The sequence below is a fragment of the Ammospiza nelsoni genome, chromosome 1, assembly GCF_027579445.1.
Source record: "Ammospiza nelsoni isolate bAmmNel1 chromosome 1, bAmmNel1.pri, whole genome shotgun sequence".
NCBI classification, from domain to species: Eukaryota; Metazoa; Chordata; class Aves; order Passeriformes; family Passerellidae; genus Ammospiza; species Ammospiza nelsoni.
In genome coordinates, this window is record NC_080633.1 from 85,915,525 (window position 1) to 85,987,613 (window position 72,089).

General features: G+C 36.5%; 1 protein-coding gene across 3 annotated transcripts; it reads left to right on the top strand.

Annotated features, from left to right (window-relative positions):
- The first annotated feature begins 22,514 nt into the window (after positions 1-22,514).
- VSTM2A (V-set and transmembrane domain containing 2A) lies at positions 22,515-52,210 on the top strand. 3 transcript variants are annotated; one of them, XM_059481795.1, is made up of 5 exons: positions 22,515-23,039; positions 25,678-25,844; positions 26,782-26,832; positions 30,161-30,497; positions 46,108-46,269. In XM_059481795.1, the coding sequence occupies exons 1-5, from the start codon at positions 22,961-22,963 to the stop codon at positions 46,152-46,154; spliced, it is 681 nt and encodes a 226-aa protein (XP_059337778.1). In that variant the 5' UTR covers positions 22,515-22,960; the 3' UTR covers positions 46,155-46,269. The 3 variants fall into 3 exon arrangements, with proteins under 3 accessions (XP_059337778.1, XP_059337773.1, XP_059337777.1); XM_059481790.1 differs by lacking the exon at positions 46,108-46,269 and adding an exon at positions 46,368-52,210 and having other exon boundaries at positions 22,536-23,039; XM_059481794.1 differs by having other exon boundaries at positions 22,537-23,039; positions 46,246-52,210.
- Positions 52,211-72,089: the final 19,879 nt, after the last annotated feature.

Genomic DNA, 72,089 nt, shown 5'->3' on the forward strand with positions numbered 1-72,089 from the left:
AATTTTGTGCTACTGAATGAGTGGCTCAGATCTTTGACTGAAAAACTTTTCACAGGCAAAAGAATTTTTGATTACTTTCACTAGCTTGTTTTAAGTAACCAATAAGTGTTCCTTGCTTTTCATTAACAAATGAAAGATGAATATAAAAATATTCCTGAGAAGTGTATTTTGAAACCACTTACAAGTTGGAAATACCTAGTCTTATATGTATTTTATTATTGATTTATTGCACCAAGTTACAGAGGGTTTTATTTTTATTGGTTAATTAGACTCAAAATCTTCTACGGGCAAAAGGAACATACTCAAGAATTATATTCTTAGTCTGATTAAATCTTAACACAATAACCACAGAATTATTATTACTGTCCTACCCACCTACCCTTCTCTGCCCCTCTTACCAAGTCATGCCCATACTTCCCTCCACAGCATTTTACCCAGGATCATAGATAGCTCCTTTGTGCACAATAAGTGCTTATTATTACAACCTCGATGTTATACATCCATAAATGTGCATTACAGATATGTATATTTTTGTACCTTAGTAACATATATACACCACAGAGTTGTACAAGAGTTTAAAATGTATGAGTCCTCCGGTCATTAGAGAATTGTTTTTAGATGCACAAACTAAAACATGGCTCCAGAAAGGCCCAGAGAGGTCCAAATATTGTCCAACAATCAATGAAGCATGTGCTGTGTGCTTAATGTGGTGTGTTATTTTCAATGGCAACAACATATTTACTGCACTTCAAGGTTATAATGTCTTCTAAAGTAAAGATTACTCATGGGGATATAATTTCAAAGAATTTTTTTTCAAAAAATTGAAAAATTTTCAATTTTTCTTGGCCTCATATTGATGCTATATTAGAAAGAAAGACCATTTATAGAATTATAAAACACAGGTTTCCAGTAACAAAAGAAGACTCATTCATTAAAAAGATCAATATTCTAAGCAAAGTCTTATTGATAAAAATTTCAGGCTTGTGAGACAGGGTGGAAAAGCATGAAGTTGTAGACACAGAACACTGGTACTTTCTGCTGATGAAGAGGATGGGGCAAACTTCTTCTTCATGCCACCAGGCACAGAACAAAACAGAGCAGACTTCATTCAAAGGAAGCAAGTTAAATGTATTATATCTATATTTATATCTATATTCATATCTATATTTATATCTGTGTTTATATTTATATTTGTATTTGTATTTATTTATATAAAATATATATGTAATCACATAAAATTTCACAGTAAAGAATGGGAAACAGAATAAATTGCTGGAGAATATTGTACAACACCATTTCTGAATAGAGAAGCAGTCCAGAATATGCTGGAAAAATAATTAGATACAACACATTACTATATTCCTTGGACATAATTGTTGGAGCTAGCAGTCTTTAGGAATCCTTCTAGTTTTTCTCTCAGATTCAGTAAAGAAAATAATTATATTGTTGGTGCCTACCAACATTCAATGTTTCACTGTAAGAAACTACTAAGACTTGGGTTAGTATTGTTTATTTCCTATGATATATTAACCTAAAGGGGTGATGGCTCTTGCTGTTTTTAGAGTTGTGATGAGTTTAAGTAGTAACAGCACAAAAATGTTTTACTCATTGTGGTTTTTCACTACAGCTCTGCATAATCACCATATGCCCAGTTCTTATTTCACCAGCAGTGCTTAAGTTCTAGTAATAGGACCGATTCCAAAGTATATATTCTTGGCACCCTGTAAGCAGATCCTGTGATTTTAAGCCTACATGGAGACCCAGTGAAATAAAATTCACTATTCACTACTATTTTGCCAGGAATGTTTAAATTTTGTTATTATGAAAACACATTTTTGCAAAGCTTATTAAGGTGAATCCCAGAGTCTCATATATATACAAGTATGAAACAGACATTTACTGGACAGAAATTTAAATGGCTTGTTTATTTAGATGAATTCTTGGAAATATGTTGAGTGGAACGACATTTTCCAGAGAACTATTACATTCAAAACATAATTAAGTCACAAATGCATGCAAGGCTCATTTTTTTCGAAGCGAATTGCAATGTATGTACCATAAATATGTACACACATGAACATCTGCTTATGCTAGGCAGGAGAAAATGTCGACTCTTCACCCTGAAGAATCAATCTAGAAAATCTAAAGCTAAAAATACTAAGCTAAAGCATGTCATGTTACATATTAGAGTTATGAGAAAATATGCTGAATGATCGTATGCATCTGAACTGTAAGAATAATTGGGGGGGTTATGTATGTGACATCATGAAAAAAACAAATTTGTACTCTAAATATAGTTTCAAGTGCACCATTAATAGATAAAACTCCCCTTCTTTCACAATCAATTGCTTTCTTAAGAAGAAGATAAGTGAAATTCATTGGCAAGAAATGCTTATCCCAGGCAGAGGGTGGGTCGGTGGTTAGCTGCTGACGATGCTTGTTGAAGCACTTACTATATTACTTCAGGGTTTGAGTGTGATCCTCTCCTTTATGGCAAAGCTAGGTGTGTTAATATACCCTGCAGCGGTGTTAAAAGGTTTAAAGTGGTGATGTTGTCAAACCAGCCGTGTCACCACTTTCGAAGCTTTAAAGCACAGTTACAGCTTGAAAAAGGTTTATAAAACCCCCATATTCATACCCAGTAGATCTATTCCCCATATGTAAATAATGTATATCTGCTTATTTTACTGAATAAAACAAAGGTTTTGTAATATAAGCACTGTGAAACCAGGACAGTTTTCAAAGACTGCATGGGATTTCACTCTGGTCCATATATCGTCACCAAACTTGACAGATGAATTCCAGTTGAAGAATATTTATTACTGATGATGATATAGAAGAGAAGAGCAGAATCCTAGTTTAATTAGAATTCTAAAGGCAGTTATAAAACTCAATCTTTTGACTCACTCTCTCTCTCACACACAAACCTTAAACAAATCAAAGTAAACAAACCCCCCCCCCAAAAAAAAAAAAAAAAAGCAATCAGGGAATCATTATGAGACAATGGAGAATATTTATCCCACTAATTTTGTTCTTGAATGTCAGAAGAATAAAAGTGGAGAGCTCAAGCCCTCTGTCAGTCGACGACAGATTCACAGAATCACACAGAATCACTAGGCTGGAAGAGACCTTCAAGATCATTGAGTCCAACCCATGCCCACACACCTCAACTAAACCATGGCAGTGAGTGCCACATCCAGTCTTCTTTTAAACACGTGCAGGGATGGTGACTCCACCACGTCCCTGGGCAGACCATTCCAGAACTTTATCACTCTTTCCGTACAAAACGTTTTCCTAATATCCAACCTATTTTTCCCTTGGCTCAGCTTAAGGCTGTGCCCTCTGGTTCTGTCAGTCGCTGCCTGGAGAAAGAGACCAACCCCACCTGACTACAGCCACCTTTCAGGAAGTAGAGAGTGATAAGGTCACCTCTGAGTCTCCTTTTCTCCAGGCTAAACACTCCCAGCTCCCTCAGTCATTCCTCACAGGGTTTGTGTTCCAAGCCCTTCACCAGCCTCGTTGCCCTCCTCTGGATGCACTCAAGCGCCTCAATGTCCTTCCCAAACTGAGGGACCAGAACTGGACAAAAGGTAGTTGTCTGTCTCTGAGAAACAGGGAATGTATGTGTATTGTAAATGTGAATTTCCAGTTAGATATTTATAAGAACCTAAAATGTGGGATGTGAATTCATACTAACATTACTCTCCATCACTTCAACAGTCTTTTTGTGAAGCACCAACACTGTTATGAATATTCACAGGGGAAATTTCTTAAGCATAACCTTCCTTACCAAGAAAACTGACAACTTTTCTGTGTACTTAATTACATTAGTTTCTGAAGCTTTTTTTTTCAGACAATGGCACATATTGTTTCAATAACTAACCATCTACTTACCTAGCTACCTAGCTACCTAGCTACCTGCCTACCTAACTGTAATTTGCAATTCCTTCTTAGAACTTGTATTAGGCAAAAGCCCTCTGCCATAATTGTTTTACCAGACTGTTTATTACTCTTGCCTGTTTGTTCCTGCATGTTTAACACCATGGCCAGCTAAAGAGAGATAAATTGTATGGATGCTGTGAATGTCCATATGCAGCTATTTCTGAAACTCTGGACAACACTGTACAAGTTTCAGTACGTGTTTGTGTGTGTTCCTCAAATTTGGGACCTTGATGCACTGTACACTGGCTTTTTTTCATTTTGAACTATACCTCTGTACCATAAAGAACCTTAACATATTTCATTGTCAAGAACTGGGGTAAATCAGTAGCTCACTGTAGCCAAAAAACCTTAAGTTATATTTATATAGTCTGGTTTTCAACCCTCATAAAGTGCAGCAAGTTTTTTCTTGGACTGATGCAATCCACAATCCACAGCTGAGACCCAAGGACTTTGTTCTTCCAGCTACTTCATTTCCTACCAGTACCACTAATTGTGATATGAATGGATTAGATAAGAAAGCTACATAACGCAATGATTCTTCCTTTTCTCTTTATAGTTAAAAAAGAGACGCCATTTCTCAGTATAACCTTCTCTCTTAAGAACTTACTTGTCAAATTTCAAGCTCAGAAGAACTAAAGCACACACACACAAAAAAAGGCTGTAGACAACAAACGTTAGAAAGAAACTAATGTGTATCTTTAATAAGCATCAGTTGCTTTATCTCATACTGCTTCCATGATGATGTAATTCCAGCATCTGGAATTCAGTCTGTTCCCGGTTTAAGGCAAATCTGCTGGTCTTTGGAGGGCTTTGTGAGATCAGATCTATTTCCCAGACATCAGTTCTCACAGTGACTGCAAGATCCCAACAATAATGTTTTCTCACTAGAACAAATACATTTGCTGTGCTGCAGGAAGAGGTTTGTGAATATGGATCACAGAATTTGCACAGGTGCTTGGCTGAGAAATGACCTTTTATTGCTTTCAGCACTAAATACAAAATTCATTTCTTTCAGCTGACACTAAATACAAAATTCATTTCTTTCAGCTGAGCTTTCTTCTATCAATTCTTCACACATGTAAATCTAATAACACCTCCCCCTTAGCTCCAAAAAGAATCAATCTTTCTCTCCCAAAGGATATAAAATAAAAAGGATTGTTCATTTCTGTTTTAAAATATTAGGAAGGTTTTACAATGATCAGGACTCAAAAAGTATGAAGATTAAAAGAAAAAAAGACACTGAAGCAAAGGCTAGAATCATCCACAAAATTTAGATGGAACTATATGTTTTCATAATGAAAACCAGAAAAAATACATGGTTGATGACTATTCAATGATTTTTATTCCTTCCTTTTCATTTTTTTTGGTAGGCATCTGATTTTTCTACTCCCATTTTATAGATAAACAATACAATGTGATACGTGAGGGAAATTCAGTGGTTTATCTCTCGAAATCTGTTAGCTAACACTTGACCAAAAGTCCAGTAAAATTAAAAGAAAAAAAAACAAATTCCAAAATGCAATGCCTATTTATCACTCTCCTAATTGGCTATTTCAGGACAATACAGAATCTTGTGGGTATGAATATGTGCTAGACACAGGAAAAAAATCAGAAATAGTGTTCCCACAATTTAATTTGGAAATTTGGAAAAAAGATTAAAAACATTTCCATCAAGATGTCATAACTGAGAAATTTATCCTAAATGCCATGTACAAGCTACATCACACCTTTCCCTCTGAGGTATTTTTCCGTTTTTGATTCACTTGCCCAAAGCATCCATTTTTGTATGGAACCATCCATTGGATGAAAAGGCATGATTGTTTTGCTATGGGTGTCCTAATTTCTTTTTCAAAGCACATTCTGAGGCTACAGAAGGGCTTCTCTAGAAAACATAAGGTAATCTGTGGAAAATATAAGGAGAAGATTCTCCTTTGTTTGTGGGTCTGAAACTAATGGAGTGCACCCATCAAAAAATTTTGGCAAATCGCTGGTGATACCAGGTGACTGGGATTTAACCAACTCCTTCAGCCACCATATAATTTTTCATTGCTAAAATCAACTGTTAGGAGCTTGACCCTTAATTTTAAAAAATTATCTTGTTTTTGGATAAAATTAACAAGGAAAAAAAGTAAGGTCACAATTTTTCTTAAATTTTTGAGGATTACAGTAATTGAAAGCACAGTTAACTTCATTTTCATATTAGCTTGTTTGCATATTCCCCACCTAATGCCATGTTAAAAACACCCCCAGAGCCAGAAAATAAAAACAAATTACAGACATGCAGAAAAAGTCACCTCTGCAGTGTTAATTCAGTGTTGTGTTTTTATTACTTGGCCAATCCTTACACATGACCCCAGTTTTCCACCATAAAAAGATGGATTACATTCAGGAAAGTAATGAGGTTCTCAAAATTTTTCTCTTCTCATTCTGTAAAGTATGGCCTTAGGTCTTGTTTGCACTGCATTATTCAAACTCTCCTTTGAAGACATTTGTTTAGACTTCTCTGTGGTGCCCATGACTATATTTCATGAATGTCAATGCCTTTAGTTTTACAACTCCCTATAAAGTATGACTGCAATATTATTCTCATTTTACACTAGGTAGCTAAAGCACCAAGATTGAGAACCACTGATTTGAAGAACTCACTGTCTGGGATGACTCTGACTTGATTGTTCTGCCTGCTTACCCTTCTTGGATATCACCTCCCAAACCCTGCAGCCTCCACATCAGTCCATCCACACCAGCTGCTTTGCCATTCGGGGAACTCCTACCACCAAGTATCAAAAGCAGGTCTTACAGAAATGGGAAAGGTCATTAGTAAGCACCGTAAAAAATGTATTTTAAGCAGCTTGCCTAGCATCAGGCAAAAATTCTGCAGCAGTATCAGGGACAGAAATAGAAATCAGCTTTTCAATGACCTCATCAGGAGGTAACCTTTGTAGCCTTGCCTCATGCATGGTACAAGTACCAGCTTCTGTAAGACAGAGGCAGGGGGCCCTGAGGAAGTAGCCTCCCTCATGCTCCAAGTCATTTCATTCCCAATTTCCAGTCTGCCCTCTCTGAGACTGAAGTTGGGTCCTGTGGTATCAAAGAGTGCAGAGATGTGTCATTAAGTGCACAATGGGACCTATGCTGGAACAGACCAGAGGTCACTCAGTATCGTGTCTAACAATGGCTAATAGAGGTTACTTAGAGGAAAAGTGTAAGACAACATTGAAATATGGACTGACATAACTTTCTATCTTGCAAAAATAAGAAGCTTAAGGTTTCTCTCATACACTCTTCTCTTTTTTTTTCTTTCTTTCAAGGCAGAAGTTGCATCCATGCTAGTGTATTTAACAGTCACCAATGAACATTCATTAAATAAAGCTGCCTAATTAATTTCTAAACAGATTTATTTCCTGCAAAATATCTTACAACAGAAACCTTCATAACTAAAATATATATATTTATCCAAAATAGCCTACAGACCTGTTTAGCACATTTTTCTTGTGGAGCAGAACTGAACATTTAAAACCCTTGGGTTCAGAAGAGAAATTATCCTGAATCCTGCACATTAAATGATGAGTGAATTAACCCAAATGTACAAATCAAGATAGTGATTGCCATGTGTAACCCAAGACAGTGAATGTGTCAGGTAAGCTGTTTGAATGTATAGACTGTTCTGGCCCTGCAACTGCCATAGCAGGGGGGAGTTTCTCTGATATACATTGTCTACAGGAACAACTCTTGATTAATGTCTTTTACAGCTCCCAGCTAATACAAATACAAGGTGTTCACAAATATTCAAGGGGCATTATAGACTTGAAAGAAAGCTTTGCTGATATTGTTTAATAGAGCTGAATGCCCAGTATAAATAGTCTTGCCTACTTTGTTCCCTTGTATAAAGATACACAGAAATTTCTTGGGCATTTTAATACTAAAGAATGAGTGATTTTGTGCCTGAAACAAAATTGGAAGATGTTAAAAATTCTTTAAAATCATATGTATTTTTTCAGTCTCCTCTGCAGATATACTAGATACCATTTCACCATATGATGAAATGTAGAGAGCTTCACCTTAAATTTCTTTTATGGAGTTCATGGAGGTTGCTAAAACACCAAACTCCAAATAAATTAGGAATATTGAACTCATATGATGAGAAAGGTTCTGCTACATAACCTTGAAACAATTGTATCTTGCCAGTAGATCACAGTAGTAGCCATAAACCAAAACCATACAGGTATCAATTAAATGAACCACAAATCAAGGAAATGATAACTGACTGACCTTTTTCAGGTAGCCACAAAAAGGAAGAGCCATTACACACCACCCCCAAAAGCTTTGTTTTAAACTTTCAGACACTGTTCATTCCACTATAATTATCCTCACTTATAAGCATTAAAATGCTTAGTAGGGCAACTTAGGGAAGCAGAATCTATGAGAGAAATTATGCAGTTGAGGGACAATTGCTCAAGTTGCAATTTACTAAATATTGTTGTAGATTCTTTGTGTCGAGCTGCAATAAAAAGAAGATGTTACTAAATTAATTTACACTGGTTTATTAACTCCTAGATAATAACTAATTATACTTTTATGCAACGTAAATCCAATATTTTAAGCCAGATACCTGTGGTTAGACATCCAAAGTCTCATAGTACCAGCTGTTGTGCAGATCTTTATCTTATGCATGCATTTAAATGGCTGACAGCTGACAACATTTGAGTATTGCTTTGTCACAACACTGATGTACTGATTCAACAATTAATACAATCTGTTAATTCATTCTGATTGGCCCCCGTTGCTAAATTATTTGTTGCCTGAAAAATGAAACAAAGGATGAAAAATGAAAACTGGGCTGTATGTGGGTTATTATAAACACTGCCCAAGAGTAAAGAGGAGCATAGTGAGTAGTTATTTATTTGAGTGGCACATATTTACTTGAGAGTGCTGGACATTCTTCAATAATGCATAGCACCTCAAGCTAGGAAAATGTGACTAGCTAAAGGGAGGGATGCAAATGATGCTGTGTAAGCTTTTTCTTCCTTTCTTCAGTCCTTTATTTACAGTGGGTAGGGGGGCAGAGAGAGGTGGGTAGGAAGAATTTATAAGAAAAGTCTTGGTGTGCTACATTTGCTGTCTGGACTTACTCCCGCTGTTCACCTTTAAAGTGGTCTTACATGGCTGTTGTTCTAAGAATAAATAAATATAAATAACTTTAAAAAGGCCACATTTTCAAATAATTTGTTTTGTGAAAGGCCTTGACAGATTTTTAGAGCTACTGTGGAAAAGCAACAGGAAAAAAATCACACCTGCACCCCAGATTCAAAGAGAATCCAAACCAAATTGTAGTTAATATCTGAAAAGGTCAGTTTTGCTTTTTTTTGGGCATCCATTTTCCTATTCATTATCCTTCCAAAGTGTGAAGACGAAAGTTCCTGATAAAAATATTTTTTTAAATCCTGCAGGTTATTCTGTTCCAGTGCATTTTTAATAGTAAGACTTTACAAGATACAAACTGAAGCAACTCACTCAAGCTGGCAGGCCTAAGGATATCACTTAAGGTTTTTTCATGTTGTTCCTCTGACATATGACATTCCCAGGAAGGGCAGTACCATGCCAGAAAACCTCAGTTACACCCTGACATTAAAACATCACTCTCAGAGGAACTGGGCACAAAAAGTAATGACACAGTGCTACAGCAAACAGGGCGTTTTACTGAGTGACCACTGACAAGTTACACTTGGGACCAATACATTAGCTTTCATCTGGGAATTCCAGGTTCCTTTGGACAGAGTTAACGTCTTTAACTCAAATCTGGATAAAGGACTTCTAATTCTATGCAGCATTCCCAATGCAGGGAAAGTCAATGTGAGAACAAGGATAGGAGCTGAGCTCCTCTGAATTTATGCCTGATAGGATTTAGCCAACTGGCTGGACTGCAGGGTTTTGTCAAAACATTATAAAACTTAATTTTGACATGTAGATAGTTCACTAGCGGGGAAGAAATTCACATTCTTGATTGGTTAGTGTTTCCTCATACTTGCTGGGCATTTCAGATCAATTTAGGAAAGGATAATGTTGGGGCGGAGGCTGGCCCTTTACTTTCTTTGTTATTCAGTGATAGATCAAAAAATCTGTACGATTTCACAAAAGCTTTCACTGGTTACAGTGTTAAAGTCACCCTGCTCTCTGCTCTCCACCCTTCCTGTGAGCTGCTGGTGGAAGGAATTTCTCTGCAAGCACCGCTTTGTGGTTTTCCAGGACAAGGATAGATCTTTTTCCGTAAAGCAAAGGTAGTTGCTGCTGCTGGGCAACTTTTAACTTCCTTACTGCTCTTCACAGTACCTGCAGAAATGAGTCCAGTGTGTTCCAAAGAAAAGTCCATCTTTATTTTGTGCTTTCACAGTCTTTTACAATTTACTAAATGCTCCCCGGGGGTCAACTTGTGTAGCAGTGCTATGCATTATGTGGTAACTGCTGTGGCAGTACTTACAGCAGCACTGGAGAGAATTACACCTGAAACGCTCCCTTTGGTTTTATTGTACAGAGCAGTGCCCTCTGCAATGCCTCCAACTTTACAGTACAAAGAGCTAGAATGACTCACTGTCCTACTTCAGATTCAAGAGAAAGCAGACTTTTGCCTTGCTATTAAGGAAAGAGAAAAAAAAAAAAAGCTTTTAGGCATCTCCTGTTCCAGCTGTAAAGATGTGGCAGGCAATGGAAATTGAGCATTCTTGGCAGGTAGCTTCTTCCTAATGTTTATGGGTTAGGTTGTCAGACATGAACAGCAGGGTCAGCCAACTTCTTTCCTACAATAAGTGACACACATTTTTACTTGTAGAGATCTGAGTGATTTTGTGCTCTGGCCATATTTTCCCTGTTTTTGTTTACCAAGCAAAATTTTAAATGAACTTTTAAGCTATGTTTTAAATTATCTTCAATAAGATGGGTGCCTAGATGCAAAAGATATTTTATTTTATTTTTTTCTGCTTCAGGTGCTGTGCCAATAATTCGTATTTTCTTAGCATTACTTTGTAATAACAAACCAGCCACCCTCAAATATATTTACTTCTTGTACATTTTATTGAAAACAATTAAAACAATTAAATTGAAAACAATTAAAAACATTCAGTGAAATGGAGTTTCTGAGGAGCCTGTATAGACATGTGAAATCAAAGTTCATTTTTTTCGTCCAACTAGAAATTTTTTCTTTGCTTTCTTCCAAAATTATAGAATCAGGCTATTAGGAGTGCAAGACACCCTTACAATTCATGGTAAAACACCAATGATATGACATCTCTTCTGGCACCAGGAGGCAAAGCTTTTTAAAGTTTAAAGAGATAATTTTTTCATCCAAAACCCTGCCAAAACCTTCCTGAGGAAAAGAATTCTTATTTTTTTAATCTAAGAGAGATGTCAGGTAGTATCACATGATTTCAGCAACAGAAGAATCATTTTCCAAAAGCTTTCCTCTGTTACCAAAGCTTAATATCATGATTTTGTGGAGAGAACCAACATCATTCTCAGAAAATATTATTTCCATAAGTATTTTTTTTTTGTTTTTCATAGATTTCTGTATCTGTGTTCTATCTTATATTTTTTCATCCTTTTAAGTGATTATATTAGTATTGATAAAAGTTAATGTCTTTCTCTTGGAGATTTATTTTATGGAAGAATGGACAGAACCACAGAAATCTTATGAGTGCATTGGTTGCCTAAGCATATATGCCTTGTGTCCAAATGGCACCTTAGAATATCCTGACTCATGTCCAGCTGCACTCAAACAGATCTAGAATCACCCACTCAGTCGTGAAACTGCCAACCCCATGCCAACAGCTGGAATACTCTAGGAAGCCTAGTAGACATCTTTAGGATAAGCAACTGTATTGCTCTATTTCCAAAGAAGTGTTAAAGACCCAAGAACAGCCAGAAAAACATGACTTAAGAGCTGCTACTTTCATAGCCCTTGTACCTCAAGTGCAGTGGCAGAAACAAGGATGAAGCTCAAAACACCTTCTGGTTATCCTTTTAAAATCCATCTCACGTAGCCAGAGGAAAGCCCACTGCGACACAACCTAGGTACCAGAATTAGAGAATTATCTTGGACAGACATCTTTTCACTCTTCCAAATGCTGTATTAATTAAATTCCCTTGTAATCTTCTGGAGTGGCAGCAAAAAGCTGCTGTTGTGGCAACCCTAGAGCTGTCCCTCGTGAACAGGCTCATGATGAAAAATTCAGTTTACAATAGCTTCTAATAGCTCAGATACTTGGCTTAAACTGGTATTGCAGTTTTCAGAGTAATTGTGACATTTTATTTGTATGACTACAGAGAAAAATATAAATATTTCAGCAGAGGGAAGGAGCCAGTTTCCATTTAGATCAATTAATATTCTCAGGTTATCCTTCTGAAATTTACTAAGCCCTTAGTAGATAAAATTTTGTTTTACTTAAATGGAATATGAATTGGTAGTCTTCTATAGAAGGTAAAAGTGCCTTTTTTGGTTAAAATGCCTCTATCTGTAGTTTCCTTCAATTTTCAACAGAAGCATTAGATTCACATTTCTATTTTGTACTTAATGTCATAATATGATATTGAAAATTTCAACCCTAGTTTCTCATTTTGCTGAGCTTTAACAGCATAATTATTCTTCAGGCTTCTCTTAATTATATGCCCCACCATGTGCTATTTTTCAACATCTTAAAATGGTACCACCTTACAACTAGGAATATTAAACAATGAAAGGCAACACTCTTTTGTTTGGTTACACAGCATGCTGTGTTCTGAATTCAGTCTCCTCTCATAGATCTCCCCTCCCATCTTCTGAATTATATCCTTTATAAGGTTTCAGAGAAGGGCACTTAAAGTTATACTTGCTCTAAAATGTTAGGGGTTGTGTGTGTTATTTTGTATTTCCCATATCCCAGATATTCCACAGCTATTCAGGAACAAATTTAGAAAAAAAAAAAATAAAAGGAAAGAGAAGAATGTAAAAAAATAAAGAATCTTCTATTCAGAAGTTTTATTTCAGGTATTTTTTTTCTTCCCTCTCAAAATGACAAGCTAGTAATCAAGGTGAAAAAAACCATTGAAAAAACTACTCATCTGAAAATGGTATTTCTTAGATATGTAATCTTAAAGAATAATGTTTACCTTAAAGAATGGAAATACTTAAAAAAAAAAAAAAAACAAACCAAAAAAAAACCACAGAAAGTTATTAAAAAGATACCAAAGTTCTTGATCCAGTTAAATTGAATCATAGAATCACAGAATCAATTAGGTTGGAGAAGAACTTTATGATTATTGAGTTTAATCTAAGACCTAACACCTTCAAGTCAACTAAATCATGGTAGTAAGCACCCTGTCCAGTCTTTCCTTGAACACCTCCGATCCATCTAATGTTGAATGAGAGTTCTAATCAAGACTTTTACATCCCCAAAGTCTTTTCATTATAATCCAAAAACACAGAACCTACTGACCACACAAGTGTTAAACATCGACAGTTTGACTAACCAACCCAGAAATGCTATTTTTAAATGAGTGTGGGTTTTCCCTGAGAATGATTTTAAAGAGTTTGACTTAAGAAACATATTGACAGTGTCCAAGCAAGTGAAACAAATGGAATTTTTATATAGTAAGCACTCCTCTATATCATCCAGAGAAGCTGTAAAACTTCAGCCACTGAAGTCAAAAAAACATCTTCCATTATTTAAATAATCTTTTTTGTCAAACTTAAAATGAGGAGATATGAGAAATGCCACAAAGACAGAAAACTATTTTAATAGGCTAACCCAAATAAAGTTAATTTTGCTTTAGTTTGTGGCTTATTTTCTTTCACAATATTCCAAGTCATACTTCTAAAACATGACCTCTCAAAAACAAACAAAAAAAGAAAACCAACCAACCAAAAAGACAAAAGCTCAAATTAAATCTTATTGATAAATCATCCTGGAAAAACAAAGTAACCTGTCAATCATTTCTAATCAACAAATCCTAACATTTAATCACAAGCATATTCACACTTCAACATGGATCCACTTCTGTCTTTAAGCTTCTAATTAATAATTGTGTTGTCAAAATGCAGAATCATGAATAGCCCTTAAGGCTTTTCCTGTACCAAGATGATGAATACTTGTACTTAGCCAATCAAAAGTTCATTTAGTTGTTACAGAATATTTGTCTTTAAAGTAGAATAATTTAATTATAAAATTATTATGGTTGGAAAAAGCCTTTAAGATCATCGAGTCCAACCATTAATCCAGTCCTGACAAGTCTAATAAACCATGCCCAAAAGTAGGTTCAAACATTCAAAATATTTATGGCTTTTTTACCATTTTAAATATGATTTTGAATGGTAAAGAAATTGAATATCTAATTAATGATTACTGGAAAAGGCTCTTCTCTCTAGGGTGTAGTTTACTGTTCCATGGGTCTTAGTACAATGGATTTATTGTACCAGGGTGAATACTATGGGGCAAATTATGTCACCAATACTGATACTACATATCAAGGATGTATTTTTCTTTACAGAGTGTAGATGTGTGAAAAAACAGTGGGACAAATTCTTACTGATTCACTGGATAATGAAGGGAGTGAGAGAGAGAGAGATATATAAAAAAGAGATTGTTTCTATGGTGCGTATGTCTAATACTGGACAGTTTCTTTCTGCTAAGGCTCAGATGAAAATTAGTCTTGGATAGGTTTCTGCTTACCAGCTACCTTTGAAAGAAAAGCTTTCCCATTTTGCAATGATCTCTGGAACTTCCAGTTCCCTTTTGGCTTCTATTTCCTGCATTGTGAAGTACCTCCCAGTTATCAAATTTACTTGAAAACTATTGTCTCATAGGCAGACAAATGCAGTAAAATAATGCCCGAAGACAAATGCTGACACTTGCTTTTTGCCTCTCCAGAAAATTCCTTTCACAGGCTGAAACCGCTATGGTAGCTGTTTCATTGATCTATATAAAAATTAAAGCAAAGGAAATACCTGTAGTTAAAATGATGAAAGTGAATTTATTTACTGATAAAAATTGAATAATTTGGTATGCAAATATCTGAAGCTTTGCCATGTTTTTTATCCTTTTCTCTGTGAAGTTTTCCAATGTGTTGAAAAGGCATTATAGTAGGCATTTTGCATTGTCATTGACTTACCTCAAAGGGATATGCAATATCCATTGTTGACAAAACAGCCCATTTTATTTTGAAATTTTTATATTTGCTCTCATCAGCAGCATAATGAAAAATTACAGTTTTATTAAATCAGAGCTCTCTCCCTTTTCAAGCTAAAGGTACTTCACTACATTGGTTTATGAGGCATGTTTTTTTTTCTTGTTGTTTTTAGAATTTAAAAAAAAAAATCATAAAGATATTAAGGGAATAGCTAAAAGGAATTTAATTCCTTAGCTGAAAAGATTTGTACATGCCTTTTTTTTCCTGGATAAATAATCAGGAATAGTGATCTTGTCCTAGCTGACCACAGACAGATAATGATCAAATGGTACTTTTCACAGAGTGTCTTGTTTGGGACTTGCACTGACTGTCTCAGCTTCCAGTATGCCAGTTTGCTGGGAAAAGCTGCAGTAATCTGTTCCTATCCTCAGCTTTCTCCTTCCTTAAAGAACTGTCCACAAGAGGGCTAGGCATAGCACAGACTGAAAACACAAAACAAAATTCCTTGAAAATTTAATGAAGACAACAATGTCAAAATTTAATCTTGATATGAACTGGGATGTTTCTGAAATGCAACATTTATAGTAGATAGAAATTTATAAGACTGTAATATGGTTAAATTTGTATAACTTGTGGATGATCATAAAATTTAACTGACAATTGAAAATTACAACATAGCAAGAATGACCACAGCGCAGCATTGTTCATAAAGACTTATTTGACTAAGATTTTGTTCCAAAACCAAACAATCAGATAACAGATACCTTGGAACAACAGAAGTATTTTCAAGTGCTAAATAAGGAGCTTGTCTTGCAAGAAAACAGTTTTTCCCTAAGGCTACTCTCTACTTTCATGATTTATTGTAAACCTTCAAAATTGGAAGGAAACAATAACAACAAACAAAACAAACAAAACCAACCAAAAACCAAAACAAAACCAAACCACCAAAAAACCCCCCAAAAACCCCAAATAACCAACCCAAAAAACCAAAGCCACCAAAAAACCACTAACCTCAATGCAACAGCCATTCTGATTTCTTTGCTGCTTTTTCAGTGTTCATCTACACCCAACATGCCCATGCTAGTGAAGACAGGAGAGGAAAGGGAAATTAACAATGTGAAAAATAAAAAATACACCAGGATTTATCCATTTGTTACTTCTTTAAGGAAACTAAATATGCTATTTGAGCTCTATGACAACACTTTTTCCTTCATCAAACTGACAGGTTGTCCTAGGGTGACTTTTTGATGGTTGTAAATTTGTAATTTTTCAGCAAATGAAAAAATTTGTAAATTTACTCCCAAATTTGCTCTAAACCAGGACCCAGGTCTTAAGGAATCAAGCAAAATTTGTAGCCAACTCTATACACAAAAGAAAATAGAATTCTTTCATGAACAGAATGTGTTTGCTTTAGCACTATTCAAAGAAGGGAATTAATTTTTCTATCTGGCCAGCATGACAGTTGTCTCCAGCCCTTCCCATTTTTTTTAAACATGGTGAGCACATCACTCACCAACAGTGCTCTAAACAGCATGGACAAAATAGCCTGGTTACTGTCCTGCTCTCCAATGTGCCTTCCTTTCAAGAAACACCCCCAACTTCTATTTTGTTTGGGATATACCCTCAGGGATACCAAGAGCTAAAAAAGGAGGAAATCAAACTGAAATATCAGTGAAGGTTGAATTCAGAAAAAATGCAGTTAATACACATAATTCAGGCAGTATAAAATCCTACCCTAACACTTTGGCATCTTTTTTTTTGTTTGTTTGGTTTGCTAAAAAGTTCTGATCATATGATTTTAAACAATTTAGGAACTCTAGGTATCAAAAACATTCTTAAGTCAAAAAAAAAAAAAGAAGTTGAAAAAAGTAGGAGGTTCATAAGAAGAGCATACAGCATCAAGGTTTTCTGCGTAAAAAGCTTAGTTTCACATGTTTTCTATAAACTCAGGGTACAGACTATGCTTAAAACAGCTTTTTTTTTTTTTTTTTTTGCTTTTCTCTTTTAAAAGCTAAGAAAAACCAGGAAAAAGCATTTGGATTGATGCCTGAAGTCTCATTTTAAGGTTCTGTGAGCTTTTCTCCCAGCCGCCTAATGGTACAGAGACAATGGTACAGAGAGAGCTATAAAATGTTCTACTATACGTAAAAAGCTGTACTGAAAGACCATTTTTAAAGTTTCAAATCAAGTACTCAAGAGACAGCAAAGCAAGAATTAACTTCCTCCCTTCGTATCCAACAGCAATGTAGTCTTTAAATATACCATGACACAGGGATTTTTTCTAGATCCTCCCCCCACCTCATTATGGACATGTGAAAAATGGAATTAATTAATCAGCAAGTTTTCAACATTTGGCTTATTTTTATTTTTCAGTGTGTGTCCCTAGGCCTCAACCAAGCACACCACTCCAACACTGAGCTGAAGACAGAATTATTCATTCCCTTCTGGGCTTCCCTATGGTGCTCATCATGCAAAGCTCTGAGAGCTTCCTGAAGGTTAATTTATCTTAACAAAACCTCTCCGAAGTGACAAGGTAATATATTCCACTTCACAGACAGGCAGCAGAGACACATAGACAACAGCTAGTACTGAACTACCCAGGGTCCAAGTTGTTGGATTTTGTCACATTTTATAATAATCTGCATCTTCAATCACAGCATCTCTTCACTTTAATTGCAACTGCGACTGCTCAGTGGTTCTTCATCTGAGCCATCAGGGTCCTGAGGTGGGCATTCAGAAATGAGAAGCACACTGTTATTGACCCTGTGTGAAACATCTGATGTAAGGGACTGTGGAGAGTCCCTCAGGAGCTCTGATGGTCAGAGACAGACTCTGCTTCCAGGCAGAACTTACCTTTCCTGGGAGGAAGACATTAATTCTCTTCCAATACATCTAAAGTGTAAGTGCCACATATGACAGCATCCATTACCTTCCAGGCCTAAGCAAGAATCCATTCTTAGACTAGCAGAACTTTGTCTAATGAGTGAAGTATGAATCCAGGTTAAAAAAAAAAAGAGGGAAGGGATTCACCTGAAGTAGATCATAATTGCCTGGAATGAAAGGAATGGATTAATATAATGGACAAATTTCATTATAATATTTTCTGACTTTCAACCCTTTCATTGATGCCTCATTTTGTTGTAGAATCTTTCTTTTCTCTTACCTTTCTCCTGTTTCTCCAGATACTAATTGCAGGGGGCAGGGAGGATTGTGCAGCTAGATCCTTTGCATGTCTGCTCACTCTGTGAAAATGTCATATATGTGCTAAGTCAGCATTCAGGGCTTTGAGGAATTTAGGCACCATGAATGAATACAGATTCTAAGGGATGTGAGCTGCTATTGAGCATATGAAATCCATTTTTATTCACATTTTTGATAATGGCCAAATGTGCAGTAATTTTCACAAGAGTGAAATGTCCAAATACAAATCATACCTCTATAAAATATCACGTTTGTGATTTGAGGAGGAAGAGTGTAAGAGTATTTAAAATAAAAGATCTTTAAAGTAAAATAGAACTAGTTTCTAATATTTTTATAATACTGTCTTCTTCCACTGCTGGTTTCACAGATAGTTGATATACATTTGAATAAGTGGAGAAACCCCAAAGGTAACAACCACCACTTGAAACCCTGAAAGGCAAAGCTAGCATAGAAGCATTACAACCCAAATGTATAGTTTCACAAAATATGGATCTCCAAACTATGAGTATGGCTTATGTTTATGCAGAACAGTAATCAGAACAAGCAGTCTCATGGAAATAACAAAAATCCGCACTTGGCAAGTGTTCTTCAAATAGGCCATTGTCTCAAATGCTACTCATTTTGAAGGATTCTACATTTATTCTTGGTCATGATTTAGGTTAGGATATTGCTTTCATCATGAAATTGCAGCCAATTGTATTAAATTTCAGGGAACCCACAGTGACATCTCACATATACAAATGTGAGAAATTCTTGTACTCAGAGAACTGATACAAAAATTTGTTTAGATTTTCTCTCTTTAAAGATCACAAATTCTCTGAGACTAGACAAGGCTATCATTGGATTGGGTATTAATAATTCTATGTGTGTCTTATCTCCTTTGACTGCGTAAATGTGCAATTGTGTAAGAAGTCCTGATACTCTCAGGTTTGATAGTCAACCCTGCACAAGCTGTTTTCCAAATTATTACCAAAATAATTGCTACTGAGTTATGGTGCTACTTCCGACATATAATTGCATACTATTGAAAAGAAACAATGGTGACATGCTGGGAGAGCTTCATATGAGCACTTGGGTTAACAAAACCAAAGAGCAATCCCCAGTGAGGAGAATCAGCCTCCATTTCAACTTTTATAAGTCACAAATTTCATCAGACAATAAAAAATTTGCCTTGAAACTGTAAAGAAATCATTGAAATAATGATGGAAGAGCTGAAAATATCAAACAGTCGACACAAAATAATTTAAAAAATAACATTTTTGTTTTCATTTTTAGTTTGACTTGTTGGATAGCAACACAGTCATGGTCTCAAACATCAGCTGATCAGTTTCCTGCAGGGCAAAGCAGCCCATATCAGTCCATGTCTTTATGGGACCAAAGCACTCCAACCTTGTTGCTGATTAACCAAACAATAACTTTCATTTCTAACCTTCACTCATCTTGGAATCTCCTCTTCCATAATCACTTTTTTCCTTAAGAGTTAGAACAGATGCATAGACCTGGGATCTCTAAGCTAGGCAGAGTGGCAAACATGCAGAGCCATTAATGATTTTGAAGGAGCATTTGATATGGAACATGTATAGCAGTCACAATAAGATACAGAAGAGATCTACATAATTCAGCTCCAAGGTATCATAAATGGGTCTTCCATTTTTAAATTTCATTGGCATGTTTGAAAAGTAATTCCACTGTGCATGGACATTTTTTTTTCTGACCTGGGAGGATGTCCTGTGATGTCTCATCTGTTAGAATCATTGAGAGGGAGGAAAAAAGGCACCAGGAAGCTCACAGGAGCCATATCATTCATGTTATAAAGCACAACTGGTACTTCTCACTTAAGTTAGACTATATTAAAAGCCTTTCTACAGCACAAAAGGCAGACATTTCATGCAAGGTAACTAGAGAAATTCACTGCCCAGATTCATACAGCATGGTTGATTGTGGAGAAGTCACACCCACCAGGATGAATTTTAACATTGATAATGCTAGGTGGATTATTTCTGCTTTCTCTTTAAGGTATTTCATAGAATCATATGGCTTGTTGCAGCACATGGAAAAAAAAAACATAATAAACATGTAAACAAGTTAAAGGATTCTTTCCATTAAATCCATTTCCTAATACGTTTTCTGTTCTGATATATTAATAACCATATATATTATTTTATATGTCCCTGGGACATTAATTTAAGATTTCATTAGTTCCATTGACTACAAGTTATTTGGGAGAATTATTCTTCTTTTTAAATAAAAAATTGATAAAATTAAATTTACCTATTAAGTGTCTTGAATTGGAAGAAGCAAATAAAAGAGAAAAAAGTGACCTGTTTTTGTTTTCTGCTTTCCTTCTAAACCAGGTGATACTGCTTAGATTCTTTTTCCTCCTGTCTAATTTACATTTAACTTGGCTGCTGATAATATGTCTCTAATTTGTAATTTCAACTGATTACTGATGACGTACATGGGTTTGAAGTGAATCCTATAATCAGCCTTCATTTTCAGGAGTGACTTAGGATTTTGGCTACCCATCTGAAAAGGAACTGAGTTCTTTTACAGAAATTATTGACACATTCACCATCTGAACCCGTAAAGATCTCTACAGTGTGTTTTTAATCATTGAATAACTGACAGACCTTGACTATTTCAGATAATTTAGTTCTACCACCTTTAAAGACTGGTGCTTCTCTTTGGTTTAAAAGGCTTTCTTTGGTTTTGAATATATCCATCATGACCTCCTTTAAAGTAATTAAATCTCTGTGCTAATAGGAAATCTTTCATGTAACACAATTGTTTTCCCATTTGGGGGATCATTTTAATAATTTAAATTATATTTGATTTATTGTATTAATTTTTTATTCAGAATTATTGCTAAGCTTAAGTTATTACATGAGTGGAATAGGCTAGTGCCATGGAGAAATGGCTCCCTTATTTTCATAAATAAAAATGGGAACTCATGCAATTATGAAAAAGAAAAAGCTAAAATTTAGACAAAAAGATTGTTCTCCAATCAGATACCATTAGTCCTGTGAAAGAGATCTCTGCAGCTATGTCAGATGTTTTGTATGCATGCAATAATTTGACTAGTGCAGTGAGTAAGGTGAAAGTTGAATTTTGTGCCATTGTGCAACTGCTGCACTCCCATTGCCAGGAATGACAGAACCTGTCCTGTTCCAGAAAAACATACTGCCAGTGCAGATAAAATTTTCTTAATTTGGTACCATCTTGTAGCTTTTTTTAGTTTGTGATGTGTGATTAGCAGTTAAGTTCAGCTATTTGGCTGAGTGATTATCAGGTGCTCTTTTCAGTTTCTATTTAATCTCTGTCTCAGCTATCAGAAGGTATTTGGTGATTGCTTAGTGCAACAAGCACTTTCTAGATGGCTTCTTACTGCAAGCAGCAGGGCAATTTCAGCCAGAGAACTTCTCTCAGTGCAGATATGTTTCAGGGTGTTTTGAATACCTAACACAGTCAAGGTTAGTCTCTTATCTGAACATTATTAATATACATAGGCAGAAAACAGGAACAAGGAAGAAAAGATTCACTGCAGGAGGAAGCATTCTTTAATATACTGTAAACACCTTCTCTGGTGCACATAAATATATGCATTAATGTCAGTAATCTGTAAGATATGAAAATCCATTTTTATTTAGTTAAATATTTTCTGTAGAAATGTGTATAAAGCAACCTAAGCACTCTAAGTATCATCCTCTTTATCTGCCTTTGAAGACAAAATGAAGTAATTTTAATGTAAGATGCTAGAAGCATAGTTATTTGGAGCAGGCAATAGCAAGTGCGACAGGATTACTGAGCTACTATTTCCCCCTCAGATCCTGTAAGAGGAAAAGAAAAAGAAGAAAACAGAAACAGCTTAACTCACCAAAAATCAAACCACTGCATTGCCTCTTAGCCACTGAGTGTTTTGGGATGAAAGACTGAAGATTACATGAGTACAATAAAAGCTCCCTCTGTCATAAGCAGTACACTATTCAAACACCCCCCCCCCCAACCAAACCCCAAAGAAAAAAACAAAAAAGCAAACCCACCAAAAACCCCGCAGATTTAGCCCAGCATCAGAGGCAGTAGAAGTTAGACAGGTAGAGGTGTAGAGTATGAGGAGGGAGAGGGAAGGGTTAAAGGCATTATTGCAGCCATTAGAAGGAAAAGTTGTGGCAATACAAGCACAGTAGACTTTCTTCCCCCCCCCCCCGCCCCCCTCCTTTTCTTTCCCCTACTCCTCTCTTCCCAAGCTGGATCAGTGTGTAGGGAGGGCAGTCATCACGCCATCCTGAGCAGCAAGAGCTGACGTTGGACGAAGCTGCCAGGTAGCTGAAAAAAGGCACAGAAGGCAGCTGATACCCACTTTTCAGCGGTTTGTGTTTTTTTTAGTCTGTATCTGGACTTCAAGCAACACAGCGCCTGAGACAGCTCATCTGAACCACGCTGTATTGCAATACTCGCTCTTCTCAAAGAAAAAGACTCCACTGAGCAGCAGAATGCTGCCAGTGTCGCAGCCAGGTCTACAATACAGAGCCTTTTTGTAACATTGCACATTTCTTTCTGTTCAGATATTTGAAATACATACATACACTTATATATCAGTTCTTTCTTTTCTGAGGACACCTTTGGCTTTCTTTTTTTTTTTTCCCTGATGTGACTTCTTCATCTTGGAATGATGGGGATCTTTCTAGCTTATATTGGATTCATTTTCTTTTCAGTTATGTATATTCAACAAGGACTTTCTACCCAAGGTAAGATCATTTATTGTCAAATATGTGTGTGTCTGGTTTTCTATGCTAAAACAGACTGAAAACAGGCTGGGGGGGGGGGGGAGGAAGAAAGGGGAAAAGAAGAAAAACAACGAAAATGTGTAAGAGATGAGAACACCAAGCATCAGGTTTACATTTAGTTTGTACAGGCAAGATTGCCTGTAAATAGAAAAAGAAGTGAGAAGTTTCCCCAAAGTAGAAATAGAAAAGGCTTCCTTTACCCAAATGCAAAGAGGGACATAGCAGGCACCTTGCAGAAGAGTGAAGGGGTGCTGGGGAATGGGCATGCATGTGTTTGAGTTGTGCATGTTGTTACAGAGGCATGTTTGCATACAATAAACACCTACCCGTGCATGCATAATTATTGCATTCAGACCAAGTACCGCCTGGCTAAACCTACTGCTTCTCTTAAAATATTGCAGTGTCCTTATTTGCTGCTTTCCCTTTCCTCTCTTATTGCCCTGCAATCCTCACAGCCAGACCTTCATTCCTATTCCGTGACTATGTGCGCTTCTACCACTCTCCCCCCCCCCAAGAAAAAAAAAAAAAAAGGGAGAAAAAGACAAAATCGACTTCTTTGAATACCTCCCCCACCCCCGTCGCCTCCCTCCCTCCCTCTCCGCCGAAAGGCGCGCCTTGCATTCCAAGCAGCCCCGGCGCTGCAGGAGCCTGTCGTTCGGGACCCCGAGGCTGCGGCGCCGCCGTCAGCACCACGGACAGATCGCGCCCGCTGCCGCTGCCCCTGCCCGCTGCCCCTGCCTGCTCCTGCTCCTGCTGCCCCCTCCCACCGCCCCTGCCCGCTGCCCCTGCCTGCTCCTGCTCCTGCTGCCCCCTCCCACCGCCCCTGCCCGCTGCCCCTGCCTGCTCCTGCTCCTGCTGCCCCCTCCCACCGCCCCTGCCCGCTGCCCCTGCCTGCTCCTGCTGCCCGCCTGCTGCCCCCTCTCACCGCCCCTGCCCGCTGTCCCTGCCCGGTCCTGCTCCTGCTGCCCCTTCCCACCGGCCCTGCCTGCTGCCCCTGCCCGATCCTGTTCCTGCTGCCCCCTCCCACCGCCCCTGCCCGCTGCCCGCTTCCCCTGCCTTTTCCTGCTCCCCGCCTGCTGCCCCTTCCCAACGCTCCTGCCCGCTGCCCCTGCCCGGTCCTGCTCCTGCTGCCCCCTCCCACCGCCCCTGCCCGCCGCTGCTGCCCCGGCTGCCCTCCCTCCCCTGCCCGCAGCTCCCCGCGGCTTCGCGCTTGGCGGTGCCACCGGGGGGATGCCGGCAGCGCTCCCCTCGGTGTCCCCAAGCCGCTCACGCTTACTGACAAGGAGGGAAGAGAAGGAGCAAACGGAAAAGAAACCCCAAAACAAACTTACTAGCACCGAACACACAAAATGCACGGTCCTTTTGGCAGTTTAAGTCGGTGACTAGCAATGGCTGGCTGGTGGGCGGTGGGGGTCTGAAAAAGGGGCACCGTGTAATATAAAGCTAGCAGTTTTGAAAGTATTTGTTGCCAGGCACAGATGTAAGGGTAAAGAGAAGTAATACTGGTTGCCAAAATATCCCACCAATTTCAGGTTGGCTAGGAAGACTGTATATAGAGAGGGGAAGAGGGGAGGAGACAATGAGCAATATCTCTTTTGCATCACATTTCCTTCAGATCATAATGTGCCCTAGTCAATCTGTAGCAATTCATAACAGAAAGTGACATTGCAGCGTCTTTCCAATTTTTCCTCTTCTTGAAACACCGCATTTATTTATTAGATTGTTTGTCTGCAGTCCCCCTCACTTGACTATCATGATTCATTATGTAGCACAATTTTAAAGTCAGTGATAGGAATGATGAGAAGGAAGTAAAGATTGAGACTTAAAGAATTACTGATGTCTTGGACAATGTCTATCAGCATTAGCTTTTATACCTAGCAGTAGTAAACTGAAATGGGCAGATCCTGTTGAAGGACTGAGATACAAATATGAAGGTTAGTTCTAGAAAGTGTCTGCTGGGACTGAGAGACAGAAGGTGAATTCACTTTTGGTCTGATTATGCAAGCAGAGGTTCTCAGAATCTGAGTAGCTAAGTCAGGTAAGGCCTTTAAAAAGGACATTTGAGGAGTGATTGTAACACTTACTCGGAAGAGTACCCAGAGGTGCCTGTGCCAACAGCTGCTTCAGCTAGCTGTGGAATGTTTAACAATTTACAGGTCTACAGCTCAGCCCTACAAAATACAATAAATCACGTTGATTTTTTTCCTCTCCTAAAGTGGTCTTGTACAAAATCCCTCAGTGAGTCTGGTGAAATACTGCATTCTGCCCAAGGGTATTTGGACCTAATTTTGTGAAACTTCACCAGCTCATGGGAGCAAGCAGGGGGATCTATAGCATTTCCCAGGAGCAGAATTGAGAGGGTAAAGAGGGTGGATTTGTGCATAAGAGAGGAAGAACATACCCGGGTGTGAGAAAAACTGGGGGAGATAATGTGTGGCACACTCAAGAGATAAAAAATGAAGAGAGTGGGAATAAGAAAAGAAAACAGAGAATTTAAAAGGGGGGGAGTGGAAGGAAACAATAAGAAAAAAAAACACAACATAAGAAGCAGAACATAAATTATTAGAAGTTAGCAATATGTTATGCATTTGTTTTACAGCAAAATTCACAGAGTTTCCCCGAAATGTCACGGCCACTGAAGGGCAGAATGTGGAGATGTCTTGTGCTTTTCAAAGTGGCTCTACTTCGGTGTACCTTGAAATCCAGTGGTGGTTTCTGCGGGCAGCTGAGGACCCAGAGGCTGGAGCTGAGGTGACAGGCACTCAGGTACTCATCCTCTGCCATGGGGTCTTAAAACCACGTGGAGAATGCTACAGAAAGGATGGGGAGGAAAGGGGAGAAGGAAAGAAAGGAAGAGCAGAGGGAAGGAGCAGAGAGAGGCACTGCATTTCCCTAGGGACTTAATTTTGACTATGAAATGACAGAGCAGGAACCTGCAGAGAAAAATGCCCACCTCAAGGGTTGGTGCTTTTGGTGTCTGTCACTTCCACGATGCAGCTAGGGCTGTTTACAAAACCATATAGGTTTCCCAAAGTCTATTTCCTGTCACCCCCTTCCCCTATTATTATTATTATTATTATTGCTTTTCCCTATTTCATTTTCCCTTGGAAAGCAGCTGTTCAAAGACTGCTCCTCGTGAGAATTTTATATTTCCCATGTGGCAAGATCCTACACGTGCCTTCCAATTTCCAGCTAGCGCAGTGGAGTTGGCAGCCCTAACTCCGTAAGCAGTTGCCACAGGAGGGCACACGCAGGAGGGGGCTGGGGAGGCAGGGGGTTACCAATGCCCTTAAAGAATTTAAAACCCAAAATCAGTCAAGAGCGTGATTTCATCCTTCTGAGTGGGACAGGATGGGCCATGTCCATTCACACTGCCATCAGGGGACGCTCCTATGGCCGCTGCTGTCTCCTCACCAGGGGCGGCAAAAGACGCCCATGCGAGGCAGGAAGGGCGGAGGGTCCGCGGGTCCGCGTCCCTCGGCCGTCCGTGCCGGCCGTCCCCGGTGTCCCCGGCTGTCCTCGGCTGTTCCCGGCTGTTTCCCGGCTGTCCCCGGCTGTTCCCGGCTGTTCCCTGTCTCTCCCCGGCGCGGCCCGCAGGTGGCAGGCGCGGCGCGCCGCTCCACGGGCTCCGCGGCGGGGCGGGAGCGGGAGCGGGGATCGGGGCGAGGGCCGGAGACCCACGGCGGCGCTCCTTTCCTTGCAGATGGAGTTCCTGCCCGAGCGGGACCTGGACAACGACGGCACGAAGATCAGCGTAAGTGTCGCCGCAGGGCGCGGGCAGTCCCCGCCGGCCGGGCGTCCCTTCCCCAGTGAGGGCCTCCTGGGGTGCTGTTCCTGCCCCGCATCTCCTCCCCATGCCACCGCAGACTCCGGGTGGCTGGCAGCCCGCAGCTCAATGGTTGGACTCAATGGTCTTAGAGGTCTTTTCCAACCTAAATAGTTGATTTTATAATTCTGTGACTACTTCCTTAACAGTCCTGGCAGAGGGTGTTAGGACAGCCTTTCCCCATGCAGCCCCCACACCCTTGGACGTGGAGGCATCGACCAGCGCAGTCGAGGCAAAGTCCACTGGCAGACCCTGTTTGTACCTGTGAAAAATTCAGCCTGCACCAATCCTTGCATTTCTTGTTCTCATTTACCCTGGGCAACTGCTGAGTCTTCCCCAGCAGGTCTCCAGAGTTGGTTTTAAGGCTGAAATTTGTCCATGAAGCTGCACTTTCCTTTAGTGGGGTGTGCGACTGCTGAGATGGGTGTTTTGTCACGTCCATACCCACTGGCAGAAAGAGAGCTCAGAAAGGCTTTGGACAAAACCTCACCATTGGGAGCAGTCTCAGCTCTTTGCCACAGAGACTCAGTTTTACGAAAGTGAGATTCTGACACCAGTTACCAGTCTGCTGCTTGGAGATTACACCAGAATCTTAACAGAATTATAAAGCAGCGTTGCTCTATTCCCCCTGCTGCTGCTCCCTGCAGGGAGAGGATCCCTTCCACAGCCAACTCATGTCCTGAGTCAGGCACAGCCAGAAGGCTGCTCCTGACCTCAGAATAGGTCAGGTCCTCCTCCCTCAGCATCCCAAGAAATGTGTGGTGGTGGGATGATGGTGTGGTGCTCACTGCAGTGGAAAGACAGAGATACTAAGCAGATACTGCAGCATGAATATTCCCTTTGAGCCCAGAGGGGTTTTCCCTTTCTCTGGCATAATCGCTTTGGAAGTGTTTTTTAGCTGCAGACAAGGCTTTAAGTACCAGCAAAGCTTAAAACAGCAACAAATAAAGGGGAATAATTTCTGACAAATCCTTTACTCAGCTGTTTTTTGATGCCTACAAATAACAAACCAGATAATTACATCAGGTCAAAGTACACCTAAGTATAGCTGAAGGGCATTTATAAATGAGGGCTCAAGTTTGCTGTGTTCAATACAATACATATTCTAGCCAAACTTACATTTTCTGTGATACTTCTTACCATCGACTAGAAACGATTTGTGTCAGGGACCATATCTTCAGTTGCATTTGTAGACTACCTTACAACTAAGGCTCTCATGTGGACCTTGGATACTGTTCTACTAGACATAGGGCTAGCAGATAATTCATTCCTTATCAATACTGGCTCATTTGAAATCCCTGAAGTAATCCATAAGAACTGAGACACAATATAGACTATAAAGCTTGTCTCATCTTTGAAGTTACAAATCTCTTTCATTATGTATAATACTAATTCATGAGAAGGTATTTATGGTGCTCCTATAAGCTTGCATAAAACATTTATTTTATATTTGTAATAAAAACAGTCAACATTAGTAGATGTCTAAATCTACTTTTTATCTACATTTTACAATGTAGCCTTTTTTTTTCAAAGGCATACACAGCTGCATTGGTACTAATGCAAATTATCATAATGAAGAGAAAACTAAAGTACATTGAATAAATATTTTTTAAAATTATAGATGAGGGCTGAAATACACCAATTCTATCTGTTCTAAATGAGAAAGCAACACAAACTGAAAACATGCATATGTGTTGCCTGTAAGAATTTCTAAATTTCAAATGCAAAAGTCAAAAACAATTCTGTTGTTAACCAGGGCTATGCAGCGCTGTTAATTTTCAGGCTCTTACATTGGAACAAATGAAGTCACAATATGACCTACCGATACTCTTTCCATTCATATGAATCTTCTTTAATCCTTTTGCTGAACATGAATTGTTCAGTAGAGATATATATTGTTATTGAATATGATTTAAAAAACTATCCAGCACTTTCTGTGCAATTAATATTGCATACATTATGCCTGTAAGTACGTAATCTATACTTTCAACTCCTTTTGCCAAGTATAAATTCAGAGCTGGATACAACACAACAGGCTATAAAGTCCATCCAGTACCTTAAAGCAATGACATATTCACGAGTATTGCTCTTCAATTTATCAAGAAAGCATAATAGGTGCCTTGCCAACACTAGTTACCACAGTAGGCCAAGCTGTCAGAAGAAATTTATTGTACAGTCCCTAATAACATATGTCTAGCTTCTATCTAGTGGTTCTCTATTTTTTTGATCCATCATGTATTCATCATGATGTCTCCTTATTGGCTGTCACTGATATGACTCAAAGCAACCTTTGCATCCATGTTTATGAAACGGTGGAAGTAAACCAGGTCAGGAGTTCTTCAAAGCTAAAGATTTATATCCCGTGGAATACCTTTTGACTGCCTTCCTGTGGGGCAAAAGATATTAATTCAGATAGAGAATAATAGGAAATTATTAAATATAAATTCTCTGAAGTGATGAGCATACAGAAAGGAATCTGTTTTAGCTTCTCCCAATGCATCTTAATACCTGTCACACATTTCTGGGTGTATAATTTACTCATGTGTGTTTTAATTATCAGAAATAAAAATATGTTATGTTGCCCTCAGATATTAGAACTAATTAAAAATAAATCAGGAGCCTTTTTTTAGCTGGCAACATTTAACATGTGCTTCTAATAAGTACACAGATAAACAAGACAAAAGAAACAACCTGACACAATAGGTCTTGTTATCATTAACAGAAAAAAATACCAAAAATTTAGACACACTTAAAGGAGACAAACTGAATGTAAAATATAGTTTCAATATAGTGAAGAGTACAAGCTAGTCTAATAAATAGTTATTTACATGGTTTAAATCTTCATGTCCAACAAAATTGTTAATGCACTAGTTTGGAAACTGAATTATTCAATAAAGCCAACTAACTGGAAAGGTTTAACCAATAAACTACATGGATACTAGGTTTACATAAGAAAGCTCATTAAGAATGTTCATGATCTTAAGCAATTAATTGGAATGAACATGGTAGTTTGGGCTTTTTTTTCTGAGGCTAATGAAATTTCAGAGCAAACTATCTAAACAGATTTGGAAGGAAGATGTCAGGCATCCTCACAGATACAGTTAGCCATACTCATCCTTGATGCAACTTCCCTGCAGTAATCACAATCACACCATTGAGCAAATTGGTGCCATGCCCATAGAGTTTTTCCTAAGAAAGAAGAATTCATGACAATGTTTTTTTCTCTGTTTTTTTTTTTTTCCTGGAAAATTTGCAGACAGTGAAAGTACAAGGGAACGACATCTCCCACAAGCTGCAGATTTCAAAAGTGAGGAAAAAGGATGAAGGCTTGTATGAGTGCAGGGTGACCGATGCCAACTATGGAGACCTTCAGGAATACAAGGCCCAGGCGTTTCTCAAAGTCAATGCTAACAGCCACTCTCGGCGAATGCAAGCCTTTGAGGCATCCCCAATGTGGTTGCAAGACATGAAACCTCGTAAAAACATCTCAGCAGCTGTCCCAAGTAGCATCCACAATTCTGCCAATCAGCGTGTACGTGCCACCTCCAGCCCCGAAGCAGCAGCCAAAATCCCCAAACAAAGTCCACAATCAGGTATGGTAAAGCATTTTGAGCTTTCATTTGATTGCTTACCAGCATGTAAAAGGAGGCTAAATCAACAAGGTAACCAGGAATTGTGACTAGGAAGAGTGTGGTGCTCATTTGTTCCTCCTTCTCTCTGGTTCTATTCATCCTGCTATCTCTTTACTTCCTAAAATCTGAAGAATAAGTTTCTGAGCAGAAGAAGCAAAAAGCCTTAAACTTCTATATGTGGATTTTATCTCTACCAGTTTTACCCACCTAAGGCTAGCTCTCAAATCAAAGCTTAGTTTTCCCTGTAGTGTGGGTGGAGAGACAGAGGCATGTAGTGAATGACTCATCTCATTATAAGATGTTTTGCATGATAAATTAAATAAAACACTCATCCAGATGTTTTTCTTCCTAAGTTGTTTTACACCAGTCACCTAACTTATATCTTCAATACTTGTTAAAATTAATCTACTTTCACTGACAATCCTATTTTCTTAAGGAACTTGACTTGTAAATCTAAGCAGACTATACAGACACCAGATAGTTTCACTGTTGTGTAGGCTTTAGAGAGACCATGGGTGTATCAGAGAGTGTGTGTTTGTCATCTTCAAGTGCTTGATCATTGGCTTTGAATCAAGGATTAAAATGTCAGTGCCTCCATTGTCTGTCATGTAGAAATTAACATTCTGGACATTTTGTTGGGGAGATTTTGATCACCACTGCATACATAATCTATAATCAATATAAGTTTTAATTTTCTACATTGATACCATAAAATTCACAGCGATGCAAAAGTACATGAATATACAGGAGGTGCAGTTCTATATGATGGCAGTAGAGAAATGGACAAGATAAAAAACTCAGATGTTTTAAATTATTAAATATCGTCTGGAAAACAAACTGCAAGTTTGAAGGTTTCTGAGTTACTTGTATTTAAACTGAGAGCCAATGAAAGGCACAAAATCACAGCATACCTTAAAATATGTAATGGAAGCTAATTAACTCTGATGCATCATTTTTCTGCTAGCATGTTGTTTAATCAAAAATTGAATACAGCAAATTTCACAGCGCACCTATTGTGAAATTACTTCAAAGTTACAGGCAAGAAAAGTTAGAAAGACTTTTAATGAGGAAAATACATTTCTTTACAAATTGGAACAATATGATTATTCATATAAAAATTCTTATTGCTGTTATAAAAGGTGATGCATATACTACCAATATTTTACCACTGTATACTCTTTTTAAAATTCATGTAAGTTACATTCAGTTTTCTTTCCCTCAAATGGAGCCACTTTCCTTTTTAAGCTCTTCCAAAAATATCTAAGCTCTTAGAAGAAAATAAATATTTCACTTGATTTAAAACCACCATTCTACCATGGCTTTCCTTTCAGATAAATGTATACACTTCTTATTTTCTATTGGACTCATACACTTCAAAGCAGCAGACTTTTCCATAAAGGGAAAGCTCTGCTTTCTATTCCATCTTATGTGAAATTAATTAAAATAGTCAGAGGTTTATGAAATATGTAGCAACAGACTATACTGCATTGCAGCTGAAGTGTGCACAAAACAGCTAATCAACTAAATCATTTTGGATATATCATTTACTTTATAGTATTATGTCCTTAGTCCAAACAATGTCTTGACTGATTACTGGACATTTTTTATTTGAGATCTTATAGGTTATTACATGGAATGGTCCCTCTTAGAGGAAAACAAAAATCTTTAATTTTTTTACTTGAGCAAAGATTAATGCAGATCAAGTACAGACAATCCTAATAAAAAATAATTTAAAAATTGAACAGATAAAATATAATTTAGTTTATTAGTTCATTTTTATGACAAAGCACAGACAAATGCTACATTCATCAGAGGTGTAGCTTATCTACTGAAGAAATAAAAGTGTACCAGGAATCACTCATATGCCTAATTTCAATTTAAAGGTCACTTGCTACACAAATTATTTGGAATATTTTTGACATCAGATTTTAAACATCAGTTAAACTGTTGAGAACCAAGATTTGTTTTCCTTTACTTGAATACGTTGGCCTGGCTCTTCCAGCTGTGGTGAGATTTGGATTTTCATTCCATTTTACAGTTGTTCAACAGTAATAGAAATACCCCGAGGAGCACAAGGAAATGGGGAGTTTATCTAACTTGGAGGAGCAACTTCAGCTCAGGGAGGGGATATGTCAGTTGTGAGACCTCAAATAAAGCAGAAATGAGGTTTCATAGATGTTAATAGTCTATCTTTTTATGATGCAGAATCAACACAGCCTCCTCACTTTATCAGAGTCTTCTCCTCTTTAACATCATGCTAACTGTATTTATGCATGCACAAGACTGCTGTGTGATTACATTATATGTAAGCAATGTATTCATTCAGCCTAGAACTTTGAAATACGTTTGAATACAAATGTATCATAGTTAAGTACATATTTGTACTTGAAAGATGTACAGATTGTGATGCTTGTTCACGTTGAGTAAAGCATTGACTTCAGCACTACTGCTTGAAGAGAAAAATACTACTAACCCTAGGTAATTATATCAAATATCGAGTATAAAGAGCTGGTATGTAGTTATTGGCAAGCAATACATTTTACTGCCATGCTCACAGATTATTGTGAAATGCATTTACAACAATGGGAAACATGACACTGTGCAGTTATTGGGAATTCTGTATTCAGCTACTGCTGAAGATCTCGGCTACTAATATATGAAAAATTGATTGACTGTTTTGTCCCTAAAAATTATTTTTAAAAGGTAGATAGCACTCTACTCGACTTCTTCTATCCTGAAGTACACTGCATAATTTTTTTTTTATTTCTTAACAGTAGATATTTAATAGGTAGCTCTGTAAAAACATTTTACAATCACTGCCATTTTAAAACGTCAGCACTTCCCAACTGAACAGTTATTTCTGCTATTCTCTTACTCTGTTCAAAATTAAGAATATCAGTGATAACTGTCAGGGAGCTATATAGCCACAGTTGACAAACTAAAGTGCTACAAGGCCCATTCAGTATTTTGCACTGCTCTGAAATATATTATGTGAGTGTAAAAAAAATATATATTTATTACTGTAAGTATAATGGAGATTCAATACAGGAAGAAATAGCTAATAAGAACATCTCCCACAGAGTCTTCATATAATATACTAGGAAGCACTACATAACTATCTCAAAGTCAAAAAAGTCAGGAAAGCAGAAGTCAAAGCCAACACAGCTTGACCCTTTCGTTTCATAATTATGGGCTGCAGCAAATGAAGTAACCCATCACAGCTTAATAGGAATCTGAGTAATTTGACAGAGTAATCTGCATACATCCAAAAAATATCCTATGCTGGTGGAGTGACAGACATATTTTTTCCTGAGTTATTCATAACAATCTATCTTAGTCCAAAGGTAAAAGTACAGAGTTATGACAAAGCTTTGCAATTCTAAGGAATTAAATGGGGTCCAAGAGCTAAAATGAATTCAGGTGAAAGGAAGCTAAATAATCTCCAAGCTGCATCAAGTGTCATTGTTTCATGGATACAAATCTAAACTAACTCTGCTGTCTGCATTCAAATCACTCAACATTTATAGCAACAAAACCAGCTGAAGAATTTTTTGTGCTGAGGATGAGTATATCCCCCAAGCTCTTCCTGTTCTGCCAATGCTCTGTTAAAGCTCTCAAAGCCATTAGTTGCTTTTCAGACTCAAGATCAGTCTCAGAGAATTACAAATGAAGAAGTGACAATTAGGTCAATTTTCTGCCTGCTTATATACAGACTCTGCACATTTCTAGCAACTTCTTGTTCTTTCATGAAGTAACAAATTCATCTATTAAGCTATCTACATGCCAAAACTTCCTGTGATGATGGCAGAGTTCCAATGAATGACTTAAAAAGTAACTGAAAGGAGAAGGTGATACTTACCTAGGCAGAACGACTTGGATTCTTGGCATCTTAAATCACACTGAGAAGCTTATTGTCAGGCATGAATGCAAAAAAAAGAGGATAAATTTTTTTTCTTCAGTCTGTTCATCCTGATAAACTGAGGATATTACTTCCTGTCTCCATTTTTATCTAGAGAATCTAGGAAACGTTTGTCATCAACCAGTTTTAAGCACTAATTTTATATCCAGTTTGGAATCTTTTAGGATATAATCCAGTTTCCTTGTTGGCGTTTTTTTATTCTTTTTAATTTATGTTCCATCTCCTGTCAAAGCAAAGGAACAAAGTGTCTGCTCTAGCCTCCACCAATGTGACAGCCACCATTACTGCTTTCTTCCCTAAAAGAATCTTTGGTTTACATAGTTCCTGTTTTAGAAACTGAGTACCCGTAAGTCTGGGAGGCACCAACCATTACTGTGATTGTGGCAGAGCAAAATGTCATGTCTCAGTTTTCTTTGGACTTCATGAAAGCAAAAACCCAATAAGGTTTTCTCCTTCTTGTTCTCAACCTTATTCAGCTGTTCTCAGAAATGCTTGCAAAAACATTATTCCAATTTACACCTGTATACACTGCAACCTCTCTTTGTAGTTGAAATATACACTTTGATTCCCTCTTCATGAAAAGATGCTGCTCTACTTCTTTTAGCTTCTAATAATAATGGAATTAATTCCAACCATGTTAGTTGATGTAGCCCTAATAACTGGTTAGCTCTTGACCTTGAAATTGTAAACATATTTTGAGAAGTGCTAATGTGCTCTGAATGAATTAATTGACAAAGCAACACCTTTGGAGCAGCTAACCCTTCACCCTTTGTTTTTTTTAAGGCCAGAATTTCCAATGCAATATCAACTCAACAATGCCTTATGCTTCTTTTAAAAACCTCACATCTTAATTTCTTGTATGTGTACTTACAGATAGAACAAAATACATACAAGTACCTAAAATCCTGTTCCTAATGCTTAGTTCACCTAGACCCAGAAACAAACTCTTCTTGGTGTATCTGCAGTTCTAACTCCTATCACAAGCACAAAATTATCAGCTTTTTGTAGCCATCCCTCATTGCCTTTGCCAATCACTGATACTATACCACTGTAAATTTCCATTCATTTCTATCCCTTTTATAAAAACACAGGTTTGGGAATTAAGAAGAGAGCAATCACCAGGCAGTACTTGTTCGTTTTCCTTTTTTACAAGTTTGAGCAGTTGTGCAATCCCACATGCCCATACCACACTGAGTATTTGGGTATGCTTCATTACAAACATATTCTTTCTGAAATCAGAGATATTATTTTCAACCTTAGTATGCCCATGTTTAAACACTAATAATGAATCACAAGGGAAAATAATGGTTTTCTGAAATTTCTTGAGGCAATATTTGGGATTTGTTGTTAAATATATGACAGCATCATAACTCATATTTCTGTAAAAATGATGGTATTTGGATGCTGCATTAGTTATTTTTTTCTTATGAAGCTGTTCATGAAGTGAGAATAGACACGAAACTAAATGTACAAAGTCTAAGAAAATAATTTTGCCCTTTACCCATCTACATTGTAGTTTATATAATGCACACGTACTGAGATCTTTCCTATTCTTTTAGTAACATTACCAGTGTGTTTCACTGACTGTCATTGCTACACATCCACCTAATCATATATCCTCCTTTCTTTTACCTATTTAAAATAAACCTTTCAGACCAACCTCTTGTTTAGAACAAAATTCACATAGAAAGATCTGGCAAGACACCACTCAAGAGGTCCCAGAGTAGCAGAATCACAGTAGTTCTGTTCTACATGCCTGATACGACTTTATTTGGTAAATACTACTAGAAATATTGCAGGTGGGAACACATTCAGTAAACAAAGAGAAGAAAATAAAGGAAGAAGAGGAAGAAAAAGGGTGGGGGAGAAGCTATGTTGATTTGTTTGTCAGCTCACTCAAATTGCTTTTCATTGCTTCACAATCAGACAGATTGCACTGGGTCATCAGAGATTGCAGCATATGTGACAGGGCCTGCTCTTGAAATAACTGATGGGATTTCCTTGCTTCAGAACACAACCCATTTGTTACATGACAGATATACAGCAAAGCAGAGGATATTTTCATTTTGTTCCGATGAGAAGCAGGAAGTTTCCCTTCTATGGTGTCCCACTTCATTATGAAAATTCCTTGCATCACATAAAATGGAAAAGAATGGGTGCAATTATCTGCTGGCTGGAATGGATACAACTCTGCTGAAGTCTAAAGGATGTCTTTCATCTAAAATAGCAAAAAATTTGGCTAAAGGATGAGGATGAAGATGAATCCTCCTCTACTCGTGAAAGTGAATTACAAGAAGAATTGAAGCTTTGTTCTGCTTGCACCACCTGGTAAAGTTTAGGACAGTAAAGGTTTCTGGGAACTGAATGAAGGGAAGAAAAACACCTGAAAACTGCTCTTTTCAGAATGCAGATTCAGGGAGAGAGGGGGTTCTTGATGGGTTTTGTTTCTTCAGTTTTTTCCTGTGTGCTTTTTCTTACCTTTGATAACTTTTTTCTAGTGTTTCTCTTTGAAACCTTGGCCTAGACTAGCTAGAAAGCTCAGCAATATCAGTATCTTCTTATTCTCTAGAGAGAGATTTTTTTATTTTATTCAATTATTTAAAAGCTTCGAAGATACTCCAGAGATTGTTACTATATTTGTGCTAGAGTAGTAATCAATTTTTCTTTGTTGATGATAAAGCTGGATGGTATTTGAAGAGAAGCTAATGATCTTGCTGCCTTCCTTGAGAAGATACTCCAAACTCCAATTTATTCTGTTTTAAGGAAGTTGCCACTGTACTTTTTGGCAGTGCAAATTGTTATCTTGTCTGTGTGTGGGTGTTCTAGTCAGATCCATCTCACTGAAGTTTGATCCCCCACCTACTCACGAATGCTACTATCTTGGAAAAAAGCTGCTTAATTTTCTGTGAATAAAAATGTGAAAGTTATTTGCACAGCCCCATTTACAGTGCTTCAAACATTCAATCTGTGTGTTCATCAACCAACAGAAATACAAAGAAAAAAATCTGGATGCTACTTCTGCTGACATTCCTATTTTTACTGCTGTTATTACCTCAACTGCTGTTGTTTCCTGTGACACTGACTGAGGATTTTGGCCACCAAATCACAGCCACGGGGCAATAAGGATTATAAAAATGACTTCAGCAAGGCTACAGAAGATGGTGTATCCATCTCCAGTTCATTCTGTGCCTCTGAAAGAAAAAGTTGAAAAGACAAGATATTTTGTCAAGGAGCAACAATAAATCAATCATGAAGCCAAGAACTAGCAGAAGGTCTCACAGGGAGCTGTACATTCAGAGGGTGCATGGCCCTTTAGTAGAATTATAATGTTAGATAATATGACTACATAGGTTTGTGCCTGTCTGAAATGCTGACAAAATAACAGGTCAATTACTTATTTTGTACTTTTCTGAATTATTACAAAACATTCAATATTTACTATTCAGTGACCATCTTTTACCTGAAGAGTCTTTGAATATTGATTAATATTTCATGTTTATGATTGATCCCACGTCTCAGATGTATTTGGCCAAATACTTTGAGCTTCATTCTCACAGTCCACAATTTCCAAACCAGTGTATTGTGGGTGTAGGGATGCTTTTTAATAATTTTATTTTGCCTTTTTTTTTTTTTTTTTTTTTTTTTTTTTTTTTTTTTTTTTTCTATTTGCAAAACAGAAATACCAGGGGTGTGAAGGCTTTGGATTGTGAACACTGATTTAGCTCTAGCAGTTTAAAATGTTGCCAGACAAAGTATTTGTCTTGCTACAATCAGAAGTTATTGCCCCAAATCTGGATGGTAGGAGGAAATAGGTGTCCACTGCTCAGCTTTCCTAGTTCACAGTGTCAAGCCTTTATATTGTCATAAAGGCATCAATGACAGCTGATAAACTAAAATAGGGCTCTTAAACTGAGATAGGTGAAGAGATGACATGGGGTTTGCTTGTATCACTTTTACTATTGGGGATTTAATTTCCATAAGAGGGGGAGGCAGAGAGGTGGAGGCACTATCATCTTAAACTGCTCCAGCTAAACCCATTAAAAACTTGTGAGTCATAGCTCTTAGACTGAGGCACCTTCTGTTAGTCATTGTTCTAATCTCTATAACAACTGCATTATTCACCAGGCAAACAAAGGATCAGAGGAATGGTCCCTGCCTCAAAACACTTGCTATCTAGGAATAGACAGAGGAAAACACACTCATCCAGTGGAAACATTGCTGAATTTCATGAAAATAGTTCTTATATAAATGATATAAACAGAAGGAGACCGGGTTGACTGTATGTCAAACATAAGCCTAAGTGTTAGGTATGAAAAATGAGAAAAGGGGAACTGCACGTCACAAATTGAAATATTGACAAAAAATCAGAATTTTTATTCTGTCTGTGTTATAATACCTTCTTTGCATATGTTTTTCATGACAGTGCTGTTGAAGATGATAGTGTAATATTAAGTATCACCCACTTAAAGTTTTTTTCCAATAGATGAGAAAATTAATGAGATACAAAGAGCAAAGGGGCAAAAGGACAAGTGCAATTCTCTTTTTCTTCAAATAAATGTCTTGTTGTAACTTTATGGTATCTTTTAAGAATGGCTCCATTTACTGTTTAATTAAATGTGGTATATATCAAATATACACAAATTTATATACACATTACAAAAATGCTGAGCAGTTTGTGTTGGAGGCATGTTTATCTGCAACAGCACAAGCTGGCTACTAAAAAAATGAGCCAATTCAAGCATTTTTGTTAACAGCCTAAATTCAACCTTCATTCAGTAGAGGGCATAACGATATGAAAGTATAGTAATGATATCAAAGTATGAGGATGAGTTATCACAGAACAGTCAGAAAAAACTGCATTTGCTTTAGAATCAGCCATTTAGTACAGATAAATACAAATGCACTAGTTTATATATTTTCTGTCACACTTAAGAAAAGGTCTAAGATATTTTTTGTTCATGGCTTTGAGAGATAGGATGAAAGAGAAGAATGACACGAAAAAGTGCCTAGTGCTGATAAGAGCAGTCAAAAAAACTACTGCCAGTTGTTCTGAAACAATAACAATTATCAATTGCATTTGGTTAAGCTTGCAACCCTCCCCCTCAGCTTTGAAATAGTGCAATAGGCATTGTTTCCTGGACTGCTTCTCACACAAGTTTTATTTAAATAGTTAGCACTGATATTTCACAGACTATATGCAAACATCTCTTTCAGCAACGCTTTTCCCAAAAAGTACTCTTTCACTGAAATAGAAACAGCTGAAGTCAATGCTTTACTTACACATGTGAAAAGATTTTTAAACTTTGCAAGTCAAACACCAGCTAAAGAATGGAAGGGAAATAGAATGTCTGCTACAAATGGCTGATGCTTGTACATTTGTGACTGTAGGCAGAATGTCATTCTCCTGAAAAAGTCAGGAAGGGTGGAGAAATTGGCTAAGTCAAGTATCCATTTAATCTTTCTGAAAAGCTGTGTTCAAACTCAGCAGTCACTTTTAGCTATTTTCATCAGAAAAGTACAAACATCTATAAATGTTGACGAACTGCCCATTTTAATTATATGTTTATGGATCTTACACCTCCCTCCTGTCTGTTCAAGGCAAAAGGATGACAGGGTTGAATAATTTTGGTGATCTCATTTTCATCTGTGAGAAAGACATTAGAGATTCTCTTAGCTTCTTCATAGTGCATGATGGCCCAATTAGGAAGCCTGCGTCTACTCATGAGGCTTAAAAATGAGATATGAACAAGAGCACTGTTTTAGGAATTAAACAGGGAATGATGACTCTCAAATACATTCTAGCAGAAAGACAAAAATGACAAGAACTAAATATTTCTCTAGGTAGGAGTTAATGTCAGGAATTATGTAGAAAGTAATCTGAATGTAAAATTTCAGTTTATTTCACACCAGTTTACCCTTAATTCTACTTCTGTCCATCTTGGCATTGTGAAAATGAAGAAGTCATTCAAAGTCCCACTCCTCTTTCCTTCTCCTTTCATACTGCTATCTGTTGTCTTTTTATAGTTTTGCTAAGGCTTGTTCTGGACTGCTGAGGCCCAGAATAATTTTTCCTACATGCTACCAATATTTGAAGTCTCCTCTGGTTTTTCTCTTCTGAGTATTTCCATCTCAAGTTTGCATAGAACATGACCTGAGGTGTAGCTGGCAGCAAGGTAAAGGCTGTGACCTGCCTTAGCCCACCAAGGGCTCCAGAAGTTATTGTGGAGCAGATTTCTGGAAGAACTCTCTCCTCTGTTTAGGGCTGGAAAGTTGTAACTTCTTTCTGCCCCATTACAAAACTGAACACCTCTGGGTGCCTTATCTAGTAAAAGCTAAGGATTAAGCATCCATCTAGAATCCCATTTCTCTTTCTCATCTTCTCTTCTGGGCATCACTAAAAGGAATGGATATCACATGAACAGGGCTACATGCTGAATTTAAAGTCTGAGTAGACTTCAGGGAAATTCAATATGTAACCTATTGTAAATTTCTTCTGGTACGTGACACAAATTCATTTGCCCTCTGCAGTATGTGATGAGCAAATCACATTATTTTAAGCTGATTACTGTACAACCAATGGAGAAAGATGGAGTAAAAGTGTAAAAAAAAGGGGTCTCCATTGAATATGAATGATATTTACTGCTCATCTTCATTCCGGCATTCAGTTCCCCAAAATTAAACACAGATGACTGAGCCCTAAAACACAGTGGAGAAGTCATTCCCCCAAAGAAGGAAAGGGGATTTTACATTTGTGCATTAGAAAATTTCTTTCTGAGTGTGGGTATATTTATCCCATCACTATAGAGGAGATATACACCATTGCAATTTATGCAATTCAGAGGAATAAGAATGATAGCAATTGGTAGGCCAGAGGGGAAGAATCTATTTATTGAAAACCTGTGTGAGACATACTCAAAAAAAAACTTCAAATAAAATCAGTCATACTTGGTTTTACCTGTCTTCATGGAAATAGAACTGCACATATCCTCTAAGTAATCTTATGGTTCATTTATGTCCCCAGTAAAATTAAGGCAGGTATCACATGAACTTTTACTTACTTTTCCTGGAAATAATACAAAATTATGATTTTGTCTGGGTTCAACTGGGTTCAATTTCAAATCTAACAGTGTAAAGCAAAGCTAAATGTTGCAAAACCAGGCATTTAAAGATGGAAAACCTCAGCACAAATTCCTGAAAAATTAAGCTTCCAAGGTTTCAAGAGCTCTGTAATTTCAGAAATCAGTAGAACAACAAAATTAACTCATACCCAGCACAGCCCAAATATATGTCTCTGAAATATATGTGTTGATGTTTTGGCCTAATGTAATCTGGACGGAGAATCTGGGATGAATTTTGTGTGACTGGCTGTATTTCTCGTGTACTGGTCAGCACAAAGCCAGGACTCTACTAAGGCATTACTGTTAGTAATGTTGTGATCAGTGGATTACTACTTAAGGAAACTCTAGGATACCCTAACTAAACCTATATGTTTAGTAAAGTACTAAAGAAATGCTGTTGAATTTTCAGATTCCTTCTGTTATTTGTATGAGAATTCACTGTGCATTGTACACACAACTGTAAGGAGACCATTTTCAGAGGCTCTGACAGCTATTGAGGCTCAGCTATGGAATGCTGGATGCTATTACATCCCAGAGAAATCCTAAACCTTACAAAGCACAAGGAATGCCAAACTTGCTAAACTTCAATTCTGGCAGATGCAAACTGTTTGAGACCCAGGGTGGTTTACCATGTAAGGTATTCTTACAAATAGGAGATGCTAAATTTGTAGTTCTTGAGGCAGCTGCTTTATTCACAATTCAGTGTTTAATCCAGTTGTGAAAATAAATGGGCAAAATTATTCAACCATCCCTGCTTGCATCCCCAAATCCCATGTATCATACACAAATTTTGTCTGATCAATATCTTGATGAAGGCAAGGGATCATTTCCCTGTTTGCATTCAGGCATGGAATGAGTAACTACCTTTTTGATCAGTTGCATTTTGCTAAGAATTTATAACTTCTGGTGGCTTTATTTTATAATTAGATGCTCCAAAATTCATTTCATTAACACATCAAAATTGATGTTTAGCTCTGGGTTTCCTACACCAGAAATACAAGCCTTGAAATACAAGCATTTGTGACAGAGACTTTTTTTTTATTTTAAACACTAGGGTCACAATTATTTATGACTATTTTTTTGATTTGTGTTCTTAACATTTAAGTAAATAATACATTCGAATAAAACACATTTTCAAACACTTTAATGTTATGAACTAATCTTTCATGCTGTTGCATAAAAACTCATCCTCACATGCCTTTGGCAATATAACATTTGTTTACAGGAGAAAGCTAAGTATTTCAGGGACACTTGCCCTTTTGGATATATGTTAGGAGCAGGAAATAAAAGAAAACTAATGGGGATTTACATATCACAAGAAGAATTTAACTGGGTCCCCATGGCTGACAGGTGAAACTGAGAGTGGTGAGAATGTCTGACCCACACATCAAGTGGAGTTTAACTAATAATGTAGAAATTATAGACACATACATTACATGACAGTTCTTCTGAGTGAATGTCTTTGAGGATTACATAATTGCAGCTCAGCTTTACCCAGTGTTGTTGACCTGCAATAAAATTTCTTTTAGCTCTCATTATGCTAATTAGAAAATAATGCTTGAAATGGTGGGATAATAAGTAATCAGTTTATCAAATCCACAGTCAGATAGACAGATTTTAACTTACATTAACATGCTCACAGTTCAGGTGATTCTATTCAAGTCCTAGTCAGAATGGTGGACTAAAAACACACCTGCATGGGAGCCTGAATTTGGATACAGTGCAATTGAGCTTCTGATTTAAGCATGCTATGACCTCCAGATTCTGATTCAAAATGAAAATTTATGAATAATTTTTGTCACTTTGTTTTTTCAAGATGAAAAACAAAATAATAAAATATGAGCAAAATGGCAGAACAGGAAAAGGAAAAAAAATATGAAAAAGCTGCTCTCAGTTTTGCTATGTGCTTGTTCTACCTTTACAGCTTTGACTCTTGCAAAATCTAAGCAAATACTTAGGTTCATGAAAGAAAAAATACAGTTCTTCTTCTCTGAAAAAGAAAAATTAAAACTGAGTATTTTACTTAAACTTAAATTTTATTTCATAAAGCATCACTGAAAAGGTGAGAGCACACCTAATAGCCACATATGTCACTGTATATTTCAAGTAAATTTTGTGGGGGCTGATATATGACTGAAAATTTCTCTGTTTGGATTAAACATCATTTTAGAAACTATTAAATCAGTTTAAGATCTAATAAGCAGTTCCCAAAACCTTGCAGAAGATGCTGTCTGTTGCAGTTTTTTCCAATAATCCTAATAGCCCCCTTTTCACATAGAAACTGAATTTTTTTAGTTGTTATTTCTCCTATTTTTTGCAATATGTTTACAACTGTTTTAGCTTTCACCTACTGCATGTACTCTAGTCTAAATCCCCTGCAAAATAAACAAACTTGCTGTTTAGAGAAGAAAATAGATGCAGAACATGTGAAATTAATTGGATGGATGTCATGATTTATTCAGAAACTTAACATTTTAAATAAAAAGGTTATGTGTATGCATTAGATATTACCCCTACTTTGGGGTTCCACACATTGTTTTATTGAAAAAAGAAAAATGAAAATAAAAATCAGAGAATATTTAGTCTGCAGATACGGTGCTGCTTTTTTCACTGTGACATATTTTAAGTTAAACTTATTTTACATTATAGTTTTTCTTTTCTGCATAGCTTTAAAATTCTCAAATTGTAACATCATTAATTGTTATAAAAACTCTTTTAAAATACATTCATGAGCTTCTTCGAAGTTCCATTATATGTATTTTGTGTAGACAAAATATATCTCAAAAGACCTCTTTAAAGTTGTATTGAGACATGTTTCCTTAGTTCAATTAAAAAAAAATAAATGGATTAAAGCAACTAAAAATAATTCAGTACATCAGAAAATGATCTAACACTAACAAAGATTCTAACTCAGTTTTGCTAACCTTGTTAGGAAAAGAAAAGCCTTCATAAAGATCTGTCAATTGCCAGCTTTTGCAGAGAGACAGAACAAAGTCATGCTGCAGTAAAACCAAAACCAGAAATTGAACTCTTGGGTTCAGGATCATAAATACTGTGTGAGAACAGCACACAGCAAAAAGTTGCAGCAAATTTGCTTGTGCATCTGCCTGTTTGTAATGCAGAACGAGAGTCCCGAGAAGCACAGCAAGCTACGGCAGCGTAGTACGAGTAAGGTTATCGGACAGGCAAGAGTGCAGTAGGGCTTCCCAATCGCATCTTGTTTCAGTAGAAACTAAGCTCAAAGTTCCCTTGGGCTTCTCTTGGAAAAATGTTCTCAGCGTCTTTGAGACAGGTTTTCATTTAAAAGTTAATATTTATTTAGCAATTCAGTTCACACATGTATGATTGAAATATCACTATTGCTTCGATATTCTTGTATATGTGACAGGATTAGGGGTGTTTTATGGAAACTGCTATGTATGTAACATCTCACACCACATATTTAGCAAAGCAAGCAGTGTTTATCTAAAATCTGTGGTTTAGTTTAATCCCCATTTCAAAAAGGAAAAAATTACTAAAGACAGGAACAGAAAGACTTCTTGCTTCACTTATAGTTAGCAGATAGAACAGTGTTACATCTGGAAACTTTAAAAAATTGAACACTTGTCTGGATTTCTTTTTGCTTTCATTGTGTATATTCTTTATGATAAGATAAAAGTACTTTTGGGGGCTGCAATGAAATCCATATTTTAATTTAATATTAAGTTCTTTACAAAAATATCTTCTACGTGATTAATATATTTAAAAAAAAACCCCAACAGTGTATTACAAGTCCATCATTCATTATGGATTGCTTATAACACCATTGTTACCCTGTTATAGGACTGATGCCTGTAACCATCAATAATATTTATCCTTTTCAAATACATGACACAAATATAAAATCTGTCTATAAAATCATGCATCAACCTGTTATAAGCTGAACTTTTACTTACAGTGCTACTAAATTACATTTATAGTTTTGACCTCAAGTAATTAGTTTCAAATTCTGAATGTAATTCCAAATGATACAGGGAGTTATCAAGCACTGAGACTTAGCATGTAAGACAGCTAAATACTCATGCCCTTGGTGTGTGAGCATTTCAGTTTAATCAGTCTAGCCTGAATGGTTTCATTCTGCTAGCATACTCAAGTCATGGGTTTAGAAATAATTATACAGACCATTGTTTTCATAGCTTTTTAAAAAGAAAACAAAGTCTGGGATAATACAATTTCTCAAAAAATATATAGTCCAAACCTTTTGGCAGTCTGTTTCCCCCTTGTAAATAGCACAGTCATTTGCCTGTACCTCCCCCGGTTATAAGAAAACACTCTTTTGCCACTGGATGACTTTTTGTTAGCAGTCAATGATGTGATACTGGAAATGATTTTGTAAAGAACACTCTGAGGTGGAAGGTGGTTTGGTTTTGTTCCACTTGGTTTATGGTTTCATTGGGTAACATTGTTTAAAAAGACAAGGAAAAAAAAGAAGCAAATCAAAGCAAAAAAAAACCTCCCTGGGACTGAAATACTTTGTATGTGTTGTTGTTTGCAGTGCATGCCAAGACATTCATGGGCACCAGAGCCAACCTGGCGAGCTAATTAAATAAATAAATGTATATGTTTAAAACAGCCTTATAAGGAGCATTGGAAATCTGCAAGATGAGCGAATATCTTATAACTTCTTCCGCAGGTGCGAGGATAGCTACAAGCCATGGACTTTCTGTCCTGCTTCTTGTTTGTGGCTTTGTGAAGGGTGCTTTGCTTTAATCTAAAAGTGCTGACTTTTTCCAATATCACTTTCTCTTCTTAAAGCAAAGAGCAAATCGCCTGTAAAATCCACGGAGCGGACAGCAAAGTTGACCCTAACCTCCAACCACCACTCTGCACCCAATGTACTCTAAATCTCTACACAAGGAGCACCTTCTTCAGGAAGTACAAACAAAATTACTAAATAAATAAAATAAAATAAAATAAATATTATAAAAAAGAAGAGGATACCAATGTTTTCTTGATATATCTTATTTTCTTTGGCTTATCACTGATATTTTCTTTGAAGAGAACTGGTGTGATGTAATCAAACGTTTTGTAACAGCAAGACCTAGTTTCCTTTTCTTTCGGCAAGGAGAAGCCTCATCCTTGACTTCTCAGGGGTTGGCCTGCGAGTCCTCAGTATTACAGAATTAACCATGGATGACATTTGGTTTCCTACGCTGAAGGAACCGTTCCAGCCTGGAAGCAAAAAGAGGCCAAATAATGAAACAAACCATAGTGATTGAACATAAATAGAATACACACAAACTTTATCAAAAAGTCTTTTTTTCCTTTTCTTTTTTTTCTTTTTTTTTTTTGCATGAGGAGTAGGAACATTCTACTAAGCAGCTCAGCAGATGAGGGGATGTTGTTTCTGAAAAACCTATGAGGATATTTTTCTTTTGAAATTTTTTTTTCTTTTTGCTTTCCAGTATATTTTTCTTTCCCCCCTTTGAGGTTTTTTTCCTGTCTTTCTGTTTGTTTCTTGTTCAGTGATGGCAAGTACCAACTTAGGCCAACCCCTGATGACTACGTGGAGGTTTATATATATACATCCCTTTTTTTGTGTGTGTGCGTTCTATATTTCAGTGTGTTTTCTCTAATTTTGCAACTCCTGTATATGCAAAACCAACTTCAATTCTGTAAATTGCTTACAGTCTGTGTGATATAACTTCAGAGTAGACATACTTTGGTCCTCATGCAAGCCAGTTTTTAATATTATCTATATGTCGTGCCACCAAGAAACATCTTTATTTCCTTTTTTGACAAAACATCACTTTTTAGTTTTTAATTCAGTAATGTGTGGATTTTGTAATGCATATCTTCGCTTTGACTGGTTTGACCCCTTTCAGCCCTCTGTTTACTCTGTAAATGCACATTAAAATTTGTTATGGTCTCTAGACAATGAATTATTTTAGTTTGTATGTTGTGTTGAAGTTCAGATGCTGAAAGCTCTTTGAACTTGTGATGTTTATAGAAGATGAAGTGATTCAATCACTAGAGACTGTAAAATGCAGCTTTGCAGTCAAATGCTGCACATAAAAGAAGGTTAGAAACAGAAAACAGACAAATAAACCAGAACATGTCTTTAAGGATGTTCCTTTGGTAAAGAGTTTTAGGAAAGTGAATTTCTTACACTGATAAAATATATTTGCATCACAGCTCCTTCTACATGGCCAAAGAAGTGTCTTTCTTTGCTTTTTCTGAAAGTGGATTGTCATTACTCATTGATATTCTTAATTAAAATACTTTTTGTCTGTGAACTGAATGTGAGAATTTTGCTGTTGAATGATGTAATATGTGTTACATGAATTACATTCATTAATGCAGGAAGCAAAAATTGCTACCATTTGCAGCTGCAATCAGGAAGGTTTTTTGCTTTTTCCCGTCTTTCCACTGATGCTGAAAAATTCACACCCTTTCATTTATCAGCACAGACAATCACATACACCACATGCTTATTATGATCTATTTATAGCAGCATTAAGTAGCTGCAGTGTGGTCAGCTGTGTGATTTCTCCTCACTTTGTAAGTACTGCAGAAGAAATTTTAAAAGTATGTTTATAATCTCACCAGTCTGTGGTCTACAGGCCTAACATTTTATTTCAAAATGCTTGTAAGTCCTATGTCTTCCCCCATTACTTTCAAAGGATGAAGAACAAATAAAGGCATAGAATCAATATTTTGTTAACCCAATGCTTCAGAAAAGGATAACATATTTGTGCAGATCTAATTTTCCATAAATTCTGTAGTATAAGCTTGACTGGGAGTAGTCAGTCTTCAGTTTTAGACAAGTCTTAGCAGTAATGAAGAGAGCAGAAGTTCAGCATAATACAAAAAAAAATAAGGTGTAACCATCAGTAGAAATAAAATTGCTTTTATTTCAACATAAAATTTATCACCCACTTAACATGTTGTATATTGAGAAAGGTTTTCTCCATAGTTATAACAGTTTATTAGGCTACTGACAAAGAAATTAAAAACTGCCCCATTAAAATGTTCCAAAGCAAAGCCAATATTGTGGATCAGAGAGAACACAAAGAGGAAAGAAAAAGTCAAGGGTGAGAGCTTTTTAAAAGTCTTGCTTTCTGAACACACCTGTGGAACTTTGAAGGTTCTGGAGAAAAATTTCCATTTTCTTTCTGAAATGGATATCTGTGACTGGATTATGTGAGAATCTCTTGCTTGGAGCTTGGAAACTTCAGTTTCCATTGGTCTTAACTGGAACCAAATGCTTAATGTCCCATTACTGTATTGCTTACTGTATCCATATATCTTGTATGAATATTCTATGTATGCACATAGAGACTACCCATCATGGCATATGGAATTTGACAGCAGAGTTTAGCCTCACATTGCTGAAGTTGTTACTATGTTAAACTGATACTGTGTTTTGCTTTATGCTGTTAGCTGCTTGGATATAAATCACCATGTACCAGGAATTCAGATTAAAGAACGAGCTGAAATTAAAAGCAGAATTCTAGATCGCTTGGATTAGTGTGATGCAAGCCCAAAGACAATGCCATGTTGGGATCTGCTATTGTACAACTGTGTCAGCAAAAAAAAAATGGGCAAAAGAAATCTGTAGGACTTTTCAAAAGCCTTTACAATTTCCATGAGATGCTAATGGGACACAGAAATTGTCCTCCTTTCCCTCTTGAAACAACATACCCAGATTCTTCAGATGAGGCTGATTGAGCCCTTCTGGTTGCAGATCTAGAGCACAGCTTTAGTTTCGGCCAATCTGTGTGGATGCAGCAGCAACAGGAGCAGGTATTACATTTTTAAATTTTAAACTGTGTCTTAACAGCTATTCTTCAAATTAAGACTCCACCTGGATCTCCTAGAATTTCTCAAAATGGAAGTTAAGATACAGTAGACACCCTTGTTTCTAAGAATTCTGTTATGAATAATATTTGGCATAGGAATGAAACTACTACCATTTTCTGCCAGGTGCAGTTCTTGTTTGGACTTAACACAAATAGATTTTAAAAAAGGAGCTTAATTAAATCCTGAAAAGCTCCTTGCTGAGTGGGGTATCTAGAAAAGCAATTTGTATCTAGCAGTTGTAGCATGTCTCAACTCAATGTCCTTATCCCTTTTACAAAATGAGCCCAGTTTTGAGGTGGTCTTTTATATGACTCATGCTTCTCAATTTGTATCCTCAAAGCCTCGTTGCATATGGTGACATTCTTCAGGTCTTCCCAACAGGTTTTGCTTTTCATAGAAGAATAAACATGGGTGAGTATGAAACGCTTTTGTATTCAAGGTATATGCCACCTACCCGCACACACTTTGAGATCTGATGTATCATCAGGCTGAAAGAAACATGTTCCAGCCCCATGAGGTGTCAGTGACAGCCTTTGTATTACATGGAAAAAGTATCCATGACATTTTGGTACTGCTACCAGGGATTAGTACTGCAACAGAGCCTGTCTCAAAAATTCTCCTCTCCAATGGTTACTAATTATTCTTTTAAGCTCTGAAACCTCATGCATAGAAGTTGCTGCATAAAATATTTGAATGTCTCTTTCTTAATTGTATTTGGTAAACTTTGCAAATAAATTTGTGGAGCATGAGAAGGATCAGACCACGGAGTTAAAAAATCTTAGCAGACTAATTTAAGATTGCCAGTTCCTCAGAACTTCTATTAAGAAAGGTACTAGAAAATTTGAATGGTAAACACAGAATCTATCAAAAGTAATTGTTATTTCTTTTTCATTCTCAATATTAAATATTTACATTTCAGCACTACCTGAAGGCAAAGATTAGAAGTAGGTATAAACATGAGACACCATGGCAAAAATGATAGGACTCTTTGGAAGTTCGTACTTTTTCATCTAATTCAGTGCTACTGTTATTCAAGACCGGAACACATGCTAAAAACAGGTTTTTTTCACATTCATTCTTTGAAGTACTTTCTCTTCATTCAAATAAAGTGAGGAAACATTGGCCAGTGCAAGAAATCTGAATGCTTGCCTGATATTTTTTAACTTCTAATGATCTTTCATTTCTAATGATCTTAATGTCTAATAATCCTAAGTGATGTCGTCATTTAAATCCTTATTTAAAAAATCCCAACAATATCCCCCTCCCCCCAAAAAACCAAAACCAACACAGCTAACAAGCTTAAATTCCTTCCTAAAAAAAAATTCAAACCTTTGTCATTTGCAGGATATGGGAACATTTTTCCACGACATTACTGTTGGTAAATGTCAAATGTTGTTTATAGAGCTAAAAGCATTAAGAACCACGATTTGGATCATCATACTTTGTAATATAAATTTTTAAAGGTTAATCTTACATGATTAGCTCAGCTAAACAATGCTAAGCACACAGTAAATTGAATTAATACAACTCACTATAAATGCCTTCAATCTTTTGTTCTGAGCTTCCTAAATATTGATTTATTTCATTTCACAGTCATAAAGTTTGCACATACATTGACATAGCTGAAAGATTATACATAGTTTTTTCTACTGTTATTCATGCAAAGAAATGTATGAAGTAAGTTAAAGTTGTCTGTAGCAATGAATTACAATCAACTGGAGAAGATACTTGCAAAGAAACAAATGTGTGCTTTCTCGAGAGTCAAGTTTAATTGCAATGCATTACTTGAATTCTCCTTTTTGTGCTATTTTTTTTTGCCAACATTTCAATCAACTTCTAAAACAATACTATATATCTTATTACTTCTTACAAGGTGACAGGACAAAATAATGTCACTTTGTTATGAAAAATCTAGGAGGAAAAACAAATTTTTGCATTCAACAGCATTTTAAACTCTCACTGTTTACATTGTCCTATCACCTCAAAATATCTTGAGATATATTAATATATATAGAGAGAGAGAGAGAGAGAGAAAGAAAGAGAGATAGATAGATAGATAGATAGATAGATAGATAGATAGATAGATATAGGTAGATATCGATGATATATATAATTTGATTTCCAACTCTATCATGCTGATAGTTGAGATGGCCTTCAGATAGGAGCAAATGAATTTTTAGTTATTGAAATACTCCTTTACATTGATGTTACAGCAAAGAAAGAGGTCTTATGTATATGTGAGACTATTTACTGAGTGACAGCTCATAAGGAGGCCAAAACATACATAATAGACCATTAATTCCTTTCTTGTTTTTATATGCCATGAACTTGAAAAACAAGAGAGAAGATTGCGTCTGCAAACTAGCTGCCTAAAATAAACTATTTCATTCAGATCTTTGAAGAAACAAATTCCTTATTAAAATGACTTGTATAACTATAACCTTTTAAACTATATGGGGCTTAGATTTTTAAGAAAAGTATATATATTATATATAATATCTTTGTATATAAAATTGGGAAGGAAGGAGATAATAACTTCTTTTGCTGCTTCTGATAAAAGATTGTTTATTGCTGCTGATTGTCTTCAATACCAAATTATTTAAAAGACCCTTTACACTACTGGCAACCATACTTTGGAAAAAAAATATTCCAATTTTTCTGATTATCTACAATACACTTTAGTTTCTGCATATTAACCAGCACTTGTTCAGGTTTTAAAAATGTTCTTTTTTCATCCTAATAGAAAAGAAGTAATCCATATTTTATTAAAAATAAATGTCAACATGTTTATGAAACCACCTTTATGTCTTTTTCTTTGTTGATTCCTGCACAAGATATGTTTTGTTCATATATTTAATCTGCTCAATGGGGCTAAGCACTGAAAAAAAGACAGAAGAAAGTTGTTCCTAGTTGTTCCACCTCCAAATTGCAATGCTGTGCAAGAGGGGAAACAGAGGTGTGACTGTTTCTGTTTCCCTACAACAGCCAACAACAAAGAACCTTCACAGTGTCTAACAAAACAAATCACTGCTATAAAATATAAGAGTTGTAGTTCACCTTTTAACAACATGAAAAACAATCAAATTGAGCGCAATTTCTTCAGCAAAATGCAAAGCATTTTCTTCCAAAATTATTACTCTCCTCACTGATATGAAAGAAGGTCTTGCAGTTAGGGCTTTGAACAGGCAAAGTTTTGTCCACCTCTTGCAACTGCACAATGGCAACCCCAGAGAGACTCAGCAGTCTCCCTTTCACTATCTCTGTCCTACGTATGATTATTAATCATGAAGATAGATTATATATTGCAGAAGATGAATATATATTGCAGAATAATAACTTCCTATACTTACACCTTTTTTTAAACAGTTTTTAACAGAAAAATCTTTTTGTCTCAGTTAACTTTATTTTAAAAAGCAAGGCAATGTTTATATAATTCATAAGCATTGTAGATAGTTTGTTGGAGTTTTATTACTGAATATTTCCCAGCATTCAAGATAACAGAAAAGGCTTTAAAAGTCTCACAGCAGTATTCTATAGCTGTTTATGTGTCAGAAATACCTGCATTAATGAAAAAAAAAATGAAAACAAAACCAGAAAAAAACCCAAAAATCACAAACAATAATCTTCCTCTTCTGTAGCTGCTGAGGAAAGAAGGTCACCAAAAAGCTCTTGGAGTGATTCCAGTGATAGTGATTTGAAGTTTACCTTTAACCTTTCCAGTATACTTCCTGGATGTAGAAAGGGAGTAAATTTTGAAAGAACTTATGATGCCTGTGCAGCAGCAGAAATAATGAATGCAATGCTGCTGTCATTCTTGTGTGAATCACAGGACCTACTGAGTTTGCATATGAGCACTGGGCACAAGGGCAGAATACCTGGCCTTGTCTGGATTCTAGAAATCTTAATGCCTGGAGCTGCTAGATACAAGCTACTGCCGCCTCTGGACAGGATTTGTGTAACTAGAAAATCTGTTTCCTTACTAAAGTTCCCAATCCAGAGGACAAATAAATATAGCATATTGAAAAATAATTAATATTGAACAGAATTCCTCGTGAGTCTCTCTTACTCTCTGTGTTTGTGATTGACACTTCTAATGTAGACGTCCAGCCAAACTGATCTCCTCAGCAATAACCTCCACACATGGACTTGGAGAATACTATTTGATCTGAAGTTTATATCCCAACTTTATTTCTTTCAATTTTGAAAAGGATGTCAATTCTGAAATGGAATATAGGCATATAGAAACTAGCCAAACGACACTCTGTGCCAAAATCCTCAGTAAAAAAATATTAAATATGATTTATCAAGTATATCTAATATTGAACTAGACTCTTTTATTAGGCACTTTAAAGAATCATTGATTTGTAGTCAGGAAATTTAAGGAGAAATCTGGGAATTATGCTCTATTATGCATTTTGTTTCAAAAAATAGCAAACTTAGAGCTCAAATTAAATGCTATTTATTACAGTTACCTATAGAGTAAAAAATATAGATGTTTAAGACATTTGTCATGAAAATGTGCATAGAAGACAGAATTGTAGAGACAGATCTGCTAATGGTAACATAGTTCGCTTTCTCAGCAGATGGATGAAGCAGATGGAAGACCTGTGTTTTCTTCACACTTTTCCTACTGATCTGAAGTTGTCAGCAATAATGTCAATTCTGTTCTGGAAATATGTATGCAGTGCTTTTTTTTTCATATTAGCCTAGTTTTTTTACAACAGACTAGGCTTTTGGTAGTTTTTGGATATATGTAGCACGGACAAAAGATAGGGCGGTTGAATAGAAAGAAGTATGTGGGCCTTTAAGTATATTCACCAGACATACAATCAGATTTTCCTTAGGAAAAGAAAGACAAAATATTGTCCTGTAAGATGAATTTTTTTATATAAAATTAATATTTGAGACACTGTTCAGAAAGACTTGCCCTTACATATCTCAAAAAAAAGGAGGATCTATTTGAAAAGTTCCTGCTACAAAATTCTAAAATGTTTTTTTTTGTCCCCATTTTCTTGTGGATAGCTCTATTGTAGTCTGTATTCTGTTTCAACAGTTTAGGATAATAAGTTGCACAACCTCACTGAAGTGGATGAGAAACACTTGTGCAATCTGTTCCACCAGGTCATCACTGAAGGCTCAGACTGCCCAGCTGTAAAATGGTAACAAGCAAGTGGTGTGGCAGAAATGTTTTAAAACAATCATAGCTGTCAGGGGGCATTTCAAAAGAGCACACCTTCAGGAGGGTGACACAAGATCTGCTAATGAACCAGCATACAAAGTTCCTAACATTGGAATAATTTGTTTCTGTACTAACTGTAGGTATTCCAGAAAAAGGCGAATGTGCTCAATGTGTCAGAATCAATGAAAACACCACTGTAGTAGTTAATGGGCAAACAAGCAGAAAATATGTTATGACATATATGAAACAAGCTACATAATAAACTCTGCAAGTAATAAAATGACATATATGGTTGTTTTAAGCTGCTGAAGAAAACTACCTGCAGGTTTAAATTCATTATTCCTGACAACACTGATACCAGAATGTGGCAGTGAGATAAAGATCTAACTCAAAATGAAGCTGTGATGGCTGAAAGCACTGTATCCCAAGAGCTAATTATATGAGTACTAAAGATAAATAGTAAAATTCTAAGTGAAACTGGACACTTAATAATAAAACCTACAGATCTAGTAGAAGAGTTTTTTAAAGGTTTGTGGTTGTGTAGCAAGCAGGACTGAGGAACATTTCATCCCCCTGTACTTGGCACTGGTGAAGCCGCACCTCAAATCCCTGTTCAGTTTTGGGCCCCTCACTACAAGAAAGATGCTGAGGTGCTGGAACATGTCCAGGGAAAGGCAACAAAGCTGGTGAAGGGTCTGGAGCACAAGTCTGACAAGTCTGATGAGGAGCAGTTGAAGGAGTGGGGGTTGTTTAGCTTGGAGAAAAGGAGGCTTAGGAAGAACCTGATTGCTCTCTACAAGAACCTGAAAGGAGTCTGCAGTAAGGTGGGGGGGATGTCTCTTCTACTAAGTAACAAGCAACAGGATAAAAGGAAATTACCTCAATTTGTGCTGGAGGAGGTTTAGTTTGGATAATAGGAAAAATTATCTCACCAAAAGGGTTGTCAAACTGGAACAGAGAAGTGATTTTCACCATCCTTAAAGGCATTTAAAAGACATTTAGATTTCTCTTTTAAGGATGTGGTTTAGTAGGAGATTTGACTTGTTAGGTTAATGGCTGGACTTGATGGTCTTACAGATACTTTCAAAACTAAATTATTCTATAACTCTGTGTATACAAATCTTCATGTTTAAAAACTAAATATAACAAACCCCTACTGCTGGTGGGGAATGAAATAACCCTTTGACATATAATTCCTTGTGCAAATTATTCCAGGAGAATAGTTCTGCTTATCTCTTTGAAACATATAGATACAGCTGCCCCTGAACACTAGATACTGAATAAGGTGGGCCTCATTACATTCTTCAAAAGTGGACAATGCAGAGATTGCAGAGACTTTTCTGACTGGGAACACAGGAAGGACCATGGCAATTGATAAGAATGTAATGCTACACTATGCCTTTTTAAACTACTCTTTCAACAAAGTCTTGTTTCAAAATTTTCAATATTTTTTTGCACTATAATTCCTATTTCCTTTGAATAGAATGGTGAAGACAATATGCTTTTTTATAGTCTTCTCTGTAGAAGTTTTTAATCTTCAAAAGGAAGACACTGGTGGTTTATGGTGACTTTACTGACAGCAATTCTTAGTGGGAAGAAAGGTATATATGGTAGTTTCTTCAATGTATTACAAGTAGAGCATTAGTACTATCCTTTAAGGCAGAGTAACTGAGACTCTTATTTTAAAATTCACAAGATTTTGTAATGAAATTGATTGACAATATTATTTTGCTCTGGTTGAGAGTCCAGGCAAATAATTATCACATGCCAAGAAAAACTATCAATTTAGCCTAAGATATTAGGTCATTCTGCTGACTACCTAGAATCCCATTTAGAAGAAACATACCATCTATTGATTTTTAAACTGGCTTCTATCCCCATTAACCAGCATGTATTTTGGGAGAGTCTAGCCTTAATCCTAGTGCAGTTACAACAATCTTTCTGATTCATTTGAACAAGTGTGAATGGGACATGTATGAAAATGAAGGAATGTAAAATTAATACATAAAAGTTAAACACATGTAGATTGGCATAAAATTTACCATCACTACTGGCTCATGTCTTTCTGGCAGGATCTACCATAGAAACATATTTTTGCCTTTTCCTCCCCTACCCTCGTAATTTTCTGGTTTCTTCTCATGCATCTATTGTAAAGGGAAGTATAAATAAGATGTGCTCAATTATTAATCATGTATCATTCAAGCCTGAAGCAAGCAGTGTCAGAAATAAAAATGCAGAGAAGACTTAAAATTATATCCCACTTCAGGAATTTTACCTAAAAATAGCTGGTTCCTATACGAGCCACATCCTGTTGATTTTTATTGCAGAAGTACCAGGCTGGAATTTTAAGTATGTACATACTGTAAGACATATTTGCTTAAAAAAAAATATCCAGACTCAGGTACTTTTCTCTTCTGCAGTGGTGCAAAGAACCTAACAGGAGCAGAGAAAATGAAAAGTAAGGAATGGCTGGAGGAAAACACTATGTACTGACCATAACTCACACACACACACACACACACTGCCCCAGCCTTGCATGGTGCATTGCCTCCCTGTAGGGAATGAGTGTAATCATGGCAATAATAAGGAGGAAACAGGAATTTGGAGTGAAGCTGAGTGTGGAAAAAAGGGGAGGAAAGTTGTTTTCTCTAAGTATGCAAATGTTTATTGTCCTTCTCCTTCCAATACCCAAATAAGTAATTACATATTTATTTTCATTGACAATAAATTTATTCATCTCAAATAAAGTCTGTTTTGCTGACAATGATGATTAGTAAGTGATCTTCCTGACTCCATATTGATCCAGAATGTTTCTCATTCCTGTTTTTTCTTGTCTTCCCCTGTCCTGCTGAGGAGGGGGACTGAGGGAGTAGCTGGATGTGAGATTGCCTGCCAGCTAGGACAAAACATATCATGCCTTTCCCTTTCATGGAAAAGAAGAGTGGAAAAAGAGAAGTAAAAAAAAATTAAGTCTTCTCACATATTCTTAGTTGCAGACTACGTGGGATGATGTGTCTGATTTTTCTTTAATTTCAATAAATCCTTACTGGTTGTTTCTAATCTTCTGGAGTGGATTGTTGGATCTCAGAGGCTAGTGACCCAAAGGCAAGTATAAGACACTTCATAAGCTCTGTCTCCCTGCCTGATTCATTCCAGGAAAATGTAGGAATTATTTAAGCAGTTCTGGAATTTGCATTCAGATGCAATCTCAGACTGAGCTAATTCTCATTCTGTCAACAACAAAATGGGCAACTCCCTCCTTCATCAGGGTCAGAGCGCTCAGAGGTTTAGAGCACTCAGCTCTAGACCACATAAAGTGAAGATATCTCAGGTTCTGGGTTCTTGTTTCCTTACATTCTAACAGCTTGGGGTGAGGGGAAAGATAGTTCTTTTCATCCTCCTACAAAATCTCTATAATTTCCTCAAAAGAGTTGCTGGTGTCAAAATATACAGGGTTAAATATCAGAAGGTGTAGAATGAAGGTTAGTTAACAAACTGGTCATCTGTGAAACTCAACCTTTACAAGGAATCATCACAGAAGCAAACTAACAATGTTTCTCCAGATGTCCTTGTCCTGTACTTGCCATGGGTGACTACCTCAAACAAGTAATTTTTTTTCCATGATCACTGCCTGCTGGTAAATATGATGGCTCTTTCAGCTTCCTTCTCTGCATTGCTTTCCTCCTGGGTGATTTGTTGCTGGATCCTCTGAATGCTTATTTATTCATGCATTTATTTTTCATTGCAGTTCTTTATGTCTCTTGTAGGAAGGAAGACAAGGAAAAGGGAAGAAGAAGATTTGATGTGTCTCTTGACTAGAAATATTTGTCCCCAGATGGAAATGAGTAAGGTTCTTTGCATGGGTAGCTGGGGAAAACAGTCACTGCCAGGCCAGAGAGACAAATTAAGACTATTTTTCTTTAGAATACTGTGTTTTAAAAATGAGAAAGTCACAGTGTCAAAGAAATCTCTCAAGGACTAAGATTTGGTGAGCAGGGAGCTCCAAAAACAGATAGAGGCTGGAGCTTTTTATCAATGAGGGCACCTTGTCATAAATATCAATACCTGAATTAGATTCATGAGAAGAGGAAAGATATGAGAAAGAAGAAATATATTTCTAGTCCTAAAAATAATAGTTACTAAAGCCCAAAAATATCACTAGTCAAGAATGGGCATTCAGAATAAACAGGAAATTGAATATATTTAGAATTTGGTCTTGAAACACATATTCACATGTCTTTGAATGACTACTTGTGGTACCGTTTTCTCTCAGCAAGCTAAGGGACTTCAGTAGTGATAAAAGTTTTTAGCTGGTAGGAGGCTTTTCAGTGTCAAATTCTTCTCTTAGAATTTTTTCTAAATCTGATTTTGTAGTGAGAAATGAGAGGTCTTGAAAATTGCCTCCCATAATGCTTTAACAGGAGGTTCAACTTTTCTTCAGAGTCATTCTGAGCAGCAATAATGATAGTCTTAAATAGCATAGAGGGAAATCATTAAAGATTTCTGATCACTTAATCAGTCTCAGACCAACAAGGGTGAAAATATATGAAAAGAAGAGTTCAGACTGTGTGAAACAGGGGAAAAATAAAGATGGTCTGCAGTGAATGGACAAAAAGAAGAAAATAGAGAAAGTTCTGATAACAAACCTATTACAAATGGTTTAGAAGAGCACAAATAGTAAACACAAAATATTCCAGTTAATCTGATGAGAAATTTGAATAGCTCAACAATCAACTGCCTCTGTTCTGTGGCACTGGTTAAGCTATGTAACACCAAAGGAAAAGAGAGATAAAGAGAAAGCACTCTTCAACACTTGCTCAATTCTGCATGGTAAAGGAACAGAAATTATCACATAAAATTCTATATGCAACCAATAAAATCAACAGAAGTATGTTGATCCAGCTAAATATCTGTGAATATATCACATCTCTCTATTATTGTATTTGGTGAGTGCTAAATTGGTAATCACTCAATACAATTAATTATATTTTTAAGTTTTCCTACGCATTTGAAAACTTCAGCACATTATAGATGTTTTAATTTCATTAGAAAATGTCTCAGTGATTTCTGTATACTGACCTATGAAGTGACTTGTCACTTTTTCTTGTGGAAAAGAAAAAAAATCAAAGGAGAAATTACAGAGGATAATAAAACTACAAGAGGCATAAAGTTAGATGGACAGAAATAGTTCATTTTCTTTTCCAGTGCAGGAAAGAGGACGTGCCAAATTGAGTCAGCAGGAATGCATTTCAGGACAGAAAAGAGTAGGTGCAAGAGACCTTGTAAAAAATAATGTGGATCCAAGAAGTTCATGTAGGTTGGTTGATTGGGAGACTGAAAAGGTTTATGGAAGAGAAATTCATGGTGGGTTGCAAATTAATAGGACCACACAGACTCAGGAGATTTTCAATGTGAAAATAGCTGGAGCATGAAATTAGCATTACACAGAAGTGTCATTTTATAACCTTATCCTGCTCTTCCTTTTTCAAGCCATTCATTTGTGGATGTTGAGGGATACAGAACCCAACTCAGCCTTTGGCTTGAGCCACTACAGCTGTTAAAAGTGTGTTAGGTTCTATAACTGCTGTCACTGATGTCTCCAGGTGAAACCATAAATGTGCCTTCAAATTTATTTGACTCCATGAACATAATATAGTCTAAATAACTAATCTAAGAATTCTTAAAACTCTTTTAATACCTGAAAGCTTTACTTATATTCCTACTGGATATTTATTTATTTATAGCATTTTGTGTGTATTATCCACAACCTCTATTGTGACCATATTTCTTCCCTCTGTTTCTTCTGACAAAGTTTTCCCTTTCTATTATTCCTACCACTCCCAGATTTTAGGAGTGCCTGATGTACGTGAACTGAGTTTTACAATTGAGCTGAAATAACACTCTGTTCTGTTTTTGTTTCTTCTTCTACCTCTAAGTTGAAAATTGGCAGCACTTTTAATTTGTGAACAGTTATTCTTGGATTCAAATTCTCTTTTTAATCCTGTTCCCTGCATTATGTAGAATAAATTTTAGATTGGTAACTAAAAGGAGAATTTTGTCCATATCTACAAATATTAGAGAAATATTTTAAAGATTTGATGGCCCCTGAAAAATTCTGCCAGTAAAATTTTAAAAACAAAGTTCTCCCTTTTAAAACAAAAATTTTATTTCCATAGTTTTATTTCCCAACAGGAAGCAGTCTACTATACCTGGCTTGTTTAGACAATATATCCTTGCTTAAGAATTTATCTCTTGCTGGGCATATACATCAAGCTATCTATCTTGCCAGTTCTTTCTCTTCTGAAGTCCTAATGTACTTTATAAATTCTACATCAGAAGCACCTTATCCAACACTGAATTTTATTCACATCTCAGCTGAAGCATAACTGTCTAGAAACCTTCTGCAACACCTTCACAGCAAAAGAAATCAATAAATAAAGATGAAAATGCAAGGATAAGTTTTCAAATATACACAAACTAAGTAACTAAATTAGTGTAATGATCAGTATACTATCTTTACACTTAAGGAGACCACCAAGAAAAAATTAATGACCTATAATAAGCAGAAGTCTTAATATTATTTGGCATTTTACTTTTATCACTTAACATTCAGTAAACAAGCCACTTTTTAAGAGCAAATATTTACCACTCATTTATAAGATGTCATACTTATTTCCTTTTTTCATGTTAGAGAATTATGATGGTATTAAGATGCTGTCTTATGGTAACTGAACATACTTATTCATTCTGGTAACAGAGCTTCTGCACCAGTTTCAAAACAAATGTGGCTTTCAACATTAAACATTGAAGTGTCAGGCAAGACTTGTTTCCATTTGTGTCTCCTGAATTCTAAGATCAAAATGAGAGGATATTTCTTTAATATTAAATTAGTAAATAACCTATAGCCTTGCTTTATACAGTGCTTGCTTTCTACAAAGTGAAATGACATCCTTTTCACTGACAGCAACCAACTGTATATACTGTGGGAACTCAGAGTTGCCTGCTTCCTTGCTTACTTCTAAATGCTGAAGAATCCAAATTAAGTTGTTATACCTGCATACAGTTAATAAAAATCAATGAAGTTCACCACATGGAAAACCAGCTATAACAATTTGCTACTCCATCTTAAAAAACAGACAAGCTTTTAATTAAAATAAACCTAACACATTGGAGTATGTATTAAAATTATTCAGTATGTCAAACTCTAAGAGGAAAAAAAAAACCCAAAAGTTATTTCAAAAACCATAATCCACAAATATTACAATTACAATTAATTTCTACTTCCTAATTTGTGCAATACTATGGCTTAATAGCATGTATCCATTGACTGCTCTAAATGTATTTTTTCCATACTGTATCTACGTACATAAATAGCAAGACTAGACATGGTTCAATGAAAAGAGTGTGCACTGTACAGTGAAGTCTTCTCTAAATAAATATTTACCTGCAGAACCTGGATAGTTTAAAGCCCATTTCCCACAGTGTTCTTTAGTTTCTCACTGATTTATTGAATGTGATCAGAGAGTCTCTTTCATTAGAGGCTTTAAGAAACAGATTAGACAAACAGTGATCAGAAATTTTGTTGTACAATTTGTCCTGTATGGGAGCAGCAAAATGAAACTGGTGGCTCTCAAGGATCCTACATCTTAAGTGCTAGACTTTTACAAAATTTAGCAACAAACTCAAAAGTGAAAGAAGACATTGACATTTTTGAGCATGAACAATCGCCTTGTCATATCAACAATAGCCTTTTCAATAAGTTCCAAACAATACAGGATTAAGCAATACAGCACTGATCACTCTAATCCATGTTTTTACAGTCTGTAATATTTTTCATTATTAGACCATAATTTGCAAAAGTGTGAATTTAATAGGTAATGTAAATACATTTGAAAGTATTTGGACCCACACATACATTAAAAGTATCAGAAAGCAATGTGTAGTCTCAGTTGTGAAATATGTTTTGAACACTATGTTTATAGCCCAGAGTTGCTCAATGATTTGTAGAAGGGCAGACATCTGGATCATTATAGTATCTGTATGAACAAAAAATAGAGAGATGATTTCACAGCCATTTTTGACCTCTCTGAATAATTTCAATCTGACTTTGCAAAAACTCTTCCCCAAGCAGACAACAGCATTGTACCCATGTCAATTATTGTAGGCAGTCAATGTATGGCTGCTGAATAAGTGATTCAGTCCTTACAGAATTGGTATTTAGATCTGGCATCTGTTTTTCTTGGCTTCTTTCACTGCTGATTCTGCCAGCTTCTTAATCGGAGTCCCTTGCTTTCTCTTACATGCATAGACATTTTTCCATTGCCTCTAAATTTTCTGCAGCAAGCAAGCAACAAGTTGACCTGCCTTCTTTTCTGTGATCCTGTTTTGTTCAGACACAGTGTGTAACACATTCTATAATCCTATCAAGGATATTTCAACCTTTAGCACATTGTTTGATTTTTCGTTCCCCTCTCTATTGCTCCATACACAAAGGACTGTGAGACAAAATGAAGAAAGATCTGAATACACTGTAAAAGGTAAAATACTTTAAGTAACAATAGGAATTTTTCCTCCCAAGTAGCTAATCCTTAAACAGAACAGAAAAAAAAAGTAATAGGACACCACAAAAGACATTCAAAACCTGAAAGACTGCAGAGTATTCAAAAGTCTTGCTGATAACAGATTTCTAACAGTGTTTTCATGTCATCACTTCCTTCTCTTTAATTTAGAGGCAGTAAAGCCCATTTCATCTCTTTCCATCCTGAGAACCTTAACAGCTATCAAACTTAGACCCACCAGTTTCCTGAACATTTACAGGGAACGTCAAATTTAGCCATGGAACAGAACAATATGAGGCGAAACAGTGTCTAGTGTGATACAGTGTAATGTTATATAACACAGTGTACATATTATATAGGGTAGCTCAGTATAGTGCAATACTGCCTAAAGCTGCTCAGAATCATCCCTTAACCCACCCAAATTCAGGCATGGTAGTTTAAAATGCAAAAACATTGAGAGTGGCCAAGGTCAGAGACAAAATGCAGCGCTAAAATTCCCTCAGCTATCATCCTGAAGGGCATTTCTAGTGTTAATCCAGAAATCTAATTAGGCAGCCTGACTAAAAAAAAAAAAATCCCACTTGAAAAACCAGTTAAGGTCATTAAATTGAATAGATTCCAGCTACCATGTGGAATAACACTAATCATATGGAATGGTTTTCACTGCTCACTTTAGTACTACCAAGCCAAATATTTGCATGCAATGTAAACAGAAAAAGAAAATAGTGCAATATTAAGTCCTTGGAAATGGAAAACAGAAGAACAATTGGTAATGATGGCCAATATGACTAGCATTTCCTGTACAGATGTACATGCAGGTGGCTCACAGACACGAGTAGATGAGCTTAGAGCACATTTTTGGGAGGCGTTTCAAAGATGGTTGAAAGACTGCTTTCCATGATAATGAGAGGATGGAAAAGAGTTTCTAGAGGCATCTGTTTTGCAAGGATCTTATGTAATATTCATTCCAATGCTCTGGATCTCTTGCTGCACCACAAGCAACAAAAAGGGACTTGGAGAAAAATAGAATCTTAAAATCTTAAAATAGTAAGGGAGGTAGTTCTACAGAAATATTTTATTACTACTTATTTGGCATTGTTTCAAGAAAGGTCACAAAGCCCTTGAAAATATGCCCAATTTTCTGTGAACCTTTCAATAATGCCAGGGCAAAAATAAAGAAAACCATGACCTTTCTGATTCTTACAGATACTTCAGAAAATTACCTCCTCATTTCAGTGTATGCTTGCCTCCTGGACTTTTATAAAAAAAAAAAAAAAAAAAAAAAAGATAAAAAGCAAAGAAAAAACAACAGACTTATAATCACCAGAGGTATAAAGAGTATATTTTATTTTTACTGTATCCTTTCCATAATCCCTTCTAATTTATTTCATATTATTGAATGCTGAAGTACAAAGGCCTGTTGAAGTACAAAGGCCAATTGTAATTTCTTCTACTGGACTGCTCAATTAAACATCACTACTTTTCCTTGTGAAACTAAAGGATAACTGTTTCATTCCTTCTAATTTTGCGGGGCTTTTTTCTCGTGTTTAAAAACTTGATGACATTTGAAGTGCCGCATCGTTCACCTTAAGACCTGAAAGTAAAGTAATAAGGCCGACTTAGATAATTCCATCCAAATCCAACAACTGAACTCTTGAAGTCTGTGTGAGCTCTGCTACTCTACTCACAAATGAGGAGAGCTCCTGCAGATGTCTGCTTCACACAACCTCATGTAGTAAAGGTGTGGTTCTCCCCTCCTCCTTCCCCAGGCAAAATGAGCCTTCATTATTTTCCCAGGATATTTTCTCTCTGTGTGACTGGCACCCCTTGCTCCTCACCCCGGGTACCATCCTGCCAAGGAGCCCCAGAAAAACCTGTCTGTCCGCATAGTGTGTCTGCCTGCTGCAGCTCAACTTTCAATACTGTTGGCCATAAATTCCAACATTAATAGAACAATTTATAATAATTAGTGTATGCTTTTAGAGAAAAGTGGAACAGTTTCAGAAAGGTTGGTAAGAGGAGCATCAAGTAGGCACATAGGTCATTTGGCTCGACAGACTTAAAAATTTTCTTCCTTCTGCCAAGATAGCTGTTAAATAAAATAAAGTTAATTCCTGAAAGCATATGTCAGCAAAAATTTTCCAGGGCTTTTACAGTCTCTTTAATAAAAACATTTCTTAGAGGCATACCATTATTTCCTACTCCCTAAATGAGTTATTTACTGACTTTTACTGACTATGAGAAATCCTAGTAACATTTTAAATACTAGTAGAATACTTATTTTGTTAGCCAGCACTACCTTTTCCCATATTTCTACTGCATATCACCATACAGGAAATGGAACAGATAAAAACAATATGCAGAGAATTCTTTTTGAGAAGTCATATCATATTCAGATGACTGTACTCAGGAGAAATATCTTTGAATTTAGGGGAGAATCCCTGTCCTTTTCAAATCTTTCTTTTCTGTCTTATGTATACTTCCAACAGTCTTGTGATTCTGTACTGAATAATACTGATAAATTCTGTACTGAAATTATATTAGCCTTTCATAGGCAGTATACTGATGAGAAAGAGAGTAGGATAGAAGGATCATCATTCACTTGCTGTTTCCATGTTATGATTTTTTTAGGGTGAACTCTTTATGCTATTCATTAAATAACTAATTAATGAGACCTGTTTTACCTTGGCTAGCACTCATAGACCAGTATGGTTCGTCTGATGTTTGTGAAAGTTTCATATTTAAAATATCATTCCATTTAAAGAACTCAGTCTTCTACCTATATGCAAAGTTTGCTCACCTAAGTCTCCATTTGTAATTAAGGGGACTTCAACAGTGCTTTTTCAAAGAAAAGAGATTTTCTTATAACAGATTTGTAACTTCTATATGTGACAGCAATGGGTGGGGTTATTTTTACCTGTAAAAATAGGCTAAATTTTATCCTATAATATGTCTGTACTACTTTGTGGGTGGCTTTGTTTTTTCCTGTGGGTTACACAAAAACACATTATTAAATTGATATTATGGTCTGTGAGTCCCAAGCCTAGTTATCAGCTGTAAGCAGGAGCAACTCTGAATCCATTTGAACAGTATCAAATTACAATCTTAGAGTCTCATTCTTTCTCAGTCATTTAGAGTTTAGAGTGAGACTGCCTCCTGAAAGGCCCAGGCTGATTTCAAGCTCTGATTTGCTTCTATCATCTCTGGTTTTTTGTGGTCTTGCAAGATTAAAACACCTAGATGCTCAGTTGACAACATCACTGTAAACAAAGCCTCTTCTAATTTGCTTTTATAGTTTGGATTTTGCAGACACTCAAGGTTTTGGTGACATTGACTGCATACAGTAGCGCCAGCTGAGCCAGTTTTTAAGACTACCTATGACTGTACGTTATGAAGCTGTTACCATGAGCAAGTGCAGGAAGTTACAACCTTCCACATAACCTACCAGATCCTTTTTTATAACAATGAAATATACTCTCTTCTGTCACAGTACAAATACAGCTATATGATTTTTTATGTTACTGAAGTTGTATTATTCATCTTAGGCTATGCATCCTGTATCTTAGAACAGTGAATATCTTGCATATTCTGCCACCAGATCTATAATAAATCTTCTCTAATCATTCATTTCTACATCTGATTTTTATCTCTCATTTACATAGAGCTCAAAGTTTTGGTGGTTTTTTACTCCCTTGGATTTACATGTTTTAACTTGATTAATTGAACTGGTATATTGCTGGTAAATCTGAACAATTACAAGCAAGCACAGCAGGAACAATATTCATTTTTTCCCTGGTGTTCTTGAAGTTCAACAGGTCCTACTGCAACAATTAGCTGGTATGCTCCTCTTGCTGCCTTTTAATAATGTGCTAGCATTCCAGGTGTTTCACTCAACAGACAGAGTCTTAGGAAAAAAGTCCACTGCATTTTCACAAAAGCTTTCTGCCTTTCTTCTGAAACTGTGAAGACCTCTTCTGTTGCTGCTTTATGAAAAAAGGAAGACCCAGGAACCACAGGTAAAATAGAATAATTATTTATTTTAAGCAACTGCCTACAGATACTACGGTAGAAGGATATCACAACTTCCTCTTTTATTGCCTTTTAATTTCTACAGAAACTGAATGCAAGTGGGTTATAAAAGTCAGTGTGGTATTTCCTGAACAGAAACATAAATAGAAAAAGCAAGAGATTTTCTTAGCTCTTCTCAGCTAAACTCTAAATGTATCACTTTAACTAGTAATAAAGAGATTGGGATCTATAGATACATTTAACTTATATGAGTTTCCGTTATATTGCAATAGATGAAGCAAAATATTAAACTGATTTCTATACTTTGATATGGCAATCACCCTCCTCAGAAATGCTGGACCAGATCATACATCAAAACAAGAGGCTCTTTCCATACGCCACGGCACCTGCCAGTGTCATTTTGGAGGATGGCTTGGGAGAGAGACCCAGACTATTGGACCTACAATCACAGAAACTTGGAAGTAAACTTAGCTAAAGAAATTCAATCTAGTTGCAATTATTGACTATCTCACAAGAATCTATGTGAAATACTTTCCCTTACGAATAGCAGATGGTGAAAAAAGGATTAAATTTCTTGAAACAGATAATTTTGTTATTTGATATTGGCATGGAATTTACCTATTAAATTATGTGAATTTGCAGATGGAAACAGACATCGCTTTGCAGTCAGTCTTTAAAAATTCAGAACTAGTTTATAATTTTGATATATCTATTCTACTCAATCTAGCAGAACAATGAAAAATATGGAAGACAGAAAATGAAATTGAATTTTTCTTGGTCAACTGACATATGGTGAATTTTCTGTTGATAGCACGTGCAAATCCATTGCAATCACTCTTGAATAGTGGTTATAGGAGCCCCAGGGCTGAGCAGATAATCTTTTAAAAAATGAAACAAGAATATATGAATAGATAAAAAATAATTTATCCCACTATTTGAGCAGCAGGCCAGTACCCAGTATGTTCAGTACAGTCACAATGAATACCCAATGTATAGCAAGCTTTATTCAAAGCATAGGCTGTAGATTGCTTTTTCCCTTCCTCAAGTTCTTCACAATCGCAAGCATTTGAAGACGTTTAAGCAGTTCAGACAAAGAAGAAGTTTAGACACAGAAGCACGAAGTGTTTTCAAATCTTTTTTTTCTAAAAGCTTTGCATGTAATTTATATATTTGCTTAAAACTGCTCTTTTGCTAATCAGTTGCAACCACAGACAACATTTCCTCTTTCTTTGTTATAAATGATTTGACTATGAATTACAGCTCTGACACATCTATTCAATGTGACAACGTTCTTAATTCTAGAGACAAGAAGCTCTGGCAGTCTTCTGATGATCTATTCATATGAGGTTCTTTTACATACTTTTGCATTTTTACTGTGAAGAAACATTAACTCTTTGAGTCGGAGTATCAACTCTCAAAGAATCTCCCCATCAAGAGTTAGGTTCCCCAAACACTGATTCTTATTCTGGTAATTATCTTGGAAGAATTTCTACTCTTTTATAGAAGACACCCCCAGTATGAATGGATATACTGGTGTGAAGGAAGCACCATCATACCCAGATTCCACTAAAGGCCACCATGATCGTCGTCAGCATTATGTTATGGGTAAGTAGATAAATTAATATATGCTTCTTAGGTCTTGCACTCCCCTTGTGATCATCAATCTATTCAACTGGTGCACTTAATTCTGTAGAACAGAAGAAAAATTTTCTTTTGTGGTTGAAAATTTTGCCTGTTTTTCTAGAGAGAAAATTCTGTGTTGATGTTCCATTAACAGCTGTGACATGATAGGGAAATTTTTACTGGAATATATTAATTTTTTCTGGTGTTTATTACCACTCCTACAGACTTACATTCTGTGAATTCTGTGACTTTCTTTTTAGAATACCAGCCTAATTTGCTGGTAACAGCTGCCTAAATATGAACCACAAGCACTGACCAAATGAAAAAGGTTGTGTAACGTTTAGGAGAACGAGCTTTTAGATAATGATTAGTGAACTGTTTCTGCACGAACATGGGATAAATCATAGAGCTACTGCAATATCTCAGGACCCTTCATGATGGTGTGTTTTCCCATTCAGAAATTCTGTAAAAACCAATTGTCATTACATATATGCAAGGTTGAAAGACCCCACAAATTTATAATAGTTTTGCAATTTCAGAAACTGATGTTCAAGCTGGTAAAAGTAACACCTGCCTCATGTGTTATGTCAAACCAAATTTTAATTAATATACTGCATTTTTTCTTGAGAGTTCAACGCACTTACACAGGGTAGAAAGATCTAAAATGTTCTCTAAAGCTTCTCTAACTCTCTAATTAATGTCCCTATCTAATGATTCCATGGTCTAATTAACATATATGACCTATCAGTAAAAACTAGTTTTCAGGTTTTCAGGATGATTGTGTATATAAGGTGTACATTATATATTTCATATACACAGCAAAATCATATCAGCTTTAAGGCCTGTGAAGGGAAGATGTGATGTCATGCATTTCACCCACAAAAAAATCAGCTTAGTGAACTGCACAGCACAGAAAAAACCCTGTCATTCCTCCGTAGGTGGCACATCCTTATCATGTCAATTAGCACAGGGGGGCTTGTGTGCAGATGACAAACTGAGATGAGATACATGAGATGATGTATCTCTGAATGTATAGAAAGGAAACAACACAGATAAGTCCACATGTAAATCATGAAAGTGAACTCACAGCCATCAGTCAACAAGCAAGCACAGCCTGTAGTGACAATATACTCATGGTGATACTGAGAAGGAGCACAGCTCTCACAAGAGTTTCTTCAAAGTCAGCGGAACAAGTGGTGGATCCAAAAAGAAGCATACAATCATGGGGTGCTAATACATTATAGGAAAAAAAAGAGGGTTTTGGCTGAGAAATTAAGATTTTAGAGTATTATGCAATTTTTATTGAAATATGCTATCACATCCAACCAAGGATCCTGAAAGAAAAATTTAAAAAAAGACTCCTACGTGTTTTCAGTGCCATCATTCAAAGCAATCTTCACTTAAAATGAACCAGAGGATAAGTAGGATACTGTCTAGATCAGCAATCATAATTACTACAGTGCCAAGGAGTGGAAGGTCATTGGGCAAGTTCCCCAATGTGCAGCATATGCTGTGGTCATGAAAGCTGGAGCCTCATGACCTGCTATGAACACAAGCTGTTCCCAACTAGTGGTCGATAATTTTCTGTATCATTTACCATAAATATTAAAAATCACCAACACAGTATGAAATTATGTCCACCTGCTTTCTAGGACATATTTGCATATTTGTTAATTGAAGAGGCATTAGCAAAGAATCACTCTGTAACAGATTTTATTGAGAAATTCTAGAAGCATTTAAGCTTAAGAATCAAATTTGGACTTAAAGTTCAATAAATACAGGTTTTTAGAAAGCTTGTCAGCCTTCTCTATAAAAATTTTACTTCATGTATAAATCATGGGTGGTTGTCATTGTCTCTAAAAAAAGTAAAATCACACCCTCCTTTCACAACCTCTCAAATATTAGACCATAGGGAATTCAAAACTGCTTTTCTCCTCACGCATAAAATCTTCAATAATATATAAAACACTATTTTTCTGTATACTGTAGCTTTTTGACTTGAAGACCTGTGTTTCAAAAAAACTAATTCTACCAGTTTGTATTGAGTTATAAGCTTCCTTCTAGCTTGTTCTTGACAGTACTAGATCTTAAAAAAGTATCTCTCTAGTGATTCAGACTGGAAAACCATTGTATGTCAAATAGTGATTTATATAATTGTTTGAATGACCAAAAAGAGGATTTGCATCCACAAATAAGATCTGCACAGCATGTAATGCAAAAACATATTTGGGGTCAATCCAGTGCTGCATAAAAGCAGGGGTCCCAGCCTCTTGAGGGATAGAAGATTTACGTGCTGTCTGCATTCCTCTTTGTACTCTATCTTATTAAAACAGCTATTTTATTGAGCCATTTGTTGTCAGATCTTTCTTACCAAGATCCAAAAGAACCCTTCACCATCTCGCTCTTTCACACACACTCTTTGTCTTGGTGCAAAACTATTTTTCAGGGATTCTCTTAGCTCATCTGACTTTTATATTTTTCTGTTCTTCAAACAAAAATGGATTTGCAGTGCTATGAGGCTGATTAATCTTTTCCCCAAGAAAACAGCCAAAATGTCTACAGTTGCAGATTCTGAGGTAATTTACTTTCAGATACAACAGTTTGAAGGCTCTTTTAACTTTTGGTGAAAATAAGGTTTATTGCTACACTATTTCTGAGGGGCTACTACATACTCTAACCTAACCTGATTCACCAAGTATCTTCAAGGACACCCTAGTTGAGAAAAAACTCCGGTAACTGGAGAAAGTCTTGACAGTGTAGAAGTTAAGACTCTTTTGATAGTCAATGGTCAGATGACGAAAAGATCAGGCAATATTACGGAATACAGATTTCAAATCGAACTATTAACTGATAGTTTTCTTCCTCAAAGACTCACTTTGAGCAGAGAAAAAATAGCTTCTGAAATATCGTTGCAAAATGCAGCTTCTGAAATATCGTTGCAAAATGCAGAGCTGACAAAGTTCAGGAAGGCTGGAGAATGAAGACAGCTAAGCAAAATCTACCAGCAGACTCCTTCAGATTAACCTAGCACTCCATTAAAAGGGTTCCTTGGTTAGTAAAAAGACATTTCAAAAGAATTATTATTTGGGGAACTTCACAATCAATCATGCTGATAGATGGTTTCATTTCTCTGGGAGAGGACTGTTTCAGTACTGTGACAGGTGAAAAAGGAACAACAGCAAATTCGGCTGTGAGCCACTTGGCACAGTGTTTCAGCATATGCTGCTCTGCATCACAGTTTTGGAAGGACAGAAAGCTCTTAGAAAAGTAAGTGGACAGAATCAA

Bases quoted from the DNA above. Each gene is read 5' to 3' on its own strand.
- VSTM2A (XM_059481790.1), top strand. From the start codon at position 22,961: ATGATGGGGATCTTTCTAGCTTATATTGGATTCATTTTCTTTTCAGTT. The intron at 23,040-25,677 runs GTAAGATCATTT...TTTGTTTTACAG, and splicing joins ACAAGGACTTTCTACCCAAG to CAAAATTCACAGAGTTTCCC. The intron at 26,833-30,160 runs GTAAGTGTCGCC...GAAAATTTGCAG, and splicing joins ACGACGGCACGAAGATCAGC to ACAGTGAAAGTACAAGGGAA.